Raw genomic sequence first — 72,089 nt, 5'->3', positions numbered from 1 at the left:
ATTTATGCAGAGGGGTCTGGAGTAACTGAGATGGTTTGAGGCCCAGACAAGAATTTAGGAAGTGTTGGATCCTCTTTGATGTATATTTATAAATACTAAAGATTGATGTTCTTTTCAAGATGCCATTGTTTGCTGAACTATGTGTTGGACTTCCTGCCAAGACTGAGCCTCAGGGAGCCCTGGTATTTATTGGGATTACACGGAAATTCTATTTTTCCTATCCTGGGTTCCCCCCCTGCACACTCCCCTCCAAGCCCAGAAAGTGGAGCCTGAGATATGGGATTCAACAGGTAGTTTATTTGGAAGGTGATCCCAGGGAGCAGAAGTGGGGAACTTGGAAAAGGGAGGGAAGCAAGAAAAGTCAACATAGATGTGTTATCAAGGTCCTCACTCTGCAAATGGAGCATAATCCCACCCAGGACTTTCAAGGAGTGAAGGAAAAAAAAAAAACTCTCAGGAATTTTTGTCCATCTGAGATCAGGCAGAAGAGGCATTCACCCTCAGCTCCCACCCCCCATTGTTTGAGGGTTTACCTGGAGGTATTCATTTCCTGGCATGTCAGGGTACTGCATATGTGAGTTCTGGGGGATTCCCACTAGTGTCCAGAGCATCGGAGAAATCCCAAAATAGAAGAAGCAAGAGACATGGGCCTGCTCATGAGAAAAGAAGCTATCAGGGTGGGGCCAGCACAGGCTGTGGTTATGAGACTCAGAGATGAAATCAAGGACAGGGTCAGAGAAGCCTGAGGTGTCTGACCTACCATCACAGAGAACATGGGCCTGACTTGACCCATGAAATGACTGAGGTACAAAGACAGCAAAGCTATGTGGAAGAGGGATGTGTGGCATTTGGCCACACTGTGGCAGAGGGAAGCTCAGGGCTTTCTACATCCTTTATGTGCGCTCTCCTACCTTGAGGACCCCGGACCTATAGCCATGCAGACCACCGCAGCAATCCAGGGCACTCATGCTGTGGTGCTCCCGGAACTCACTGCACCCTCTCTCCAGAGCCCCCTTCCCTACTGCCTGGGCTCTATTATCCAAAAGTGCCACCAGCTGCCATTGAACCTCCCACTCCTTGCTGAGAACATCTCTACTTACTGTTACAACATGAAAAGATGATTAGACTAGCTTGTGACTGAGTCCACAATAAATGACTCTAGTGGTAAATTGGAGGTGGGCACATCTAGGGACGAGAGATTGGTAGAAAGAGTTGTGAGGGAGGGTCAAGCAGCCAGTGAGCCTCCCTATCCTGAGGGGTGCCTTGAAGGAGCGCCAAAATGAACTCACTTTTTCCTAAACCCACCTGGGTTCATGTGATGGGATGGGAATACTTCCTTTCTTAACCAGAGTTGCCTGTTATGAGTTCCCTACAGAGTAGAGAAGGGAGCAACATGTTCTGCTTTGTTGCTTCCTGTATAGAGAGGGCAGGAATGAGGAAGTCCTGAGAACACTGTCCTGGGCAGCTGCCTGGGGATCCAGCCAAGTGTCCACCTACAAAAAGATACATGGCAAGAAATTACCATGGTGCATATACATGGGTGTGACAGACACCCTCACTCACTGACCTTAAGCTTATATGTAACTGGGTGGAAAAGGAATCCTTTTAAGTAATTTAAGTAGTTGAGCTCATCCACTTGGCCCAAGCATCTCATTGTCTCTTGCATGGCTCTGCCACTGACCTTAGGCAAGTCTGAGTCAATGCAGGATCCGTAATACAGGAAGCTGGCTCTGTTCACTTTGTTTGCTGTGCCTTTGGCGGGGGGGGAGAGGGGTTAGAATGCAATTGGTACCGAGGTGTTTTTTTTTCTTCTAGCTTTCTCTGCTGTTTTGAATTATTATTTTGAAGGTCGCCTTAACTGTCAGTTCTATCCCAATTTGTGCTTCTCTTGAAACAATTTCCAAAGAATCTTCTTCCCTTTTATGCCCCAAAGGGAGATTGGAGTAAGTTTAGAAAAACAGGTTCTGGTTTTATCAGTCAGGGTCCAGTGAGAAAGGGGGATCCCCTCAGAGGGGGATGTGTATGTATGTGACACAGATGTGACCTTATGCAATTATGGGAACCAGTTAAGGAGTTTCTTTAGAGCTGTTATTTTTGTGTCTAGCACTCTAATTTGAAGTCCCCAGGGAAGATGGTGGAAAGGAAAGGGAAAGTGGGTGTGAAGTAGAGGAGAACAAGGCCAAGCTGGAACCCATAAGCATGAAGCAGAACCCAAGAAGGACTGAAACCCACGTCAGTTCTCAGTGCATCTGACTTGGTATGCGTGACCTACAAGAGAAGATGACACCCTCAGACCCAGAACCAAACACACCTGGCCCAAGTGTCAGAGAAGCTGAGGAGGGTTCCAGAGGGGAACTGTTGTAGGCTTGACTGCTGCTCCACATCAGCGAAGTGAACCAACATGTAAGTGACAATCTGTGGCAGCTGCAAAATAGCAGTTGCTTCACTTCCTCCTTCCAAATCTCTCAAAATCTATCTTGTAGCTCAGTCTAACCAGAAACATACAGGAAAAAGAGTTCTGGGAAATGAAGTTCAGCCTAACCAAATTGACAGATTATATAGCTGCCAAGTGTCCTAACCAAAACAATAGGAAATTATCATTTGGAAAAAAATATTAGTTACCATCTTTTGAGCTATGTTATAGATGTTTTACCTAAGCTACTTCGTTTAATTTCATAATAGTCCTATGAGAAAAGCATTCTGTCCCTATTTTACAGATGAGGAAATCAAGACTGAGAAACTACAGTGAGTACATTGTTAGGGACCATACAGTACTCAAGATTCCTCTTTCCTGTGAGGAACTCCATGCAGTTTGGGTAGGGTTACCCACTCTAGCCTTAGGCAAAGGGATTAACATGTGACCCAGGCCCAGCCAGTTAGAGTGCTCCATCCTCTTGGTCATAATGACCCGTGCATAAGTGAGCATTGACCTGTACACCAAGGGGCAATGGCCCAGGCTGGACTGATCAGAAACTTTCCTTGGACTTTTCTACCAAGGAAGATACAATCTTTGTCTCTTGGGAGCTTGTCAAGTCAAGTCTGGGACTTGACTTCTGGTAGTCATCTAACTTACCATATGGAACATGCTTATGTGAGGATGGAGAGAAAGATATCACTTGGGCCTCTAGATTCAACCATGTCTAAAGTTTGCTGTACTTGAACCCAGGTTGCAGAGGCCTAAAAATTTCCTATTTACATTAGCTAGTTTGGGTTAGGGTTTTGCCAGTTGCCACCAAAACAGACTAATAAACAAAATTTGTGACTAAAGAGGAGTATTATAAGTGAGAGATCCTAAAATGTGGATTCCTTATACATGGGGAGTAGACTTTTGGATTTCCCAGGTTTAAAAATTAATAAACCTTCAATTTTTTAAAAGAAAATGTTACTTGCAACCAAGTGACTATGTCTAATACAAAGATTAAATGACGCCCAAGATTGCCCAGCCAGTAAGAGGAAGTGCTAGAACTCAAATCTGGGGCCATCTGGTTCCGAAGTCTAGGCTTTTACCCACTGGGCCGTATGATAACCACACTAATTTAGTCAGCACATCTGAGGCTATCTTGAGCTCTATAGCTTCTCAAATAAGATGGAATAGGCTGCTCAAAGAAAGCCTGAGGGGAGCTTTCTAACTCCCTTTGGAAACAAAGGGGACTATGGGTGAAGGAACAGTGACCAGACTTTGAGGTCAAATTCTAAGGCTATGATTTGGGATTAAAGCCCCCAAATGTAGGATGGACCAAAACCAAACCAAACCATGTGGGATCCATGCAGGAACCCTTTTTTGTGCCTATCATCTGAGTACTCTATGCACTGGATTTGAACTGATCAAAGCAAGGTGATGATTAAGTCAGTTCATGCTTGTCCATCCCCAACATGAATCTTGGGTGTCAAGTTGTTGCCCTATTTTTAAGTCTTTCCCAGGATACAAATTTGACAGGGCTCCTTCCTATTCTCTTCCAGTGTCCGTCACTCCAATAACTTCAAAGCTTCCTGCCTCAGCTCTTCAAACAGTGGAAAACACCTGGTCTTCACTCAACAGTTACAGTTTTAAAACCTAAAGTCAAAGCTTTTTCCTCCCAAAGCTTAAGAAATTCAAAAAATAAGACTATATGTAAGACTTTTAAATTAAGAAATTTTATCTTTATTGCCTCCTCCAAAGTTTCCACTTGTCAGTGACCATACTGGTACTCGTCCAGACTACCTCCATGGCTCCTCTGTCTCTAGAGTAGTAGCATCCAATAGAACTTCCTGCAATGATGGACATGTTCTATATCTGTGCTGTTCAATACAATAGCCACCAGCCACATGTGGCTATTGAGCATTTGAAATGTGGCTAGTGTGACTGAATTTTAAATTTTATGCTTAGTTAATTTAAATTTAAACAGTTACACATAACTAAACTCCCCCAGTTGTAAATAGCACATACATGTTCTGATCTTGTTTCTGGTCTCCCAGTTATTTGAAAACCTGCTGACTTTTGTTCAGTTTGTGTTCTCCTAGGACCCTTTATTCTGTATGACCTCTTTATATTTTCCAGCTTCTATTTGAGTGCTTTGATAATTTTTCATGTCTTCAAGTCTATATTTATCACTACTGAAATCCCATTTCAACCCCTGTTTCTCACATTGTTTGGAATAGTCTGGCTTTGAGCAAAAAGATGCAAAAGACAGCTGGTGGAGGATTACATAAGAATTCCACAGATGAGCAGAATGAGGGATAAAAGAAGAGCATTTATGACTTTCCTGATTCATAATTTCTATTACAGGGGCTGAGTATTGCTGCAAAAGTAGGGAAAAATAATATTGACTTCCATGCTTCCCTACTTTTCCCCCCTGAAAACCTGCTTGCTTGATCTTCTTTTTATTTGTATTATTTTACTCCAGTGTTTAGAAATTTTATGTCCAACTGGCCTTTCTGATTCTTGGAATGGGGAGATTACAAAACTTCAGTAAAAATGTTTATTAAATGGAAGTGGCTCGAAGGGCTAATGGTGAACATATTTGTCATTGCCACTTTTTTCTCTATATTGCCCTCTTATTTCACTGACCTGTACTTTTAACCTTGTATTATACAAGAGAAGATTGGAATAAAGCTTTTACGTAAGATATGTGTTCTAAGATCCAAGAGATTAATTAATCCAGTGTATCTTTTTAACAATTCTAAAGTTCACAGTTAGTAAAATGCTAAAACCTGCTGCAAGTTAACTTTAGGAGATGCCAACAAAAGATGATGGGCTTTGCTCTCATTCTCTGTCACTGCTAAATTATATTTGTCTCTGTGTTCAGCATCTGCCCCAATCAGATGATAATTCTCCTGAGCAACCCCAAGAATATCAGGCCATCTACTTTACAGAGCCAGTGCCTCTCTGCCACTTCAAGTGGACTTGCAGAGAATTAACTTTACACAGTTAATGTTTAATTTTAAAAATACACTTTTTTGTATTTCCATTTTGGTGGACGGACCAGATGCTTTGCCAAATTTACCCTCAGCTAATTGCGTAGTTCAATGTCCTGAAATGTGCCCTTGTTTGCTTAAGGCCTGCTGATTTGCAAACGAAATTGTTCCAGGAATGTGGGTCAGGGTGGATGCTCCTGTGCAAGCTGAATTGACCAGGAAAGAACCTCTGAGGCCTGGTGGGGGTGCTGGGTGTGTGTAAATCTGCAGGAATAGAAGACTCGCCAGAGCAGGATTTTCATTTTAATGATATGGCTCCTGGAGGTCGGGGAGAGCTGGGGCCTGGAGACACGGACAAAAATCAGTTTGGCTCTGATCCAACTTTGGAACCCCCTCAAGCTTTTCATCTTGAGCAGGCTTTGGGGCAAGACTGAAATAAAATATTAATGCACAGCTGGAGGAAAATAATTTTAAAATCTGGCATTTACTCTGCCTCTGTCCCTGGAGGCCCTCTGATGAGATATATGTGAAGCAGGCATGGCCTCCCAGCAAGAACAGAAAAAGGATGAAGTTGCTCAGTTACTCTGCACCATCCCTGAGTCTGGCACCTGTCTGTCAGAGGTTTTTCTGGGGATTCGGCCCCAGGCCAGATCACAGTGCTCCAACTCCTGCTACAAGGAATATGAGCAGGGTGGAGAACAGCCTGGAGGGGACTGAAAAGGAAAGCAGGGGACCAAAAGTGACAAAGTGGACGCAGCTTCAGTGGAGAGACAACAAGCAAGGCAAGGATGGTCTGTGCACCTTGATGGCAGCTGGGTATCTAACCTAACAGGTGGGATGGATATCAACCTTTTGTCATTTTTGGCTCATGCCCCTACTCAGGGTATCTTGCAGCTCCCTGGTTGGCTATATGCTCTTCCCAGCCCTGTTGCCTTGCTGTCTTTCTCTAATCAGATATGTTTTGGTGACCTACAAGGCAGACACTGGGGGAGCAGCTCACTGTTGCAGTCAGCTCTCATAAGCCACCTAGAACTTGGTTCAGTCTTTGGAAGTTTAGTCATTTTAATAATTGCATTATTTTCCTATGGCTACATAACAAATTACCACAAATTTAGTTGTTTGAAACAAAAATGGATCCCACTGGGCTGAAGTTGATGTGTGGGCAGGGTTGTGTTCCCTTCTAGGAGAGAATCTGTTTTCTCTTTGTATCTTCTAGAGGCACACACATTCCTTGGCTTATATCCCCTTCCATCTTCAAAGCCAGCAATGGCCGGTTGGTTGAGTCTCACACTGCATCCCTAGGACACTCTGCCTCCATCTTCCACATTTAAGGACCCTTGTGATTATATTGGACCCACCTGGATAATTCAGGATACTCTCCCTCTTTAAAAATCAGCCAACTAGGGACCTTAATTCCATCTATAAATGTAATTCCCCTTTGCAATGTAACCTAAAATATTCACAGGTTCTAAGGGATTAGGATATGGACATCTTTGGGAGACCATTTTTCTGTCCATCTTAAAAATAAACTCTTACCTTTCCCCAAGCTTTTTTACAGACCTCATTTAACCCTAAAAATGCCTGTAAGATAGGTAAATGAGTGGGATTAATGTCTTTTAATGGATAGAGAAGCTGAAATAAGAGTAAAAAACAAAGTAAACAAACAAAACTTGCAGAGATCTCACCCTGAGTTTACTTTGAAATACAGGAGGGAACCTGTTAAGATACAGATCACAGTACTCAGTTTATTTCCAGGCTGTAACTCTGGATGACAATGCATATTATATTAAAGAGGAGGAATATGGGGGAAGTGTGGCCTTGTATGACCAACTGTCAGACCTAGATTCAAGTCTTATTGTCACAGGAACTTGAACTGGCTATGTCATTTCCACTTCCCAAGTCTGTGATTCCCTGTTTTTACCTTCCCAAGTGGCTTTGAAAGTGACCAAGATGATATTTTTTAACACAGATAGCTACTGTTGAAAGGTATGAGCCAAAAACAAAGCTATTTGTATTTATTAAAATGAATGCCATAGAAAGATGCTGAATGGAGATTAAAAACCATGGCCCCAGTAGTGACCTTACTGAATTTTCCATAAAGAGGGAATAGACTATTTGTAACAGACAATCAACATATGGGCAAACTTTTTTTGTTAACTATGGAGCTTTGTGAAAAAGAAGTAGAAAACCTGTGATATTTAGAGCAATCCTAAAAGCAACTAGCAATGAGGAATGACTGCCATTCCATGTCTGCCACTGAAATATATAGGATCCACTTAATGCAATTCTAAAAGCTAAATTCCCTTTACAGTTTGACTAGGGAGCTCAGGAATAGAATCCTGAATCTAGGGAAATCAAAAGAAACAGAAAGCCCCTAACCTGTAAGAGGCTGGATTTAAAATGTTTACACTGAGCTCCTCCTTGCTGATACTCCTTCTCTGTTTTATTATGTTCTTTTTTTTTTTTGGAGTGGAATTAAAGACTTCCCTAAGCTTAGCACAATTTTTCTGCCCAGAGGCCAGAATTAAAAACAACCAAACCAAACACACACACACGCACACGTGCACACACACACACACACACCCCAAAACACCCTATTGGTGTATTTGGCTACCTTTGGGTCAATAATACAGGGGCTTATACTGGTAAAACAGGAACTAAATTTGAAAACAATGTTCCTTCCACAAAAGGACACCTTTACCAGGTAACTCCAGGTTGGCAGCATCCATCACATATACTCCACCTCCACTTCCCGCCCCGCTCCCCCTAGGCTTGGAAATGGTAAATGTATCCTGGAGTAGGCCGGCATCTCAGAAAGCAATTAGAGTAAAATACTTCTAGGGTGCGTTTCCTCCAAGGGTAAGTGGTAACTGAGTGTTCATCTAGCTCCAAAGCATGTTTGTCTCAAATAGTTAAAAAGGGAAGGAATGTTTTTGTTGGAGAGCCCCAACACAGTTTCCAGCATATTTTCCATTTGCCTGACTTTGCTCTTGGCCCTGAATGGAGTGAGTAGAAGGGTGGAGTTTTCTCTATTGCAATCATGAAAATTTCTTTACTGCCATGTGTGCATTCAGATCTGCTTTTGACACTGCTCATTATTAACTACAGCTGCATTTGCTATGGGTGAATTGTTTTTGTCTTTGGCGACGGTCACGTTGACTTGTGATTTCCAGTTCCCTACCATTGGAGTGAGCATTTTCTTGAGGAACTTGATTTTTTTGTGTTTGTGTTATCTTTTTCACTCTTCAATCCATGTGCAGATTTGAGCTTGTTTGCAAAAGGAAGAAATATTTGGCTCATTCTATTTCATGTTGTAAAGGTGACAGCTTACTGGGGTTAAAAGACTGAAGTTTTCAAAAGAAATTAAGTGTTATTAAGCCAAAGGTGTTATTAAGATTTTGTGTGATATGGAGTCATACAATAACACCCAAACTGCACGTGAACCTCAACCTTAACTCTATTTTTTAAAAGTTTAAAGAGCAAAGCAAAACAAAAACACTCCCTCCCCCCCATTAAAATATTATTAGGTAAATTTACACATTTGAGCTCTGCTGTCTTTATATCTGTGAAGTTCTGAATCAGTGAGTTACCTTTTCTTTAGGGTCAAAAATTGATTTCAGAAAATGTGATATCCAAAAAAAAATTATGATATTAAAAAAAATCTTATAAGCATTGAGGTATAAACACCGTAGAACATCTGTCAACATCTCATATTTTATAGATTAGATTTATAATATATAATAGTGTGGATAAAATTAAAGTTCCTATAGCCAGGATTCTCACCTGGCTCTGGTTGGCTAGCTCACTATACACATGTGGGCAATATGTTGCTATTGATTCTATATAAAGAGCTCCACTCTAGGTGACATGGTGGCACGGCTGCAAGGCTGCAGGAGAGCAGAGTAGAGGCTGGAGTGGTGGCAGCGCTGAGTACAGAGGCCCAGAGGACAGCTGTGTGGGCAGAGAGGCAGAGGCAGAGACTGGCTTGCTATGTGCAGATTCCCTCTGAGTGAATAAGATTTTAGTGATTGACCTGCCACCGTGGAAATAAAGTTGGGTATAACCCTTTCACCCCAAGAACGTTCTACTGTCATTTCTTTGATCACACTGAATCCATAGGAAACTTGCCAGGGGCTTAGGCCCATTGGCAAGACAAATAGGCTATAAATTACACAATCTATAAGATTATACAGACCTTCAACATATAGGCAAACTTTTTTTGTTAACTAGTTATAGAGTTATAGAGTCACAGGATTCAAGAAGTTATGAGTTTGTGGAAAGGTTTTCCCATTTAAAAATTTTGATAACTAGGCCCTTTACTAAGAGATACAGAAAAGTATGTGGGCACCTTAACCCACATAGATCCACCAATGATTCAAATTGCCTCTTAGAATCCTTTCCTGACCACCCTGTAGGACTGATCATTTTTCTCCGTTGGCTTCTGTGTGAGCTCTCAGTTTGTACTTCATTGATTTACATTTGCAGGAATTTTGCTTTGTAAAAGGTAGCTTTTGATTTTATTCTAAGGGAGGAGAAGGAAGCAAGTATTCCACGTCAAGCTCAAAAGCCCTGCTGTTTCCTACTGGCTCCAACAGTGGGTTCATGCTCTGAACCCCTTGGCTATTTGAAATGGGACAGAATCCCATCCAGTGAGCACCCAGAGTTTCCCCCACCAAGCACCCCTTTATTACTCTCTCCTACACTTCAAGTTCTAAAAGGTACTACTAGACTGTAAGACTCTTGAACAGTATCTTATCATCCTAGAATCCAGTGTTTGCCAAACAATAGGACCTCAATTAATCTGTAGAACTGAACAGTCTGGTAAAGGTTTTGAATCAGATATATTTCAGTTTAAATCCCCATTCTGCCAGTTACAGACTGTGTGATCTTGGTTAACTTATTAGACCTCTCTGATACTAGTTTTTCTCACTTGAAAAAGGAAAAATGGTATTATTATAATTATTACATTAATATAGTAATACAAATACTGTAACTCTTTGGAGGAGTAAATATGATGGCACATGAAAAACACTTAGCTTTTCACAAGGACCTATCTCAGAAAACGGCAATCCTTTCAATTAGTCTACTGAAAGTTTTTCCCATTTTAAAAATTAATCAAATATACATCTCTTTAACTTCCAGTCAAATTTGATCAATCTGAAATGACCAAGGCACTGCTCTGAGTTAGTAAAATTTCCAACCAAAAGCAAAAACACCAGTTTTAGTTTGCCTTCTTAGCCTTCCCACAGGTAAACATATTATTTGATTTTTTAAAAAACAATGACATTACCTTTTAGACTCTTTTTTATTACTTTCCTAGATCCCTAGATATCTGGGGATGGCGGTCCAAGTTTGAAAAACAGTCTCTCTGTTCCTACTTTGGCCCCTAGATTGGAGAGGTCTAAACCCAAATATATCTTTGGAGTGTGTGTTTGGGGAGAGGAAGCATTGCATAGTGAAAAAGTATGGTCTTTAGGGCGCATCAGGCTTAGGTTTAAATCCTGTTTTCTGTGTATGTTATGTGACTCTGGACAAGTTCCTTAACTTCTCCTGGGTTCCATTTCTAGCTTCTGTAAAGTGGCAATAATCTGCTTTGCAGAATTGTAATGAGAATTGAATGAGATCATGATAAAGCCCCAGCACAGCATCTGATACCAGCAGGTCTTCAATTAAATGGTGGATGTTACTCATATTAGTTTCAGGAGTCCAACCAAATTTGACAGTTTCCTGTTAGTGTTAGGGTGTTAATTCTTTTTAAAATTAGGATTATTTTTCATGCTACCAAGATTCAGATATAAATAAATGTGGCATATCTCCCTTTTAGGCAGTTTACCTATTAAAGAAATTACTGTATTAAAAACAGGGGCTCTGAGTTCTAACATGTTTTGCTTATTCATTCACCTGTGCATCCAGTCAACATTATTAAAAGCCTACAATGTGCCAAGCATGGTGTTAGGCTCTGGAGGATACAGTGAATAAGACCTGGTTCCTGCCTTCAAGATGCTCATTGACTGTACAGGAGACAGATATTCAGACTTGCCTTCTACCTCATCAAGACCTCTGCCTCACCTTTTTCTGTTGATTATCCTTCATGGTTTTACTTACCCTTCAATCTAGTAGAGATGCCATGGTTCATTCCTTATGCCTGAAAATCTCTGTACTGTTGTTTTCACTGCGTTTGTTCCATATACTTATTCCTAACTCTGGAATCAACTTAGCCATCTTCTACCTTATTTCCAAAAGCACCCAGATAGCTATAGAAAATGATCTAATTGCTTTTGGCTGGAACAGCTGCACACCTCCTGGTCTCCACCCTCAACTAAGTGATTAATATCACTGAATAAATATTTGTCTGGCCCTGATTACTCCTACCATTCTACACATCCCATAATTTGGTCTTCTTTATATCTACAGGCTCATTTGTCTGCTGTCTTTCTCTCAGGTTACTCTTGAGCATTACACACCCTGTATAGGGATTCCCTATAAACACCATGAAATTTCTGGCTTCCCTGACTTTGCTCATAGCATCCCCCAGTGCTGAGGAGAGAAAGCCCTGATCAGCATGGGTTTGGGTAGTCAGTGCCTTGGCAGACACAGTTCTAAAGTGGAGATGAGTACCTCAAGTTATCATAGCTAGATGACATGAATATCTACTTCCTTAATCTCATGATTGCCAAGCAACTTTAATTATTATAATATGGCTTTTTAAATAGATTTTCTACTAAAATAAAATACACTGGCAGTGGTATTTTCAATATAAATTAATAAACTTGCACCTGGTTTGTACATCAGTCATTTATGAGTTTAGTTACTGTGGTCACTTCTTTTGCATCTGTTCAGATATGGATATATAGTTGACCCTTGAACAACATGAGTTTGAACTGTGTAGGTCCACTTATACATGGATTTTTTTTCAATAAGTACAGTATAGTACTATAAACGGATTTTCTCCTGTGATTTTCTTTTCTCTAGCTTTATTGTAAGAATACAGTTTATAGTACATACAACATACAAAAGACATGTTAATAGACTGTTTATGTTATTGGTAAGGCTTTTGGTCAACAGATTATTAGTTAAGCTTTTGGGGAGTCAAAAGTTATGTGTAGATTTTTTCCTGCATCAGGTGTTGGCACTCCTAATCCCTACATTGTTCCAGGATCAACTGTACTAACAAAACTGAGTTTCTTAATGGAAAAACCAAGGTTCAAACTGCGAAGTCAGTCACTAGCCCCCTGAGAAAAAGTATCTTATCTCACCTCCCTATAGCAACAATGACTTCTAAAGACTTTTACTACTCCAAGATTATCTCTGCCTCAAGAGAAAGGGGTGCTGGTGGTGGGAGGGTTGGACTTGGATGTGACCTATTATAGTAAAAATGTCCCTGATGGGTATCTTTATTAGCTTGTTAAAAACATCCTTGTAACAATATCTCATTCCTTCTTTTGAAGCTTTGCTTTCCAAGCAACCTCTGTAGTTATAACTTGATTTCCTAAATGGACTTGGCCCCTCAGAAGAGCAAGCCTTAGATCTGTGCCAGTGTACAGGGTACTCAGACCAGATATAGCTCCTATTATTACTGGTAGGTCTTTTATCAGTTTGGATGGAGGTAATCAAAATCCCTGCCTAATCAAGCCTGAGGCCCATAGAGTTTCTGGGCCCATAAAACAACAAAATGAGTTTAAAGATGTAGAAGGAATTAAATTGCCCAGGAAATTTGGAATATAGAATTATAATATTTACGAGTTTTGAATGCTTATTATTCTGCTTATCTCATTTAATTATTGTAAAACCCTATGAGCACCCATTTTAAAGAAAAAAATTAAGGATTAGGTAAATTAAATAACTTGACCAAGCTAATAAATGGAGCAGGGATGGCATAGGTCTGTCTCCCAAGTCCATTCTTTTAACCATTGTAGAACACTGACTTCTCTTAATTAAGTCCATTCACTTGTTCACCAAATATTTATTGAACACTTACAATGTGGTAAACTTTGGAAATAAAAGGGTTAATAAGACACTTGCCATGAAGAGTACAATTAAGTAGTGGGAGTCTAATATATAATAATACATATAATAAATTGTTTTAAGTGCAGTTATAAACTATGAGCAGCAGAGATACAAAGAAAAGTGTATAAGCATTATCTGGAAGTAGGTAGAGGACAATGGGAAATTTCCAGAGGTTTTGACAGTTGAGCCAGGCATTAAAAAATAAATAGACTTGTACATGTGGACAGTTTACTTCAGGCAGAGTGAGCAGTGTGGGGGGAGAAGTTCCATAGACAAAATCCAGAATGGTGCACTGAAGGAGCTGCAGTTGTAGACTTAGGGGGTGAGGGTGAGGGGATGGTAGGGAGATGAGGCCTCCTGTGCCGCTCTAAGGAGTCTGGGTGTAATGCTGCAGGAAATAGAGAGTTCTGTGGAATTTTGAGGGGAGCAGTGACCTGATTAGATTTGGTTTCAGATTTCTCAGGAAGTACAATTGTAGGAAAAGAACTATAAATGTGAAGTATTTACTACTGCAACATGGAAGAGCACAGTGAATCACTACTCTCCATGATCTGGTCATTATACTTCTGTTAATATATACTTGTCTTCTCCTAAGACTACCCATATATTTTTCCTTGGAAAATAGTACACAGTGAACTCCTTAATGATGTACTATTTTTTGAAAAGTGAATGTTGGAGGATGTGTATGTGTGTATAAAATGTATTTGTGTCTGCATTTCAGCTCATTATGAAATTCTTTTGAAATGTGATATCTAACAAATTAGCTCTCCCTCAGATTTCTAACATTTTCAAATATGATAACAATGTCTTCTAACTCTGTGTCAGTGATATACCATTCATTGCCCACAGTGCAAAGTTCAAACTCTATTATATAAAGGGCTGATGACATCCTGAAGCCAGTCTTTCCAGCTCATCTTAAGCCTTTCTCTACATACTTTGCTTTAATTACATCAAATTACTTTGGTTCTGTTTAGGCCTTATATTTTCAAATGTCTGTACCTTTGCCCATGCTGTTCTATTTGTCTGAAAGACGTTCTTGTCCCCTAGACAGGATCCTCACTTAGCTTCCTATTTTACGTAGCTCTATTACAATATTATCATAAGCCATTATGATCACCTTAAATTTGCCTCTTCTGCTAGACCTTGGCTGAAAGGACAGGGACTAAATACTACTTTTCTTTTTGTTCTAAAGTATCAAAGCACAGCGGATGGCATATTGTTGAAGCTAACTAAGTTTACTTTTCAGAATAAATAGCATACTAAAAATACAAAGCATAAACAGATCTTTTGTGCTGTGCTTTGTAAATTACCCAGCAATCAACAGTTACCTGCTTCTTTGACTTCTTTACAAGGATTTATTGACTATAGGGAGCTGTAGTTTTTAGAACAGCAAAAAGTTTGATTCTTAACAGTTCTCATTCTTTTTAGGAAAGCTATTGAGGCAAGATCCAAAATTCCCACATTTTCTAGTGATCATATTAGTACTTTTAGGTACTAACGAATCAAACAATTTATAAAACCACTATTAATGTGCATATCAAACATTTTTTTGAATTTTAATTTTGAATTTGAATATTAAACATTTTCCTCTTTTAAGCTATAATATTGAGCAGTGTCTCTGATGTGTTTTCTATTACAATACAAATAACTCAAGATCAGGAACTGAAAACTATTAAAGATAAATTGATAATACCACCTACCTATCTGCCAAATAAAGTGCTATCAGAGTTTTGAAAAATTAGAAGGCCATTCTTGGTTGATTACTGTTTTTAAAAGTCTGCATTTTTAATGTAGCCAAGTGCTAAACACTTAGGTCTGTGGAATAATGAGGGACACATAGCTGTGATACATACATTGTGATTGTATATACCTCACTAGGTTAAAAAGCCCTTTCCAGACAAGAGTTTGCTGTGGTACTTGTTTAGATCGAGCATGTTGATAAGATCAATTTCCACATGTCTTTGGTTTTTTTCATAAGATGTTGCAGGTAGCCTCTGGTTTATATATTGTTTTTAAGAGTTCTATCCTTTCTTGACTTTCGCTAAAATGGTTACACAGAGATGCCTAGCCTCATTTTCAGAAAGATGTAAATCTATGTAAGCACCAGGATAAATGTAAATGTTTTGGTTAAAACGGAATTTAAACACATTTTCTAGGACCCCAATGTTTTAAAATGCTTAAACACTGGGGGGAAAATTATTTTTAGAATAGTTCTTACAATTAACAGTTTAATTTTTGGTCACTTAAAACCTCAGAATTAACAGCTTTTTAAAACTAGAATAAAGCTATATACCCCCCAAAAATTAGTGTTAATTGCACTTGTTTAATATAGCATTTACCTTTTCTGATAAACCTTTTCTAGGACCAAAATCTAGCATTTTACATTTTAACAAATTAACAGGGTAAATCATTTACTTGCCTATTGTTTCCTGCCTCCATGCCTATTTTGCTATGCAAAAGCTTTATGTAAATTTACTTTTTGAGCTGTTTAAGACCAAACCAAATTATTCCTTCAGCACATTTTAAACAATCCCTTAAAGACCTCTTTTTCTTGGCTATGTTTCCAATCTTGGCTTATCAGTATAATATTTCATGCTCCCTGCTTCTGAAAAAATTCAATATTCAAGAACAAAGTAATCCAGAGCTTTACTTCATTTCAGTCTTTTTATGTCCTAGGGCTATCCCAACTCAATGACCCAGTTTTTATTGTGTCACATCTGTCTGTTGCTGACTGCGACCAGCTTGTCTAATCCTTTTTCTGCCCCTTATCAGTTTTCCCTTAATTCAAAAATCTTTTTATTTTTATTTTTTTATTATTTGCACTTCTCCTTTCATAGCTTTTAGTTTTTTTCCGCCTTAGGAGACTCAGTGCTCCTGTGGTAGTTACTCAGAAACACAAAGATGAATGGGTAGCTAAGGTCCACAAGTCAGTCTTTGTCAAAATTTTCATTGTACTGTCTTTAGAATTGTGGCAAAAAAATGGATATTATAATTTGGCAATATGCATCAAGAATCCTTAAAATTGTTCATACTCTAATATCCAGCAATTTCACTTCTGAGAATCTAGCTTATTAGTTAAAAAGAATCTAAGATATGGAAAAACCTATGTAGATGAGAAATTCATTACAATGTTATGTATAAAAACAGAAAAAACACAAATATCCAGCACTAGTACTTAAATAAATTACTGTCTATCTACTTTATGGGATACTGTGCCATCATTTAAGATGATGTTACATGACAATGTACAAAGATGGGTAAATATTTATAATGTTTTCAGAAGAACAGGGTGTGAAATTTTAAGTGCCAATGATCACAGCTATGTTTTCCAAAAGCATTTACAAAGGGAAAACTGCAAGAAAACATGACATTTGCTAACAGTTGTCATTTTAAGTGGTGGGATTATAGATGATTTTTCTTTACTCTCAAAATCTTGGTTCAATTTATTTTAAAACTTAAGTTTTTAAATACTATAATCTTAACTGATGCAAATTAAGAATCACTTAGGTAAAATTCATAAAAGACTATCTCAGATACAGCTCCACTTAAGTCTATAATAATCTCACAAGGGGAGAGGGCAATAAGACAGTATGTCATTTTGCTTACCATTGTAAGGGTGAAGAAAGGATGAATTGGGGAAAAGACATTCAATATCTGTCTTAAATTATAAAATAATTAAAAAAACTTTAGTAGGTTCTATTCAAGTTTATTAAACTGCCACTGACTTTATCCAAGCCAGCTTGTTCTCTCCAAAGGTACTTCTACCTCTAGTCCAACCCTTTCAATCCATTTTCCACATGTCTTCAGAGGGCTCTAAAACCTAAATCTGTTAGTGATATTCCACTATTTAAATTTTTTTCAAGGATTCAGAAAATTAAAATCTTTACCTTGACTTACTAGCTCCTCCCAAACTTCTCAGCTGTATTCTGTTCCTTTCTTCTTGGGCACCCTTCCTACCAGTTCTACCAAACTACATGTTATCCTTGAAATAGCACTCAGAGTCACTATTACTTCTGTCTCTTAATACTGAAATGAACACTTACTGCCCACTCATTCTTCAAATCTCAAGTGTTACTTGGGGAAGTCTTCCCAGGTTCTTCATCTTTAAAATGTCCCTTTGTGTAATCCTACAGTGCCCCATCATGTGCTATCACTGATTTGCTTATCTGCCTTTCCCACCAGATAGGAAGCTTCTCGTTATTGTGTGCATAGATAGGTTTGCGTGTGCATGTGTTTGATTTAACTATGTCCCCTCCCTGTCCTTTGAAATGAGAGGAATAGTGAATGCTAAATGATACTGATGAATGTGTCAATCCTGGACACTAAGTGCTGGGGACAAAGAAGGGAGGTGCACTGAAGCCAAGGACTGATACCTGCCAGGCACACATCCAGTGGGAATTCACTCTATGTACCTCCCTGATGAAGTTAAACTTCTCTACTTTATCTTAAGGCTGCCTTGCAAATATTTTACCTCTTACTTGTACCCTGAGAACACATCTTATTTGTCTATGAACCTGCCACTATTCCTTGCACGTACTAGACAAACCTGTTGATTAAAATCCGTTTTTAAAAATCATTCTGATTTACAGAAATGTACATCTGCCTTGTCCAGGATGAGAAAAAGCCCTTGAAAAAGTATGTGAAAGACAAAAATATTTGTGAAGCTCAACATCCTAACTAGGAATGTTCACAACAGTGTTGTGAACCTCTGGAAAGAAAGATGTAATGGGAATTAAGGAGTGGACAAACTTATTCAAATAAACTAAAGGACTGCCTAAACTCCAAATATGCTGACATGTAAATATCTTCTTTACCTCAGTTTTGATGTGTTCACATAGGGAGCCAGATATACTTCAATAGAAAATATTGGTTTAGCCAAACACAAAACTGGCTTTATTGTTCAGATGAAAATAAAATAAGTGATCAGTCATGTCTCAATTGACTTAGTCTTTCCCCCACCCCTGTTATATCTGCATTTTTAAGCAATATAGTTATTATAGCAAATTAAAATAAATCAAATTCATTTCCCCCAAATTTTTGTAGTCTTTAAAATTTCATTGTGATTCTAACATTTCAGCTATTAGTCTCTTGATCCTAAATTAAAGTTTAAATGTATCAGAACCTCTGATATTTAAAACTCTGGAAACAATTATTAAATAGAAGAGTTTTTCTTGATTATCCCCTTACTGTACCTGCAATGTAGATTTACTGTTCTTTTTTAAATATTTTCTTATAGACACACTTATCTATTACTATCTGGAAATAAATGCAAACAAATACAAGTTTTAGAAAACTGTAGAAACAGCTATTTTTAATTTCAAATAATTGGAGTATACCTAGTGACTACTTTGGTATAGGAGTAAGGTTAATTAGCCAGTGCATGGGGGGAAAAAATCTCTGAATTTTATATATAATAAAAAGCAGGAATAATAAAATTAGTATAAATAGTTTGGTCAGGTGTAATTAAGTGTGGGAAGTGAAAACATTAAAAAAAATTAAGCAATATAGAAGGAATAAGGCAAATCATTAAAGTCCTAAGATGAGCATGAATTACGGAAATGGGAAACTGGAAAGGTTGATTTTTAATGTAGCTACAACTGTCTCTTAGTAAAATACATTACTTATAAAGGAACATTTCCTTATAGGAAAGAAGCAAATGTATCCCTTAGGACAATCTAATAATCACTTTAAAATAATGTTCAGATACATCTAAGCAACTGTATTCTTAACTGAATTCTTAAAAAGGTTTCTCCTGTTAGTAAGGGGAACATGCTCATTTAAGATCACGAGTATAGTCCTTTTGGCCATCTTAACTCCCACTATGTATGAATAGGTACCTGCTTTTCAAATCAAGCCTCATGTGAATTTATGGGTATCAAACAAGTCTTCAGTGAATAATGATTTATAGATGAGATCACAGGGGTTAATGTGACTAGTACGGTGCCCACTGGACAGAAGGCTAATACATATGTTTTTCTCCTTTCTCTTCCAATTCTGTAATAAAAGAACAAGCCCACAGCCCAAAAGAACTGGATTAGACAGGATTTGTTGCAAATACTTTAATATAAATATTTTGTAATTTTATTAAAACATGATTAAAATACACTTGACACCACCACCATAAATACTGAACATGGTTTTACAAAACTTACAATTTTATGACAAAAATATTCACTAAATACCATGATAATCCACCTGTTTTTAACCTCAGTATAACAGTTAAGACCTTATTAGAATTTAACCCTAGAAAACATGAAAATTTGAAGTGTCTTACGAATGGTTTACAAATACAGTCTATTCACCAGAATTGACAAGCTTTTCCATGTGCTTCAGATGTACTGCCAAGATATGGACAGCCAACAAGAAATATACACACTTGACAAGAAATATACACATTTCTAGTTCCAGGTGCTAACTTAAATAATACAGTGAAGCTGGTAAACTGAGACCATGCACACAGATTTCTACACACCTGAAAAATCTGACAACAAAATTACGATATTTGGCATCAGGTGGACAACATCGAGGCTTTATGGTTGTCTTACTGCTTTCATGTACTGTATAAACAGTCTTATGATTGCCTCCTCCCTTGGAATTTCAGAGCTAGAAAGTATACAGCTCAAAACACTTGCTTTGTCCCTTCTATCACGCCAGAACTCTGATGTTTTCCTTTACAGTCTTTTAGAATGATCCTTCAGATTTTCACTCAGCAGCGCTGGGTCAAATCTCTTCTACACAGGGTCTCATTCTTCTCATGCCTCCTCTATATGCAGCGAGCTGGTCAAAGTCTTGGAGATGGAAACGAGTTGCCAGCTGATTTACCATTTTCTTTAGGGTAAGAAACGCTGAAACAACTTGGAAAGTAAGGAACATAGTGAAGATGATGTGTATCGCTTTTTCCAAGGGCAGATTCGTTAGGCCTTCATTAAAGAGCAAGAAAAGAACTAAAGGCAACTGCAATAGAAGGCTCAGAAGCCAAAAGCCAGCCAACTCAGGAACCTGCAAAGACACACATCAAGATCAATCAGATCAGTACACTAACAGTTTTTTGTTTATACACATAAACAACTACTTCGCACTACTGTAAACCTACTGTAATTCAAAAGGAGCATTAACACCATCCTTATCCTCAGAGAACTTACAGTCTAGATTAGAAAACTAATTTATGGGACAATGCTAGAACACTATACCTTAGTGAATAATTAAACCACTTAGAAGTATAGACTGTTACAAGAAGTAAGACAAGGGAGTAATTACATTAGGTAAAAGAAAGAATTCAAGGATGTAGGTTTAAAAGTTGGGTAGAAGAAAGAAGAGGTAAGTAAGCAAAAATGTGGAATGAGCATGTTTGGAAAACAATATGTCAGCCTGGAATGGATGCTTGGGTTAAGGCATATTGAGAATACAGTGAGAAAGACTAAGTGGGACCTAATTATAAAGGGCCTAGAAAACCATAGAAATCTTCAGGCATTATCCCTAAGCTCTGGAAACTATAAGTGCTTAGGCAGCATGATGATTCAGAAAACATGTGCCTAGTATACTCAATGAATTTATAATTTCCCCCCATGTTCTTATTCAGGATTCAAATGAACATATTTATTGACCAAGTATTTCAAAACTGGTGAGAAGAGGAAAACTGAATTCTTAAGCACTTACTATGCAGGTACTTTATGTAAATTATTCATTAATCCCAACAAACCTGTGAAGTAAGTATTTTCCCCATTATGTATATGAAGAAATCAAAGCTCAAGAAATTAAGCAAACAGATCACAGTAAAAGAAGTGGTAAAGTTGGAGCCAGGCCTTTTCTCCTTCTATCATAACTCACTGCCTTTTCCTTGCTATGCAAACCTTATTGCATTTATGTGTAGCCCTGAGAGAAAGCAAAGAGCCTACCTTCTCCTGTAGGTTCCCCATGTAGCCCAGATACAACCTGATAGCTTCAATTAAGGTGATTAGGATGATAACAGTGATCACAATGAATTTGTAGTAATCAGGCAAGATTGAATACTAAAAAACAAAAATCAACATGTTTATAAAATTTCACATGTAGTAAAACTGACCTGGTATAGAAAAAAATGAAGAACTTTAATTTCATTGACAATGTAATAATGCCAGAAATGGGTTGAAGAGACCTCAGTAGAAGTATTAAAGAACTGACTTACCTTCATCTGAAGCATCATAACATTGCTTACCCACCAAAGTGGGAAAAAGTAAGTGTTAAAATAAAGTGACATCTGCAACTCCAAACTGGAAACCATTTCATTATCTGTAGAAGAAATAGAAAAGGAACAAACTCTTAATCCTGGTCTTTGCCCTATAAATCCTTTACTTCCTTAGAATTAGTAAGTATAGTATTGGCTCAAAACTTCAAATTTTAAGTCTGTTTATAATCATTGATAGTGAAAGGAAATATTCATAATACTATTTCATATATTGGCTACTTGGGGGTATGTTTCATATTTTTCAATTACTTTTTTTCATTTTGCCATTATGGTCTGCTGACTTTTTTGCCACTATTGGTATAGGATAAATGTGGAATGTCAGTATGAATCTCACCGAACAGGGAATAATTATTATTACCTCCTTTGTAGAAGTCTATGTAAAGAGCCTATAAAATGAACACAAAATATATTAAAACTAATCTCACATATAAATTAATATCATATAAAATCTCTGTAAATTATAATTAGACACATACCACTTCTAAGAAGATCTTAATCCCACCCTTTCATTAATACCCATTTCATGCCCCTTTTTTCATAAATCCTCTCTGATTGTATTCCCCAACCCCAGTAGAAACATCTTTACCTTTAGGTACTTACCACTCTAACTTGTGTGTAAGAAGTGTTAGCAAAGAACCACCCTCCCCTCACTTGAGGCACAGTCTGGTGCACTGAAAAGATCATGAGCTTCGCAGTTCAAGTAAACCCAGAACTCCCCAAAGTCCCCCATAACTCTGGATGCCAGACTTGGGATAAGTTATTTAAACTCTTTAGCCTCAATTTCTTCATCTGTAAGGTGGTAACATCAAAATTACCTCACAGGTTGTTTGTTGAGGATTAGAGGTAACAAATTATTTCACCCTAGCACCATGCCTGGCACTTAGTAGGCACTCAATAAATATTAGTCCCCTTTCCTTCTCTTTTACTTATACACAGCTTCATTTTAAGCACAGAACACATTTGAGAGCCTCATAGAACCTAGCATCTTTCTTTAAACATGGTAAATAACAAATATGCCTAAGCATAAAGAATGAATTAATGAAAATACACAGTCATAAAGACATTATCAGTGTAATCATTTGTGATAGATGACTTCCATTTATCTAGTATGATTACATAATACCTTTTGCTTTTATGTAAGGGAGAAAAGCCCTAACTTACTCAATTTTTAAAATTAAACCTTACAAATTCATCCTAAATTTGACTAAATTCTAACAATTTAAGAGCAGATACATGTTTTGAAATCAAATCTAAATGAGAAAATTTACAGAAGCTCTAAAATAAATTTCTTAAAAACAGATTTTCCCCCTTTTGTTCACAGAGTACTTTGTATCTGTCACTTAATAATTTTAAAATATAAGAAATAATCATGTCTCTTACATCAACAATGTTTCCTTTAGTTCCAAAAACATGTCTGATTATAATGTACTTAAAAAGAATTCTGGTATTATAATCTACGTTTGTTTGTACCTATTAAATTATCACTGATACAGGAATGAATTCTTAAAATCTGTTAAATCTGAAGGCAACTCACCAGCCTAAGATATTTTTCATAACAATAATACAACTCTTGGTCAGCTGTGCACATGGTTATGAAATAAATACACTTGTAATTACAGTGCAAATAACCAAACTTCTGATACACAAAGTAGAACATGTGGAAAAATAGTAAATTGGTTAAGCTGAAAATCTTAACACTTTTGGAGCAGAAACTGGCCAAATTTTGCAGTTTTTATGTTAGAAATTTTGTGCCTGAGCATCCTAAGAATTATGCCATGTCTGTTTCAGCAAATCAAACCTACAATCACACAATTTAAAACCATGTTAATATGTAAATGTACCTTGAAAGCACAAGACATGAATTTACTAAATTTTGCAAAAGTACAAGTGAGTTCTGTAAGCAGAATTTAAATTACAACATTATATAAATCGGGTAGGCAAACTACCAGCCAGCTGCCTGCTTTGTACAGCAAGGGAGCTAAAAGTGCCTTTCAAATTTTTAAATGGTTGGGGGGAGAAAACAACAAGTTTGTGAAACTGAAAATCATGAAATTCAAATTTTAGTGTCCATAAATAAAGCTTTATTGGAACACTGCTGTGTCTATGCAATTACCATTATCTTTGGCTGCCAGAGACCTATGGCCTGCAAAGTCTAAAATATTTTCTTTCTGCCTTTTTACATAAAATGTCTGCTCACCCCGATAACTTGCATCATCAGGTTTTAGTGCCTGCTAAGCCTCAGCTTTGGTATCAGAAATGTAAAAAACTAATTTTTCATATTATGTTTTTCTCTCTATAACCTAATCATAACAGGCCTAAATATGGGGGACAGTCAAGTAATCAGGATGGAAAAAAAAAAAACAACTGTGGGAATTTACTTTTCTCAGCTTCCTTTAAAAAAATTCCTAAAGTAAGCAAGAGGAAAAGGTGTTTGTTTTCCAACGATTCAGTGATAAAAAACAAAACATAACACAAGGGTCTGGCTGACAGTCCGTTGTCTATCATTAAGATTTAATAGGGGGAGAGACTGGTGGAGGAAACTGCGTTACCGCTTGTCAGTCATGTTGAATGTAGCATCGTGGTATTTGTTACCAGATTGAAGGAGAGGATACACAGGGGAGAGTAAGAAGGCAGGGAAAGGGGCTAGTTTTGTTGAAGGGGGTGCTAGTGTGGCAGCTGCCACTCTGGAGTGGATAGCGGTTTAAAACGGACTGAATAAAAAAAACTTCATTCCATCTCTTCTGCCAGAAAACGGACTTGAAGAGGAATGTACTTGTTTTGCTAGGAGTAGAGATTTTACCGCGGTGGGGGGATAAGTGGGGGACTGCCTGGGTTGTTTTCACTCTCTCCTAGCTAAAAAAAAGCTTGGGCCGACGTCGCAGAGTAAAAGCAACGTCAGCCTTTGCAGAGGGCGCGGGCCATAGCATGTGCTGCGAAGACGGCGTTTATGTTTTCATTTTTCTATGAAGGATGGCACGACTTCAGCTGCCCCGTTTGCACTTCGCCGGCCACGCTGCAGCACGATCAACCCAAGACCCGTCGGGTATCCAGGCCAGAGGCGCCCCAACCCTTGGCCTGGCCCTTCCTCCAAAGCTCTTCCCGCACTGCGGAGAACCCGTTGAAGGCGAAACCGCCATTTTAGGTCCGGGCAAAATGTGGCCGCGCCAGGTCCTTGATGGGCCACACCCGCTGCGCTGGGCCTAGGTCACTCACCCGGACCCTCGCTGTACTCCGGCCCGGTCCTGTTGGAATCGCTGAACACGGTCCGGCTGAAGTCTCCCAGCCGCTGGCGGACCGGATCTGGCAACTCCATGCCCGGGCCGCATTGGGGTCGCGCGGCGTAGCTGCGCGCTGCGGTTCCCACGGCAACCGGGCGCTGCGAGGCGCCGAGCACCTGGGCGCACGCGCGGCTGCATTGCTGGGCTGAGGCGCTGGTCGCGAGCCCCCGCGCCCGGAGAGGTGTGTGGAAAGCTGGTTTCTGTAGAGCGCCTGAGCGGGGTGAAAAACGGCAGGTTCCTCAGTCATGTATTAAGCCCCACCATTTTAAGTAGAAACAATATGTATATAATATTCCTAATAATATATAATATACATATTTCTAGAAGATTGTATATATATATACTTCGACACATTACATCGCAGTATCTTAAAAAACATGCTTATAATGAATATTTGATGATACGGAATAACTAAATGAAAATAAGAAACCAGAAGTAGAACTAAATCGAAATGAACCTAATTTAACAAAATGTGTTTTTGTGTGTGTGTGTAAATATGTGGGGAGCAGAGACGAGGAGGACTAACATAAGCATTGTGGCGTAAAGAAAAGACTAGAAGGAAATAATTCAAAATGTTAATAGTTATTTCTGGATAGTGGGTTGTGGGTGATTTCAATTTTTGAAACGGCTTCTGTATCCTTCAACTTTCTCTCAAGTTGTATTATTTTTAAAAAAACTAAGTATAATATACATACAGAAAAGGACACAAACTGATTATGCATTTGTAACCAGCACCTAGATCAAACAACAGAACCTTACCAGCACCCGCAGAAGGTTAACCTTCCTATTCTCTTACAGTCACTAACCCCCACTTCTAACTGCCCTTTCCTGGCTTCTCAGGGCATAGAATAGTTTTGCCTATTTTTATGCCTTATATAAAAGTAACCATACAGTAAGTGCTTTTTAAAAAAGAAATCTGGTTCTTTGTGCTCAAAATTTTTTGTATAAAATTCTATCATGTTGTTGAGTGTTGATACTTTTTCCATGCTGTGTTTGACAATACCACAAGAGTTTCCTCCATTCTACTGTTGATGAGCATCTGTATATTTTCTAGTTTGGAGTTATTGTGAATAGTGCCTCTGTTGGTTAAAATATGCTTCTTGGTGAACATACGTGTGCATTTGTGCTGAGTTTTCTCCTAGGGGTGGAGTTGCTAGCTTATGCAGTACACCCTTTGATACTGCCAATAGTTTTCTGAAAGAGGCTGTACAGATTTCTACTGCCTCCAGCAATGTATGAGCATTCCTATTGCTCCTAATCTGTCAACAGCACTTGATGTCTTCCATCCTTTCCTTTTAGCCATTCTGATGTGTTTGTGGTGAACAGTATTATTTTAACTTATTTTTTACAATCAAAAGGAAAACCACACATCTTTATAAATGTCAAGAGGAAAGTATGGGAAGAAATAGCTACATGGCTAGAATTTCAAAATGATTTGACAGATGTTTATTGCATTCTTACTACTTTTTTGTGTATTGTACTAGGCCAATTAGGAATATTGTCCCTCATCATCAAGAAGTTCAGTGCAGTGAGAAAGTGAGAGATGTGGAAACAAGTGTTTAATTTTCTGAATTCAATTGTACCTTCTAGGTAATACCTCACTATTGCTTTCCTAGTAGTGACAGTGGATGTGATTAACCATAGAACAGTTCATGCATGTTAACCAAATTTATTAAAAGCCTGAGTGAATTCTTTTAAAGATTTTTCTTAGTATGGGAAAAAAGATGTGAAACACCTTGCTCAGACTGCAGTTATTTCATCAAAATTCTGGAGGAAAAAATTGATAGAATTACGGATTTTTTCCTTTTAATTTTATTTATTATTCAAATGTCTTATATTAAGCATGGATTTCATAGTTTGAAACATCTTATTAAAAATAAATTGAGGAAGAGGCAATGATAATGCAAAAATATATTAAGAGAAAATTTGAGAGAAATAAACTGTGGTTTGAAAACATTCCTGTCATTATTGATGTCACAAATGGTAAAAAGTTTTCAAAAAGCTTTCCAAATATAATTTTGTTGGTTGCTCAAAATATTTATAGCAATCACATTAATTAAATACTGAAGAACAGAAGGGAATCTACTTCCATTGAATCAAGAAACTAGTGTAATTTGGGTTTCCATTATTCTAGGCCTATTGCTCAGAATCTGAAGAAGGAAGTATGGAGTCTCCACTTTTAAAATTATGGTAATTGTTCCCTTATTATGAGATTAACAAATAATCCTATGGAGTTAAATGTTTATTTCTGTACCAATGTTGATGGTCAAAGTAATAGCTGCTTCTCCAATAATTGTTTAATATATTTCATTGGGATTTAATTACATTTATGGTTTACTTTCCTAAATGTTTTCCCCCAAATTTTAAGCCTAGTGTATTGGTTTGTTTCTCTTTGACAAGAAGCAAAGTTGTCTGGTAATAAGATATCATCCTTTGTGACAAGAAATGGATTTGAAGAGTTATTTAAATTACTCCTTGGCTTTAATAAAGATATCAATTCTTTGTACTTGATACTAATAAAGACTTCAGAAACAATATTTTTAAGTGGACATATTACTCAATTTATTGCCTTAAAAATGAACTGTGAAACATTTCTAAGAATTTATATAAATTTAAAAGATAGGTTGTATATTTGGGTATAATATCTTCAGATATGATTCAACATCAGCATTCACAATTTAAAGACTTACTCTAAATTACCTGAAATGTAATCTTAAAATCTTCAAGTTGTTAATGGATAATCAAAGCTTTTTGAATCACAAGTACAATATATTCTATTGATAGCACTTTTCAAAGGCTTGTAAGAAAGAGGTTATGAATTACATAGAAAGTCAAATCACATGAAAGAAATTTTTCTTACTATATTAAATGATATTTCAAAGCTGACTTTAGTATTTTGCCTTCAAAGATATCCCCACTGGGCATTATTATTAGAAAATCGTTTCCTTTTAAAATGCTTTTAAAATGGTTCTATGGTGTTTCTGTTAGATTGCCACACCATTCATCTGCTAGAGCAAGCAGCTGTTCAGTGTGTCAGCTATGTGGGAGATGGAAATGACAAACTGAGGGAAGATCAGTAAAACCAAACCTGCTTAAAGAAATGTCAGGTCTGTCAAGTGAATTGTGATACTGATTAGAAGCAAGTGGCCATTTTATTAAAAATAAGTTTTATTTTTAGTAGTGATAGTATTACTGTTCTAACAATGTTTTCTATTTACTCTATGTAAAATGTACCCCTTTATAGGTACATTTAGAAACATTATGTTCCCTTTTTCAGAAGAAAATTAATCTTTATCTTTTATTGACTATAACAACGTATTACTCTCTATCCTTGCACTAAACATTGATACATTGTACCCTCTTGCTTGTTTTATGTGGTTCTGTGCTTTTAACAAATAATATACTTTGTCTTCAATAGTATACTGTACCTTGCTTAGTCATGTTCAATTTTGATCCACAATTACATCAAGGTTATAAGAGTAGAAATCTTATAAATGGACAATTCAGTATTAAAATGAAAGGTGTACTCATAGGTAAAGAGTTCAAATATATTTGATCTATTTATTATATTTATATAGATAAATAACACAACTCTCCAAATTTTCTTGAAGTTAATTTGTCTTGCAGAATAGAAAATCATTGCAATTATTCCTGTATCCTTTTCTCACTGTATCTTTAGTTAATATAGAATTGTTCTTTTTTTTTTTTTCCAATGCATGCTGTGAAGATTAACAGAAGTTCCAGGTGGTTGGAGACAAGTGTAATAGGATGTCAACAGGCATGTTCCCTGGGCCCTGGCTAAGTTCCAAAGCTGTGCACAGAAGGTGGTAAGTTCACATATTCTAAGTTCAGGGACCACCTACGGTTAGGCCAGCCTACTAAGAAATGACAATACAGGGAAACAGACCTACCACCACGCATTCCCCAAACCACCTGATCCTTACTCCCTGCAGTACGAGGAAACTGTCGGTAGAGGAGATTAACCTTTTATAGAGTAGAATATTCATAAAGATTCTCTATGAATCCCCATTTCCTCCCTTCATCCCATTTTCTCTGTAAGGGAGGAGATGGAAGTACTTCTTGCTCCCAAAGTCTAGAGAAAAGCTCTCAAGGGAATTGCTTATAAAGTTTAGAGATGCCAACTTTCCCCCTCTGCTAAGCTGGAGACTGGCGATGGTCTCACCTCTGTCCTCTCCTGGACCAGCAGTGTTCACAGTTCCAGGACAAGGAGAGGGGGCTGCAGACAGATGGCCTAGGTACGGGAAAGGGCACCACAGTAGCCCCTATTGCCCCCTCCAACATAGGCTGGTATCTGGACCCCTTGTAGAAGAGGTCCAGTGGTGCAAGATATGCCTCAGGGAACTGGGAGGTACCCAAGAACCCTTGACAGTGAGTGTGCCAGAACTTGGATTCTTTCTGGTATAGAGAGCACTGAAAATCTGACAGGGTTAACTAGAGAAGCAGCACCATCCCAAAGAGAGAACTGCAATATTCCTAAGGGAGTCCTGTAAGGTATCTACTCCCCATTCCTCCTCTTGCCCTAACATAGAAGGGAAGCACCAAAAAAAAGAGAGGGAAAGGCATAAAACTAGAGCACTCCTGTCCTGAAGCTCCCACACTCATGTATTCCAGGCTACTAGCAACAGATTTGTCTGCCTTTCTCTGGAGGGAAGAGAGGAAAAATAGTTCAAGCTTAATTGATCCTTACTTGCAAATGAACAAAACTGAACCTTACGTGCCAGAATGAGATGAAGAGGCTGATAAATGGAATCAAGCCAAGGTGTGATTAAGAGAATTGACACTCAGCAAGAAAATGGCAAGGGCACAGCGCAATTAGTGGAGGGGATTATTGGAAAAATAAAGTCATTTTATGTTATACTCCACTGAATCAAGAGTTCTCAAGGAAGTAGCTACAAAATCAAATGGTGTTGTAAATTTTATAGATGATTGATTCTCAATAACAGAGATTGATATTAATTCAAGTAAGAAAATAGAATGGTTTTATTTTTTCTCTTAATTGAAGAATGACTGCATACAACAAATGTACACAAAAGAAGTGTAGAGCTCCATGGATTTTGGCAAAGTGAGCCCACCTGTGTAACCAGCACCCAGATCAGATATAGAACACTACCAACACTCCCTCAAAATACTCCTGCAGGTCCCTTTTCAGTCATTATCTCCCTCCTCTTTCTAAAGTCACTATCATGATTTTTATATCTATAGATTCATTTTGCCTGCCTGACTTTATTTTTACATACATGAAGTCGTATGTACCTTTTGTGTTTGTTTTTTTTCACTTAACATTACATTTGTGAGTCTCATCTATGATGTCTGTAGAAGTAAATGAAAATAATTCTTTTCATTGCTGCATAATATTTTGCTGTTTGTATATACCATGAATTTTATTCATAAAAATGGTGGTGGACATTTGTTTTTTTCCAGTTTGAGGCTATTACAAAGAGTGCTGCTGGACTTGCTTGCTAATATTTTATCTAGGACTTTCATACTATGTTCTTGAGAGAGATTAACTTGTGATTTTCCTTTCTTGTGATGTTCTTGCCGGCTTTTGGTATCACAGTTGTACTGATCTCATAAAATTGTTTGAAACATTCTCTGTTTTTCTGTTCTTTGGGAGATTTTGTATAAGGTCCGTGTTTTCCCTGTTGTGTTTGGAAGAATTCATCAGAGAAAGCATCTTGTCCGGAGTTTTCCTTATAGGAAGGTCTAAAATTATGAATTTAATTTTTGTTTATAGGAATATTCAAATTTTGTATTTCCTCTTTTTCCACTCTGGTAAATTGTATATTCCTAGGAATTTGTCCATTTCATTGGCTTGGAGTTGTTTATGATTTCCTTTATTATTAATTCTTTTTTAACTGAGGTATAATGGAAATAACATTAATTTCAGGTATACAATGTAATGATTCAATATTTGTAATTTTGTAAAATGATTACCAGAATTTTAAGTCTAGTTAACATTGTCATCATACAGTTTACAAAGTTTCTTTTCCTGTGATGAGAACTTTCAAGATCCACTTCCCCAGCTACTTTCAAGTATGCAATACAGTATAGTCATGATGATGTATATTATATCCTCATAATATATCATGACTTACTCATTTTGTAACTGGAAATTTGTACTTTTTGACCTTCTTCACCTATTCACCCTTTCCCACTCCCTGCCTTAAGTAACTGCCAATCTCTATATCCATGAACTTGACTTTTTGTTTTTGTTTTTATATTCCATATATGTGAGATATGTGGTATTTGTCTTTCTCTGACTTCACTTAGCATAATGCCTTCAAGGTACATCCTTGTTGCAAATGGCACGATTCCATTCTTTTTTATGGCTGAATAATATTATATATATATAAATATATATATTTTTTAAGTGTATGTAAACATAAATAAAATATTTTATTAAAAATAAGTATTTACACATTCTTTATTGATTAATCCATTGGCAGACATTTAGATTGTTTCCATGTCTTGGCTATTGTAAATAATGTTGCTGTGAACATGGGGGGGTGTGTTTCTTTTTGTATTTAGGATTTTTTTTTTGATAAATACTTAGAAGTAGAATTGCTGGATCATATAGTATTTCTATGTTTAATTTTTTGAGGAAACTTCATACTGTTTTCCATAATGGCTGTATTCATTTTCATTCTCACCAGCAGTGCACATTGGTTCCCTTTTCTCCACATCCTTGCCAACACTTGTTAATTCTTGTGTTTTTGATAATAGCCATTCTGACACATGTAAGTTGTATATTCTTAATGCTGGTAGGATCTGTGTCAGTGTCTCTCCTATTCTCCCAGATATTGGTTATTACCTTCTTTGCTTTTTTTCTTGGTCATTGTTAAACAGGGCTTTGTAATTGTATTATTTTTTTCAAAGAACCAATATTTGGCATATTGGTTGTCTCTATCATATACTTGTTTTCTGGGTCTTAATTTATGTTCTAATCTTTATTATTTCCTTACTTCTACATTCTGTGGGTTTAATATTCTGTTTTTGCTTTGGATATGATTTTTCTAGATGGATATGTAGACTGTTTCAAATTCCTATTAATGTTGATATTTTGATCTCTTTACGTGAATCATGAATGCCCTTAATGGCATCTAGAGCGGTGAATTCTTTCCAGAAGGTTTTCAATTCACTTAGCCCATATTCACCAGAGGAATCCACCATCTATGGCAGCTATCACCTTATGAAATGTATTTTTTAAATAATAAAACTTGAAAGTTGAAATTACTCCTTGACCCATAGGCTGCAGAATGGATGTTCTGTTAGAAGGCATGAAAACAACATTCATCTCATTGTGCATCTTTTGTCAGAGCCATTGGGTGACCAGGTACATTGTCAATGAGCAGTATTATTTTGACAGGAATTTTTTTGCTGAGGAGTAGGTCTCAACAGTGGGCTTAAAATATTCAGCAAACCATGTGGTAAACAGATGTACTATCACCCAGGCTTTATTGTTATATCTGTAGAGCACAGGCAGGGTAGATTTAGGCTATTTTACTTATTATTTGTATGCTCATGGGATTAGTACTTTTAATTTCCTTCAAGAACTTTTCCTTTATATTCACAACTTGGCAAACTGTTTTGGTGCAAGAGGCCTAGCTTTGAGCCAGTCTCGACTTTTGACATGCCTTCTTCCCTAAACTTAACCATTTCTAGCTTTTGATTTAAAGTGAGAAAACATGTGGCACTTAGAGGTTGTTATATGGTTATCGATTGACCTAATTTCAGTGTTCTTGTGTCTCAGAATGGGGAAGCCCAAGGAGAGGGAGAGAGATGGAGAATAGCCAGTCAGTGGAGCAATGAAAACACACACGTTTATTGATCCAGCTTGCTGTCTTATCGTGGGCATGGTCATGGAGCCCCATGATAGGTACAGTAGTAACATCAAAGGTCACTGATCACAGATCACCATAACAAATATAATAATAATAATGAAAGAGTTTGAAATATAAGAATTACCAAAATGTGACACAGAGACACAAAGTAAGCAAATGCTGTTGGGAAAATGGCGCCAATATACTTGCTCAGTGCAGGGGTACCACAAACCTTCACTTAGTGAAAAAATGCATTATCTGTGTGGTGCAATAAAGTGACGTATATTAGAATGAGGTATGCCTGTAACGCATCAGGGAAATGTGGCTGAATGTATATCTGAGCTTCAGCAAAGTATTTCATTAAGATGTGATATTGTTGGACAAGATTGAGAAATTTTCACTAAATGTGATTGTAAAGCCGTGAATTATAAGTTTATGAAATGAGCATACACAAAGGATACTTATTAATGAATTACTTCAGAGGAAGGAAGGTTATTTTTTTCTTCTTGTTTTTGCTTTTGCTTTTAATGTAAAGTTCTCCCCTTGATGATGATCCATTCTACATTTTTATTACCATTTTATTGAAAGCATGGTTATCAAATTTACTGAAGGAAAACATTGTTTAGCAGGATCCTACTGCAACCTGGAACAATAGTGAAATCTAACAAGATAACATTAAACATTTTTTTTATTACAAAAGTAATGTTTGCTCATTGCCAAATATTGAGAAAGTTATTCTCTACTTTACAGTCTATTTTTTGTCAAAATATAATTAGGATAGTAATTTATTACTGTACCCTAAACATTTTATCAGTTAAAAATCATTAGCATTTCCAAATCATTAAATATTATCTTGTAGTATTTTTTTAATATATCATAATTTATTTAATCAATTTTCTCTCAGGATAATGTTGTACTACTGTTTCTCTAAACATATTTTTGCTTACAAATCATACACATTTTTCCAAATCATTAAATATTATTCTCTCAATTACATGGCTGTACTATTATTTATTTAACCAGTATGCTATACTTAGGCAATTAGAATGCTTGTCTCACAGCCCCACTTTTTCTTTAAGATTATCATGAATATTTTTATGACATTATTTTTGGGAAAATGTTATAATTATTTCTTTCTGATAAACTTCTGGCAGTATATGAGAATCTTGGCCCATTTCCCTACTGCTTCACCATTGGATATTATTATTTTCAAAAGTCAATTTTATAAGTACAAATTAGAGTCTTGCTTTATTTTGCTTTTCTTTTAATATTAGTGACCATTTTCATTTCTTGTTTTGGAGCATCTATGTTCATGTCTTTTAAAATATCATGTGTGTCTTAATGTTTCTTAAGGGCTTTTATAAATTAAACACATTAACCCTTTTTGAAATACATATGGCAAAATATTTCTTCCATGTTTGTCATCTGTCTTTGTGAACTTTATTTTTTTGACACAAAGATTTTCATTTTTTGTCAAAATGACAGATTGTGTTAAATCTATCAGTTACTTAATTTTTGCCTTTCATGTCCTACTCAGAAAGGTATTCTCAAATTATATAACTATTTACCTATGTATTTGATTATATAATATTTAATACAAATAGACTAAAGACCAGCTCTCAGATTCAGAATACCAAATACATAACCTCTACATGTGGGAGCTTTGAAGTTGTCAGCATCAGTGTGCTTTGGCTGCCAAAAAAAGTATTGGGATCTTGGGCTTCATTAATAAAGCTTAGGGTCTGGAACCAGGAAAGCTATAGTCCTACAACACTGTCAAAGGAATCAAGCTGCAGATTATGTTTGACTTAGATGTATTTGAGATTGTTTATTTTATTGGCTAATACTTTAACAATTGTTGGGGAATCTAAAAAGCTCACATTTCTTTAGCACTTGCTGTGTGCATGTACTGAGCCATGTGTTATCTCACTTATTCATGGCAATCCAAGGAGGGGTATTCTATTTTACTCCATTCAGCAAATGAAACAGAAGCTTAGAGGGTCTAAAAGCTTGCGTGGTATCACACAGATGCATTTCCAAATGATTAAATATTATCTTATAGTATTTTTTTGAAAGCCTGAGTTCAGGCCCAGGCAATCTATTTCCAGAACCCCAGGATATTTGATATATAATCTTACATTGGTTTCAAGTATACAACACAGTCAGAACCCCAGTTCTTAAGAGACACACTGAATTATTTGGGAAGAATAGTTGATATCAACAACCTTCAAGATTTCATCATAGTCTGAGATTGTATGGAGAGAAAAGTCATGCCTGAAGGAGTTTATATTAAAGATTAGTGTTGGCAGTGATGTGAGATGGCTCCTGTTTTAGCATGTAATCTCTAAGTTATAGATAAAATAGAAGTTACTGAAAACCCACCCATTGTTTCTAAATTAGAAAGCTGTTGTATATTGACATATCTACTAAGGTACAAATAAGTTGGTAGACAATGGCTAAGATCCCGGACAGATGCTCTTGGGGCTCTGTTTTGTTTTGTTGTTTTTCTTTTAAGCAGGTTCAGCAGTTGATTTTGGGTTACTTTTTTTAAAAATTAGTTTTATTTTGATATCATTAAACTACAATTACATGAAGGACATTATGTTTACTAGGCTCCCCCCTTCACCAAGTCCCCCCCACATACCCGTTCACAGTCACTGTCCATCAACATAGTATGATGCTGTAAAATCACTACTTGTCTTCTCTGTGTTGCACAGATGTTGGGTTACTTTTATAGCATCTCAAACGAAATTGTTTTATTTGGCATTTTTGAGTGTTACATCACTGAGTTATCGGTTATATCATCCCAGTCACAGAATGCTGTTTAGAATTTGCAGCTAGTACATTAATATATATGTATATGTATATATCTCCTTCAAATATAGAAGCTATATATATGTATATATGTATATTCATATATATATCCTTCAAATATAGAAACTTGATAAAATGTACATGGAAATAATGTGCATGCAAGAGATAAATATAGAGATTGGCCATTTGCCATTGTTATTAGGAAGAAAGACATGCACAGTGAGAGTTTAACAAATTACAAATGCCAGGAATAAAATGATATGGCTGTGTTTGAAAAGATCATGCTATTTACTTGACAGACTCTGCCAGGGCAAAGTTACAGCTGGGGCCCTGCTTTGCAGATCATTTAAACAGGCTTTTCTTTATGTCACTGACACTTTAGTGGCATCCACAGAGCTTTGCCGTCAGCAAATAATAATTACTATGTGTGAGAAGATAGCCTACAAGCAGTTCCAGTGTTAACAACACCACAAATAAACCAATGGAAACACACATTTGTTAAAATGGTTTTGTTTATTTTCTTCAATTTGTAACAACATTAGGCCTATTAGAAGAAAAATAGATTATAATTAAAAAAAATTATAAACAGTGATGTGTTTGTATAAAAATCAGGATTGTCTTTTCTCTGATCCTTTCACTTTTTTATCTTTCTATATTCTTTATAGTTGAACATTTCTTATATTGTCATCCCCTATGTCCTATTATCTTTGTATTCATCTACGTAAGAAAACATGCGTCGGTGAAGAAGTCAGATGATCTAGTTTTGAGAGACATTACTTCCTCGCTGTGTTGGTTGAATTCTTGGAGATTCAGTTTCATCATCTACAATAATACCCAACAGTTGCGCAGATGAAAGGAAATCATGAACGCAAAGGTGTTCTGTAAACTCTGAAGCATCACACCAAAGTCAGATCGATTCTTTAGTCTTTGATGAAGACTCAAAAAAACTAAAACAATCCTTTGAGTAACTAGTTAAGGAAATAAGCATGGATATGAATCATGGTAGGACTGAAGGGAAACAAATTTCATGTAACTTTTATAGTTTTCCTTATTTTGGCTCTCACAGAGAATTATGAGGACTATTAGTGATCATGTTTGTTCTAAGGAAAATTCCTGTGGTTTTTGTAGTTGCTGTTCTAGTGATGTATGAAGCACTAGGAGCAAGTCATGGGCAGCTAAAAGAAAGGGGCAACATATGTAGTTGTGGTTGGGACTCAATAAACAACATTAAATTAATACATCTGAATGTACCCGACATCCCCATGTTTTGTTAATTTTTGGAAATTTAAGGGAGAAATGCCTTGGCAATTGCTCTGAGTCTTTGTTTCTCAGAGCCGATTTGACACTTCAGCACTACAGGTGGTGACAGCAAAACCCAGATTGAATTTCTGAAGCATTCTACTGCCTGGAGCTTTCCCGAAAGTTACACAAGGCATTAATAGGGGGGTCTTGTGGAAAAATTATCTCTTAAATTTTTTCAGAATGTGGCTAGAATTTCAAATTGTTCTGTTCATAACAAGTTAGTTGGATTTTTCTTTCTTTTGTACTTAAATAAAGGGAATGCTGATCCTTTGAAAGCTTTTGGGAGGGGAAAACTTTTTTATTCAACAGTCCATCACTGAGGTGGAAAACTAGTTCAGATTTAAATGGTACAATGCTGTTTTGTGCTTTCATGGGTGTCTGTCAGAATTTCTCAAGCCTGAAAACTCCAACGTGAGAGGTATCATTCCTGAGTAGTAGACGGTGAGCCCTGCAAAAGGCCTGGGACACAGACAGTGGGTGATGTATATGGATGGAGGAGGGCATGGGAAGAAGCCAGAGGGAGAATGTCTCTTCTTCTAGGCATAACTAGGTTTGTTCATTTGGTGTTACTTTTCTGTGATGACCAAAATGCTTCTTTAACTCAGCAAGAAGAAGCCTGTGATTTTTTGGAAAATAAATGCTTCACATTCTAACTACACAGACCTGTATGAGCAATGTATTAGTGCTGTTTGGGTTTGTGTGTTTTTGTATATATTATATAGGCTTGGATTACAGTAATTCCTCCATTTGTATGAGGTTTTGCAGTTTTTAAAGCACCTTATGCTCTTAATCCTCACAATAAACACTGATAGAAGGCTACAGATGGCTCCTGACTCACAATAGCTTCACTTTAGACCCCTGCTTTTATGACCTTTATTATTGCAAATATGACTGTCCCAGTACTGCCCAAATCTCACCATACAACTGCCCATAACTCTCATCATAGGTGACAGGAAAACTGAAGCTGCTCTTACATTGACTGGTACTAGAAGTAAAGTAGAAAACCTTTTGATTTTATGGGAGAAAGGTATAGATGATGCAGATCCATATGCATCTGAATTAGATAATGCTCTTGCAAAGGCATTGTTCACTTATATTGAAAAAAAAAACTACCCTAAGACATCAAAGGAAGACATTTTCATTGTAAGCAAAAGCTGGTTGGATCCCTTGTAGAAGGCAGTTGAAAAAACAGCTGTTCAGGGAATAAGCTACAAGAAGAACCTGTAGAGTAGCACCAAATGATTTGCCCACAAAGTCTGCTAAAGATGAAGGCTACTGTGAGCTATGAATATTTACTGATATAAAATTAGGGGCAGAGATGGGAAGAGGATGAGATGCTGGAGAAGGGAAAAAGAAAGAGAACACAGCAATAAGGAAAACTTTAAGATTCAAGGAAATTTCTACCCACTGAATCTGCAATGATAGTGTATGGACAGATGGCCCTAATTTTGATCATAGTTTGAAGGTCTTTAGAGCACTGAAGCATTTACTTGTTTCAGGGACATTTATCAGAAAAATCAAATTATCTTCAGTTAGAATTTAGTTGTACTGGTATTTTAAGAAGCTGCAGCCAGCTGATAAAGAAGTATCCTCTAAGAGGATCATTTAAAACTTTGGCTTTTTTCTTTACAAGCTACTCATAAATACCTCTTATGTCAGGACCCGTTTATAAATGAGGAACAGACCACACAAAGCAGTAAATGAGTTGTTGACTTCCCCTAAAAAAGGCAGATATGAGGTTACATAGTTCCAGAGTGCTAAGAGTGAAATTTAATGGTGCTTCCCTTCTCTCTCTTACCTGAGAAACACATGTTATTCACAGACCATGAAAATCAAGCAAATACCCATGTAACATCTGAAGGACTCCAAAATTAATACCATGGCAACATCAAGTAAATTAGTTGATGAGCATATATATTTATCAAGTGGTTAAAAATCAATTAAAATTTTTCAGATAAAGGCAAATTAGTGTAAAAGAAGTATGCAGGCATGTTTTGGAATTACCTACCTCTATCATCTTTTAAATAAACAAGTAACCATGTTATTGTTTCAGTGGAAGATTGGTCCCTCCTTCAGACTGAATCTAATCCATCTCCCTGGAATTCAGTCTTTCCTCTTTTCTTCAGAAATCCCTTATCTTCATTGTTCCTCACTTTTCCCCTATTTTCAACTTGTTTCTCTTCCTACCTTCTTCATATGAACCTAAACAGTCTGGACAGGTTCAAGCCTGTCTCTTCCATCTTCATACACACACACACACACACACACACACACACACACACCTACCTCATTCAGCCTTCTAGCTCCTTATCGTTCTCTTCCTCCTTAAAACCAAACTTCTTAAAAGAGTGCCCATATTCACTCTCTTCATACTCTTGCTTCATACTCACAAACCCCCAACTCTTTGTAATCTAGCTTCAGTTTCATAGGGCTTTTAGAATTACTTTCTCACCATGTCACAAGTCATTTGTCATTTGTAACTTAGTGAGAAAGTAATTCTAAAAGCCTTATGAAACTGAAGCTAGGTTACAAAGTTGCTAAATCTGATGACTACTTCTCATAGTTTTCTTTGACTTCTTAGCATTTAACACTATTGACCACTCTCTCTTCCTTGAAACTTCCTCTTCTGCATATTTCCATGCAAACCCTCTTGGTTCTCCTCTCTCTCTGATCATCTCTTTGTCAGTATCCTTGTCTCTTCTTCTGCCCATGCCTGAAATGTTACTATTCCTCAAGTTTCTCTCATAGGCCCTATTCTCTTCTCACTGGATGATTTCATCTACTTCTATGTTTTCAGCCTCCTTTGGGAAGAAAACACAAATTTATGCTTCTACTCCAAATCTCTCCTCCTGAAGGTCTAATTTGGATTTTCACTTTGAAGTCTTACAGACATTTATCTCAGTTTGGATTCTCCCTTACTTGCCTCAAGTAGAGCCTAAGACAAAGGCTTAGATGCATGACATTTATTTGGGAACATTAATTCCAGGAAGCGGAAATGAGGTAACAGCAATAGTAAGACAGAGAAGGAAGAAAAGCCAATAATGGATACATTACTGGTAATCATTGTGGGATTAGACTGGTAATTGCTGTCTCTGTGACTGAGAATTGTCTCTCTGAAGGAAGGGAGGCTGGGGCATTATCCATCAGCTCCCAGCACCCATTGCTTGCTCCCAGGAAATGGTAACTTGAGGCACTTTGGGGGGCTGGACTTCCCAGGTTGAATGGACTTCCCCAGCACTGGAGAAAGCTGTGAGGCAGAAAAACAGAGGTGGGATACCATCAGAGTACAGGGACCTATTCCCCACAGCTGCATGGAAATCAGACATGAGCCAGTGAGGTAGAAAGCAGGGCACAAAAAGCATGGCTCTGAAACCTTCTAAAACTGAACTGATGCCCCAGTGCCTCACTCTCTTTCTGTATCTCTTTTTCAGGGACTGGCTCCATTATCCTCTCAGTAGCCCAAACTAGTCACTTGAGTAGCATCTTTGACTCTCTTTGTCATAATGTCCTACATATTTTTCAAAAATGCATCTTATTTTTGTTATCCACACTGCCACTGCCTTGGCTCAGCTTTTTGTGAACTCTCACATGGCTTTTTGCAATAACTTCCTAATTGATATGCTTGCTCCATTTACATCCATTACCCTTGCTGCAACCAGAATAATCTTTTAAAACATTTATTGGATTTTATCACTTGCATGCCTAAAACTTTTCAATGGCTCTCCTTTGCTCTTAGAATAAGGACCGGATTCTGAATATGGTCTTCAGGGCTCTGCATGGTCTGACTACTGCTCATACCCCATCCTCATCTTTCAGCAACCCCTACTCCATTGTCTATGTTCCTTGCAGATCTTTTTTCAGTTCTGTGGCTACACTATGTTTTCTTTTATATCTAGATTTTATATATGTTGTGTCTTAGTCCATCTGCTGCTGTAAAAAATCCCATAGAGTGGGTGGTTTGTAAACAACAGAAATGTATTACTCTAAATTCTGGAGGATGGAAGTCCCAGGTCAGTGTGCCAGCATGTTCAGGTGAGGGCATTCTTCAGGGTCGCAGATTTCTCCTTGTATCCTGTCATGGTGGAAAAGGCTAGGGAACTCTGTGGGATCTGTTTTATAACAGCACTAATCCCAAATTACTTCCCAAAGGCTTCACAGACTATCACAATCATTTTTGGGGGTTAGGATTTCAACATAAGAATGTGAAGGGGTGTGGTACAAACACTCAGACCACAGTGTGCTATTATGATAGAACACTTTCTCTAACTCCCTCCTTCCCCTCATCAATTCTTACTTATGGCTTGGTCTCAGATTAACTTTCATCTCCTGATGATCCTACACATCTGGACTTACTTCCCTTCCTGTCTATTCCTACATCATCCCATGCTTTTCCTATCAGACCACTTACCTGGTAGATGTATCTGCTTGTTTACTTGTCTATATCCTGCTATAGACTATGAGCCATGTGAGAGAAAGATCTATTTACATTTTGCTCACCATTTCATACCCAATGCTTTCCATTTGTGTTCATCATATTTGACTCTCAATAAATATTGTTAAATAGTTGAATCAGTACCTAAAGCATTAACAGAGCCTTAATCCTGACTGTGTGGCAAAGTCCTATAATACTTTTCAGAGAAATTACAAGGTTAACTGGTTCTTGAAGGGTTGGAAAGAATTTTCTAGGATGGTGATAAGAAAAGATTTTCCATGCTGTCAACCTAAATAAAGAGGTAAACTGAGACAAGATCAAATTACCAAAAATTCAGTTTATTCAGGAATAGCAGAAGAATTACAACTGGGATCACACAAACTGTAACAAGTTACATGACTCCGTTGCAGGTTTGGAGCAGACTGTTTATGGGCAAGAAGGGAAAATAGGCAGGAGTTTAGCTAAAGCTCAAGTAGCAAGTTCATTGGCTTGAGGATGGGGAGAGATTCTTGGAGGTTGTTCATTGGCCAAGGGATAAGTTTTGGTTTTCTGTAAATCAGACATTTGTGGGAAATCAGTCTCAGGCTTTAAGTTTCATTTTCCTGAGAACATGAATAAGATTCTCCTTTTCATGTTCTTCAGTTTTTTTTAGGTTGAAATCCATTCGTAAGGCAGAAGGAATAGAAGTGGAGTGTCATAGTTTGTTCAGGAAACAGGGTATAGTTTTGATGGCTAGAAAATAACGGTATTTGGTAAGGCATGGCAGCAATGAGGCTGGTCACATATACTGTAGCCAGAATGCAAAGGGCCTTGAATGATTTTAGATTTTAATGAGTAGACAAAGGCAGAACTATTGAGGAGATTTTAATAAGAAAGTAACATAGTCATGTGGGTTTTAGAAAGATAATTCAAAACAACAGGGTAATTTTAGGTGGGAGAAAAACAGGAGTTCAGTTAGGTCAGAATTACAGTGGGTAACAAGGTCTGAAAAGTAGTGGGTTGGGTTAAAGAAAAGAACCAGATTTGAGAGACCTTTTGGAGGTAGACTAGACAGAACTCATGAACAGTTTGATGTAAAGAGTAAAGGACTTTGAAATTGAATGCTTTGGGGGATGATTATGTCACTAACTGTGCTGGTAAATATAGTTCAGTTTTAGATAAAATGAGGTTGAAGTGCCTGGGGAACATGTAGTAGGAGATGTTGAGAAAGAAACTGGAAATTTGAGTCTGGGTATCAAGATTGAAAATGGTAGTAGGCTGAATAATGTTCCCCAGAGATATCTAGATTCTAATCGCTGGAATCTGTGAATGTTACCTTATATGGCTGAAGGGACTTTGTAGATGTGATTAAGTTAGGGATCCTTGCACTAGGGAAATTATCTTGGAGTATACAGGTAGACCTTAAATATAATCACAAGTGTCCTTATAAGAGGGGGGCAAAAGGAGATTTGACTACAAAAGATGGAATAGGAGATATAATGCTGAAAGTAAGATGTTGGCGTGTGCAAGGATGGGGTCACAATCAAGGAATGCAGGAAGCCTCCAGAAACTGGAAGAAGCAAGGAAGGGATTCTACCCTACAGCCTCCAGGAGAAATCAGCCTTGCTGACAACTTGATTCTATCCCAGTGGACTCCAGAACTGTAAGAAAATAAATGTGTGTTTTAAAACATCAAATTTGTGATAAAGTGGTTTCAGCAGCCATAGGAAATTGAGACAGAGGTGCAGTTCCTTTGGTAAGAAGCCCCAAAGTAGTGGGAATGAATAACATTGTCAGGGGAGAGAGCATGTAGAGTGAGGAAAGAGGAGGACCCAAGAAGGAATCTTTGAGATCAACTCTCACCTGTAGACAGAGGGAGAGGGACTCCCATTTCTGGCAATATGACAGACTAGATACCCTGAATAATCCTCTCACTGAAAGCAACTAAAAATAGTTGACAAAGTATTTTTTAAATATTTTGAAATACATTATGCTGACAGCAAAGTAAGGAATATTTAGAAGCCAAAAACTAAATGCAAGTGGGAACCCAGGAAATAAGCAGAACCTAGAGAAACTTTTGCCTTGAGGGCATTTGCCAAATGAATGAATGCAATGATCAAGTGTGTACAAAGTGAGAAGTTTAAGTATAGACCCCTCCATCTTTGCTTAAAGCAGGTCCCCAAAAGACAACCCTTTTTGTGTAAGGATGAACTACAAGTTAAAATCCCGACTGCCTTTCCTCTGCCCCCAGAACATTGAGGAAAATCGCCTGTCTTGAGAATTGACTCAAAATGGAGGGAGAGAAAAAAATGTATCCCCTGAGAATTAATAATACAGCTGGCATTCATTCACACAAGGCTTGCAGCCCAAATGCACACTTTACCTTAGAGACCAAAAAGTGCAAGTCAAGAATTAAGTTTAAAGTAAATCTTAATGTATGGTTCCTAGGCACCTAGCAGAAACTAACACAAATCTGTTCTGGAGGTACCCATCTTCAGCACAGGCCTCAAAGAATTCCAATCAATAAATTATAAAGAAATATGAGTTTATGGTCAAAATCACAAAATACAAAAGGAAATAGTGTACCAGGGGTAGGTCCAGCAGAAACAACAAACAATAGGATCAGACTGCAAAACATTAGCTATTGAAATTACTAGGCTCAGAATGTAAAATAACTGTTAAAATGTTAAATATATCTAAAGAAATAAGGGATTGAAAATATTTGTAGAACATGACCCAGCAGATTTGAAAAAAAAAACCTCCAAAGAACTAAGTTTAAAATGTGATATTTCAAGTTAAAAACACAGTGGGTGGATTTAATAGAATAGTCACAACTAGAGAATGGATTAGGAATGATAGATCCAAATTTTTAAATATAATATAGCCCCACGAGACGAAAAATATGAAAAAGAGGTTATAAATCATTGAGATATTATAAGAAATGTAACAATCATCTAACTAGAATTGTAGGTTGACAGAGGAAGGAAGGGGTAAAAGCAATAATTAAAAGGATAATGGTTGAGAATTTCCAAGACATAAACCACAGATTTAAAAAGCCCAACAATCCCAATAAGGGTACATAAAAGGAAATTTACACTGATAGTAGAACTGCAGAATACCATCACCATAAACAAAGAGAAAATTTAAAAACAGCCAAAGAAAGAAAAGACAGATTGTATTCAACTGGACAATGATTAGACTTCTTTACAACTATGGAAGCTAGGAAAAATTTTGAAATCTTCAGTGTGCTAAAAGAAAATCACTGTCAACCAAAATTTGTATATTATCTTTCAGAACAATGGAAAAGTCAGACAGCTTCAAATAAGCAAATAAAAACTGAGAGTTTGCCACCAAATAGATCCTCACCAAAGGAAACTCTAAGGGCTGCTTTCTAGGCAGGAAGAAAGTGAACACAGATGAAATGTTAGAGATGAATAAAGGAATGAGCAAGGAATGTGATAAATATGTGGTTGATTGTAAATGAATATTGACTAAAAAGAACAATGGTAATACTGATTATCTTTTAGGAAGTTAAAAAATACTAGCTAGAAATAAAATACACAACCATCTATAACATGTAAGTTGGGAGAGGAATGATCAGAGTTGAAGTGTTCTACTGTCCTTTTTATTATTTGGGACACTGGTAAACATATTAAGTATCCAAGTTAAAATTCCTAGCATAGTCACCAAAAGGGTGTGTAACTTCTTAACTAAAAAGGAAAAAAGTGGAAAGAGAAAAATAATCAACACAAAAGTAGATGAGAACAGAGAAAAAAAAAGAAACATTGAAGGTTCAAGACATACAAAAAACACAAAATAAGGTGGTAGAGTTAAATTCAAATATATTGTGAATTAAAATAAAAATAGACTAAATACCCACCTTAGAAGGCAATGATTTACAGATGTTGTGAGTGTATATACATATATTCTGTTTTAAAGAATTCAGCTATATTCTGTTTATTTCAGTCACATTTAAAACATAAGGATTCAGAAAAATTGAGAATAAGAGTGTGAAAAAATTGTACCATGCAGATACTAACCAAAAGAAAGTTGGTGTTACTATATTAGTTAGTATTAGTCAAAATAGTCCTTAAGACAGGAAGCTTTAAAAAGAATTATTTCATGAGGATAAAAGGTTCAGTTTTCCAGGAAGATGTGAGTTCTCTAAATTTTTAAGTACTTAGATCAAGCTGACAAAAGCAGTAAGGAGACAGAAGATTAGAATAACTCAATAAACTGGCTTTAATCGACTGAATATACAGAATACTGCACCTGACAACTACAGAACACACACCTTTCAACCAACATGGAGTATTTTTGAAAATTGACCACATGCTGAGTTAGACAGCAAATACCAACAATTTTCAAAAGGTTGAAGTCATACAGACCACAGTTCATGACCAAATACAGTTAAGTTAGAAATCAATAACAAAAGGTTAACTAGAAAAACCCATATGTGGAAATTAAGATACCCTCTTCTAAATAACTTGTGGATCAAAGAATAAATTATGGTGGAAATTAGAAAATACTTAAATGTGTGACAACAAAAATGCTATAAATCAAGATAGATTCAATACAGATAAAGTAGAGTCTAGTGAGTAATTACATCTTTAAATGCTTTTATTAGGAAATGTGAAAGTCTCACAATGAGTTAAGTTAGAAAAAAAAATTAAAAAAGAGTGGAAATGGTAAAGATAACAGAAGAAATCAATATAATAGGAAAAGATACAAAAGAGAATTAACAAGTCCAAAAATTCTTTCTTAGGAAAGCCTTTTACATATAAATATTAGAACAAAAGAGAGAATATAACAGTTGATGCATATAATTAAACGGTTAATAAGGAGGGCGAGGGTTATGAACTACTTAAAGGCTATGAATTGGAAAATTTAGAGAAATGGATAAATTCCTAGAAACAGAGAACATCAATAGTTCTTCAAGAGGAAATGGAAAATAATAGTCCAAACATTTTTTAAAGGAAATATATCAGTTGTTTAAAATTGTTCCACAAAGTAAAATATTTTTGCTGTGGTAGTTTTCCTTCCTAAAATTTTTATTGTAATAATTTTTAATCATGCAGAAAAGTAGAATCATAAAATGAACAGTGTATCCACCACTCAGCTTCAGTGATTGTCAATGTTTGCTCATCCTTTTCATTCAGCCTCTTTCTCTCCCACTTAAACATTTTTATTTTGAAATAACTTTAGACTTACTGAATAGTAAGTCTAAAATGGTACCAGGGGTTCCCATATGCCTTTCACCCAGCTTCTCCTATTGTTAAAATTTTAATGTTACTATAATACAATTAGTCAAATACAAGAAGTTAACTTTGATAAAATAGTACTAACTAATTTTGAGAATATTTGACTCTCACAAGTTTTTGCATTAATGTCTGTTTTCCTGTCCAGGATCCAACTAGGGGTCTCCTCCAATTTACAGTAGTTCCTAAAGACCAGTTCCAGTCTTTCACAAACTAATCCAAAGACAAAAAAGAGGGAATGCTCCATAGCTTGCTTTATGAAGTTAGTATAATTTTAATATTTTAAGCTAATCTCACTTATGAACATTGGTACAAAAAATACAGACAGGATATTAGCAAGTCAAATTCTGAAGTGTATGGAAAATTAATAAATTGTTACCAGGGTGGAATTACTCCAGGAATTCAAAGTCAGGTTAACATTAGATAACTAATAAATGAAATGGATTAATACATTAAAGACAAAAAATCATACCATCTCAAAAGAGGTGAAATATAAAATTTAGCATACATTCTTGATAGGGATTCTTTTTTAAAATTGAGGTATAATTAACATACAACATTAATTAGTTTTAGGTATACAGCATAATGATTCAATATTTGTATATATTGCAAAATGATCACCACAATAAATCTAGTTAGCATCATCACCATACTAGTTATAGAACATTTTTTCTTGTGATGAGAACTTTTGATTTACTCTGTCATAGCAACTTTCAAACTTTCAAAACAGTATTATTAACTATAGTCACCATGCTATACATTACATCCCCATGACTTATTTATTTTATAACTGGAAGTTTGTACATTTTGACTTCCTTCACCCATTTTGTGTACTTCCCAGCCATCAATCCGTCCTCTGTGTCTATGAGCTTACCTTTCTGTTTTTTTAGATTCCACATGTAAGTGAGATTATAAGGTATTTGTCTTTGTCTGACTTGTATCACTTAATGTTGCCACCATCTATATATTTTGTTGCAAATGACAAGATTTCATTCTTTCTTATGACTGAATAATACTCCATTTGTGTGTGTGTCTGTGTGTGTGTGTGTACACACACACATACCATATTTGTTCATTAATCTGTTGATGGACACTTAGGTTGTTTCCATATTTTGGCTATTAACAATTTTTAAATTAAGAATAGAGGGAAACTTCCTGATTTGCTAAAAATATCTACCACAGTTTATAGCAAACATATTTTATGATAAAACATTGAAAATATTCCCTATAATATAGAAAAAGATAATAGCTACTATTACTACTTTTATTTAACATTGTACTAGAGAACCTAGCTAACTCAACAAGCAAGAATAAAAGAAATAAAAGTATATGCATGGTTAGACAGGAGCAAAGATCTCATTATTCACAGACGATAGATGACCATCCACATACAAAATCTCTCAAATAGGCAAATTATCAAAATTAATGAGAAATTATAGCCAGTTGTTGATTACAAAATTAATAGACAAAAATAATTGCATTTTTATCCACCAGCAGCAACATAATTTCCAAATATACCACTTAAACAGCATCAATGATACCAAGTATCTAGGAATAAATCTAAAAATATAAGTACAAAACCTTTATAGAGAAAAGCATAAAGTTTTATTAAAGAAACATTAAAGAAGACAAATGAAGAGATAAAACACACAACTTCCTCGTAATCCCCAACTTTTACCACTCAAATTAGTTTCTCTCACTACTTCTTTCCATTCACTGTATTATTGGAATTTAGAAATTAAAGGCTGCACACTCTGAGCGGTTATATGTTAACCTGTAGATTTTTGCCTGGTAGAGATGCAAACAGTTCTGTCCCATAGAAGAGGTGATCCAAGATTTTATTGCTCTAACACTAACCACATCACTCTCTTAACTTAAAAGAATAAAAAGCTCATTCTGAGCCCTCTCCTGATAGCCTATATAAACCTCCATCCCTCAAGTCTCTTAGAACTAGCTTAATAAATTACTGGTTCCCTCATTATTTAATGAGTTAAAATCTTTGACCAGTGTCCACTCTATATGAGACTCATGATTTTAACTTTTTGAAAATTATACTTTGACACCATGCTGCTACTAATAAATTCTTTCCAAATTGTTTATCTGATTACATTATTTCTCTGCTTATTTCCCCTAATGATTCCCTGTAACTTAAGGACTGATATTCACACTCTGTAGCTTTACACTTTCCTGTCCTTCATGGCCATGGACCTACCTACTTTTCTAGCTCATCTCTTGTCTCTGCTCCCCTCCAGAAACACTTTATGCTCTAACCTATGACACAGCTGAAAACGCAGCTCCTTTCCTTGTATATGCTGCTTTCCTCATCTAGAATTCTTTCTTCCATTTCATTCCTCAACCCTTTCCCCTTTTCACTCCTTTCTATCTTATTCATCCTTTAAGACTCAGTCTAGGTATCACCTCCTCTGTCTAGAAGCTTTCCTGAGAACTCTTGCTGAGTGAGGTGTTCCTTTCCCATGCTTTCCTGTTGTTTACCACTATTGCAACACCCTGTTGCAGTTTTTCATTTACTTGCCTGTTTCTGAGACTAAAGCTAAAGGTAAATTGTAAGCTCTTGAGCTAGGAATTGAATTGAGTATCTCTTAAGTACTTCTGTGTTGACTGTACTATTAAGAAAATGGCCTGTTTACTTCACCTGCCTCAGCAAAGAATAAATTTTTATAGTACAATATGTTGACATTATGTCAATAATGTGATAAACATAAGCAAAGTTATATGTAGCCTCTTACCAATGGTCCTAGCACCCAAATATAACTATTATTGCATAGATTCTTTTTCTTGTTTCCTTCATAATGTTGTAGTCAATGAAAGAAAATAATTTATTGTTATTGTACTTTTGTCTATTAAAATTTGTTCCATATTTCTCAATCATATAATTGCTAAGATACTCAGAATTTTATTCATACTTTGCCTCCAGGCAAAACAAACAGTGTTTATAGGCATGAAAGTGTTATTACCCATTTTTCCCCAAGAAATCTAGAGAAAATCATTTCCTGATGGTTTTAAGGCAAAGGTCCACTGGTACACTAAGTGTTTATGGCTCTCTGATAGTAGTATGTGACACAACCTTACCTTGTGTGTTGTGTGGGCCCTTGACTAGACTTTGTTCTTAACCTCTTCAAATTGTAAGTCATCTGCCTAAGAGGCATTTCATTGTGTGATTTCCTATTGACAGATGTCTTTCTTATGCTTTTCTAAATGCTGTTCTATCTGGAGCAAGTTGGTTCCCTTTGGCAGAAAACAGTATTTCATGAGAAAAATTTTCTAATGGAAGGAATTCTAGACTTCAGTGCTGAGTATCAGCAACATGAAGAAAAGTGTGACTGTATGAGGATTAGAACTTTAAACATATGATTGACTTCAGGCTCCAACCAAAGCAAAGGGTGCGTCCTCTTATGTTTTAACTTGCTCTAAACCAACTCCAGATGTCAAGGTTCTTGGTAAAATGTGTTCAATCTATGCCCTGAAGTACTTGAGTCTCTAAATCTTTGAAAGAATATTTTTACTCTTTCATTCCAGATTAGAAAAGCGTCATCAGGAAAGCTGAAATGGAATTGCTTGATGGTCTCATGTTAAATTCCCTGTTTCTTTAGATAATCACCCTTCCTATTAGTAGTGGATGCTTCTTAAAAGATTTTAAAATCTCAGGTGATATGAACATTTCTATCTAGCAGCATTAGGACTGCTTTGATCAGTGGTTTTCAAACTAAGTTCTGAGTGTCCTATTAAGTTTCAAACTATGTTCTGACCTTAGGGTCTGAAGAGGTGAGTAGATGGGATTACCCACCCAAGTTTCAATATGAGCAGCTCTGTTTTTGTCTATTTTATATAAATTGGGCTCTAACACATATTTCACTTGAAAAAAGAGATCCCCTGCTGAAAGACAAGTTTAAAAAAAGAAAACAGAGCTAGAATACTTGTTTTGGATTCAGTAGTTAGCTTACAATGCATGCAAATAAAGTAGGCTTAGGATACTGGTATTACTGCTAGTGCAAAGGAGTGACACATTAATTTTTTTATTTATTATACTTCAAATAGTTTTTGAATTTCTACACCCTGGTAACTGTGTGTACTATGTGCTGGATATAACTGCAAAAATAGGCAGAGTACCTGCCCTCATTGGCTGTGTATTTTAGTGGAAAAATGGATAGTTACATAAGTAATTATGATGCATCATGAAAACTAGGTGTGTGTGTTGGGAGAAGGGAGTCAAGAAAGACTTCTGAATGTTAGCAAAGCAAAAGTCAGGAAGTAGGAAATGGGACATATGGATGTGTAAAAGCCTGTTTGTGAAAGAGACAGTGGCTCTCTTGAAGAACTGAAAAAAAAGTGTATTAACTCTGGAGTGTAGAGTGCACATTAGAGAAGCCTTGTAAATTGTCTTAAGGAGTATGGACTTTAACTTAAGAGCTTTGGGAAGCAATAGCACAAAACGATCAGATTTCTGTTTTTAAAAGCTCATTCTGGCTGAGGGGGAGAATGGAAAGAAAAGCAGAGTAGGGAAGCAAGGAGAAGGCTATTAGAGTGTTCTAGTGAGTGATGGGGTTCCCTGAGTTAAGGGAGGAGAAGTACAGGTGGAGAGATGTGGAAGATTCCTGAGTTAGATTGCATTGGGTGTGATGATTGATGGAATGGGTGCTGTGTATGGAAGAGGGAGTGTCAAGGATGTTATTCAGTTTTCTAGTTCAGGCAACTGAGTGGATAATGGAGTCATTTATAGACACCAGGAACTTGGGAGGGATTCCACATATAAGTGAGATAATACAGTATTTGTCTTCCTCTGACTTACTTCATTTAGTGTAATGGCCTCAGGGTTTATCTGTGTTGTTGAAAATGGCAAGATTTCCTTCTTTTTTATGGCTGAATAGTTTTCTATTGTGTATGTGCATCTATCTATCTCATAATTTCTCTGACTGTTCATTTGTCAATGGACACTTGGGTGTCCATGGAAATAATGCTTCAGTTAACATGGGGGTACAGATATTTCTCTCAGATACTGATAGTTTCCTTTGGATATATACCCAGAAGTAGAAATGCTAGATCATTTAAAAGTTCTGTTTTTAAGTTTTTGAGGAACCTCCATGCTGTTTTCCATTATGGCTGTACCAACTTACATTCCCACCAACAGTGCAGTTTCCCTTTTCTCCATGGTCTCACCAGCATTTGTTATTTCTTATCTTTTTTTATGATGGCCATTCTTACAGGTGTAAGGTGATACTGTAGTTTTGAGTTGCATTTCCTTAATAACTAGTGATGGTCAGCATTATTGTGACAAGGGGAAAAATTATTTGTGTTCTGAGAAAAATAACTTGCAATTTATAGTACTCAATTGACGGCAAAGGAAGTTCTTTGCTGAACAGAGTGCTGGCTGTGAGGATGCAAGGTTAAGAGTTTATTAAATTGTTCTGCATTAGAAAATTTTTATTTATTTATTTTTGCAAGAGGTAGATGAGAGCAGGGCCATGGGACAATGTAATGAGATCCAGAACCAGGGAAAACTTGGAGCCTATGTGTGGACAAAATAAAAGGGTGAAGAGGTAACCAAGGGGAACTTTGTGGGGAGAGCTGAGATCTTTAATAGTAGTTTCTATTGAAGTTTGCCATGTGGTCCTTGATACAACCCTTTCATGCTTTGGTCCATAAAATCTATAATAAAACTTACTTTTTTAAAAATGCCTTGAGGAATTGAATTTGTTCTTCTTGAGAAGTGTAGAAGTGCCGAGTCTTACTTTATGGTGCCTGTGGCCTACAACAGGGCTGCCTATCCAGGCATATCTCATTCACATTGCTTAGATGTTCAGCATCCTCTTTTCTGGGTGAAGATATGCAGTATTTTTAAAAAGCAGAATACAGAAACAAACACCTGGAAACTATCATCACTGGGCCCAGAATGACCCAGCTCAGCTCTGAAGGATGAAAGTAGAGTTTCATCTGGTTAATGTACACAAAATCCAGAAGACTTTGGCTTAACCCAGAACTTCCACAGGTACCTCACAAAATGGGTATAGAGCTTCCACTCCAGGTTTTCTTGATATGGAAAATGTCACTTGTTCAGAACATTTCCCTGATGCTGCACAATTTGTATGAAAATCAAAGAATAAAACAGTATTCAGTAAATCCTAGGGGAAAGGCTTTCAGTTGACTGAGAACTCTTTCCTTGCCCAGAAAACCAACAGCAGCAGCCTTCCGAGCCCATCTGTGATGTAATGAGGTAATGGGTTAGATTTTCAGTTTCCAGCAGAGCTTTTAGTCACATTTAGCTCCATAGCTCTACTTTCCCACAATTTCCTTTGCTTTTTCACAGTGGAATAGGGCCTGTTAGGAAACAAGAAGAAGCTTTTAAGAAAAAGGTCACAGAAAAACACATACTATGAAAAACTGATAGGAGTGGAAATGAGATACAGATAAAGATGACAGAGTCCAGGAGAGAATCCGGGAAGCTTAAAATCTGAGAGTGGTACATAGTGTACTGCTTTGAAATAATGGCTACTCAAGTGAATAAAGCTGCAGGAATTTGTTGTAGGAGATTAATTGCTTTAAGTCTTTGGTGCCACTTCCAGAACAGTGACTATTTTAATTGGAAAACTGGTTTCTATAGAATGACAGACAGGTACAAAGGAGTGGGTAGTGCTCTGCTGCATAGATAACATAAGGATAGCCCTGAATGTGCTTGTATGAGTCATCACGTAAGAAAGCTCCAAGAACTGAGCATCGTAATGTGAAGGCGGAGCATAAGATTTAGAGTCAAATGGCCTAGATGAAAACCCAAGCTCCAATTCTTGCTACCTGTCAAATAGGAGGACCCTCAGTTCTATAAAATGAGGTGTTATGTGTCACACGATTACTATGAGGCTCAATGGATATAAAATACATATGGAAACATTTTTAATATTTTTCTTAATTACAAAAGTAATATATGTTCAGTGTAAGAACTTGGAGAACATAAAAAGACAAAGGGAAACACCAAAGAAGTATCCATTCTGATTACTCAGTGCCTAATTTCATCCAGTTTTTAAATATTTTGAATATCACCCCTGAATATGAAAAGCTCCTTTGCATTTCCACTGCACAATGCATGCTGGCTCATGACAGAGGCTAATTCATTAACCCTGATTATCCCAAATTTAGAGATATCCCATTAGCCCAAAATTGGAGACTTATTTTTGAAATTGGCTGTTTTTACATGTATTGGATGAGAATAAAGTGAAAACCTTAACTGACCTTTGTGAATTTTATTGACTTAAGCATAATTTAAGGTAAAGTTGATACTTTTGTTTCTAAGTATCCAATTGTTTTTACTGTTTTAAAAAGTAAAGTGAATTTTTTTCAAAGTTTAGTTCCAGACATCAAAATAGCAGGACATAGGAATGTATTCTTTTCTTAATAGAAACATCTTTATGGAGGTATAAGTCCATACCATAAAATTCACCCATTTAACGTGTATAATTCAATGGTTTTTAGTATTTTTGCAGAGTTGTATGATCATTATTAGAATCTAATTTTATCACCTTAGAATGTCCATACCCATTAGTTGTCACTCCCCACACTGTTGTCAAGGATATGACTGTATTCGTGGTGTTAGAACCAAACTGAAGCCAGAAACAATCCTGGGCAATGAAGACAGTAACATTTGCTTTTGGTGTCCTCAGACTTCACCTTTTAGATCCAGCACTCCGCCATCGCCAGACCTCACTTTCCCAAGCAGATTCCCAATTCCGATCTTTTCTCCACCTCCGCACACAAACCTCTTGTCAAATACTTCAGTCTGTGGAGATCTGTTTTATCTCAGATCTCACAAGCTCAGGGAAAGTTTAGCATCATAAGCAGTGCGGACTTAATATGCTACTCTCCCCAGTTGTAATTACTTGGGTTGCTAATTTCTTAAAACCAGTAATAGTTTTCAGTTTGGAGCCCCAAGGGCTGGGCTCTGCACTCAGCACTTTTTATACCTTATTTTGGGTAATTCTTGCTAACCAGGGAATTAAATTAATATTTTAATTCAACAGAGGAGAGGGTAGAGGCTCAAGAAGTCAGGTAACTTCCCCATGGCAATCCATGTATCAAATGGCAGAATCAGCATGTCCATCCAGATGTGTTTGATATCAAGATCCATGCTCTTATCTTACTACACTGATGGACAGTGACTGCATTGGGGTATGGGTGGGGACTTGATAATATGGGTAAATGCAGTAACTACATTGTTTTTTCATGTGAAACCTTCATAAGAGTGTACATCAATAATACCTTAATAAAATTAAAAAAAAAATCCATGCTCTTAAGTTTAGGACAGACTTTTTAAATATTTTAATGTTTCTGAAATTAGGATGCCTTTTACAACTGATGGTGTCTACAATTGGCATTGTATTTTCTTTCTTAGTGGCACCTAAGATAGCAGTGCATCTTACAGTCGATACCTCTTTGTTTTGATAAAAGCTGGTACTACACAATTTTGCCTCCCTAAAGGAATTAACCTTTAATAATGAAATATAAGGTATTAATGATAGAGTTAGGAGGAGAGGTGGAGATGGATTTTGAGAAGAAATTCCCCCTCAACAGAGCAGTGTATCCCATAATACAGATGCCTACCTGCTTCTTCTGTGGATAAAAGTGACCTGATAAATGTTATTCTCATAATGCCTTACTCACAAACAATTAAAACATTTCTTTAATTTTTGTGATTAAATCTTTTAAAAACAACTTAGGTTTTTTACTTCAGTATAGAGCAGAGATGGTCTTGCAGTATCAGTTAAAGAGGTGTCAGAGTTATTCAAATTGATTTTAGTTGAATTTAATTTTTAAAAAATCATGAAACTCTTAAAGGATAATACTCCAACTCAGAGAAAGTTGAGGAATCATTGACTTACAGCAAATTGATGTTAGGGTATTTGATCCATATTTGCAATGCCTTGTGTATTTCTATATATTTTCTCATACTTTCTGCCCACAACAATTTTTGAGAAGGAAAGGAATAAAAATATTTTTGCCTAAATAATTCCCAATATTTTGCTTTCCCTTTCAAAGCATAATGAGAGTTAAGTAGAAGTAAGGAAACAGGAGAAAGCTCTTAAACATTCACTTGTGGTTTAGTTAGGTCACTGTTCACCTGTTCTTTCCTTCTTTCTGGTGTTTCTCTGGACTGAGGTTGCAGAACTGTAGGCTTTCACACAGTTGAGCAAGTCAGGGCTTTCCTCTTCTGGATCAATCCCAAACTAGAAATTTAAGAGGAGAAGGAGAAGGTGGGTTTGGGGAAGAGGACAAGAAGGCAGGCAAGATGATCAGGTGGTGCTTTTAAGATCTGCCTCTGGTTACTGTGTGAGAACAAATTGGAGGGTTGTCCTTGAAGGTAAGGATAAGATGAAGATTCTGGTCCTGACTTTACCAGACTTGGGTGAATGAGGCAACACATTGATCGTGGTTTCCGAATGGCGTTATGTCTTTTATATTTAGCATAGAAGTTATGAGATTCAAATGAAATGATGCATATAAAAGTGTTTTGAAGAAGCTCAAGGGGAGACATAAATACAAAAATTAATTTAAGATGGCAAAGAACTACATAGCAAAGTTTCTCTGTTAACAGTTACAACAAAACAGCTACCTTTTATTAAGCATATATTCTGCACTTTGTCCTCACAGTAGCAACATGAGAAAGGTATTACTAGCCCCAGCTTAGAGCTGAGCAAACAGATTTAAGGAAGTTAAACAATTTTCTTTTGCCAGGGTGACAGTTGCTCAGTGGAAGAACAAGGATTCAGTCCCAGGTGTGTCCAACTTCTCAACCACATCTTAAATCACTCTGCCTACATCATCCATCTTTTTCGCTTTATCATGTTTATTGTGAGAACCACCGAAAATGTAAGTGCTTAAAGTGAAATAACTCATTTTGCCAAAACATCTTGTTTATGATCATGCCTTATTTTTCTTTTTGTGTTGTTTTTGGTTTATAAAACTTTTTTCTACTTTAACTGACTTACCTGGACAACTGAAATGATAGCAGATAAAAACTGAATGCAACAAGTAAGGAGGTCAACCTTTTCCACTAGTTTTAGGAGTGACTGTATAATATTTTATTTGTGAAACATCTGGTTATGATCAGTCTCTGTGTTATTTATGTCATACCAAATAAGTTTGCTGAATTATAAAAAATTTTTCCTTTTTTAAATTGAGATAAAATTGAAATATAATATTGTTAAGTTTAAGGTGTGTAACATGTTGATTTGGTACACTTGTATATTGCAATATGATTACTACTGTAGCATTTAGCTAATCTCCCTATCATATCACATAATTATCATATTTTTCTGTGTGAGAACAATTAAGATCTATTCTCTTAGCAACTTTGCAGTTCATAATACAGTACTGTTGGCTATAATCACTATGCTGTGCATTAGATCTCCAGAACTTTTTAATCTATTAGTTAAGTAAACAACATCTGCCCAATTCTCCCACCCATTAGCCCCTAATAACCACCATTCTACTACATGTTCTTTATGAATCTGGTTTTTTTAGATTCCACATATAAACGATATAGTACAGTATTTGTCTTGTCTTTATTTCACTTAGCGTGATTCTGTCAAGGTCATATATGCTGTTACAAATGGCAGGATTTCCTTCTTTCTCATAGCTGAATAATATTCCATATATATATATATATATATATATATATATATATATGTCACATCTCCTTTATCCATTATCTGTTGAGGGACACTCAGGTTGTTTCCATATCTTGACTATTGTGAATAATGCTGCAGTAAATAAGGGAGTGCAGATACCTTTTCAATATCCTGTTTTTATTTCCTTTGGATAAATACTCAAAAGTGGGATTGCTGATCATATGGTAGTTCTATTTTTAATTTTTTGTGGAACCTCCGTATTTTTTTCCATAGTGGTTGAACCACTTTGCATTTCCACCAAGAGTGCACATGGTTCCCTCTTGTAGGGGAATGTAGACTGTTATTAGTCTACATCCTAATATTAACACTTACCTCTTATCTTCTGGGTGATAGCCATCTCAACCAGGTAGAGGTGACATCTCATTGTGGTTTTAATTTGCATTTTCCTGATGATTAGTGGCATTGAGCATCCTTTCATCTACCTGCTGGCCATTTGCATGTCTTTTTTGGAAAAAATGTCTATTTAGTTCCTCTAACTAGTTTTTAATCAGATTGTTTTTGTTACTGAGTTGTATGAATTCTTCATATATTTTGGATATTAACCCCTTATCCATATGTGCTTTGCAGAAATTTTCTTCTAGTCAGTAAGTTGCCTTTGTTTTTTGTTGCTTGTTTTCTCTTGCTGTGCAGAGGCTTTTTAGTTTGATATAGTCCCACTTGTTGCTTTTTGCTTTTATTGCTTCATCTTTTTGTGTCCTATCCAAAAAAAAAAAAAAATCATTGCCAAGACCAATGTCAAGGAATGTCTTCCCTATGTTTTCTTCTAGGAGTTTTATGGTGTCAGGTCTTATGGTTAGGTTTTGCTTCATTTCAAGTTAATTTTTGTGAGTGGTATAAAATAGAGGACAAATTCCATTTTTTTGCATGTAGTTATCCAGTTTTGGTAGCACCACTTGTTGAAGAAACTATTCTTTCCCCATAAAGTGTTCTTGGTTCCCTCATTAAATATTAGTTGGTCATATGTGTGTGGGATTATTCTGGGCTCTCTATTCTGTTCCATTGACCTAAGTGTCTATTTTTATGCCAATACCATATTTTAATTACTGTAGCTTTGCATTATAGTCTGAAATTAGAATGTGTGATACTTACAGCTTTGTTCTTAGGATTGCTTTGGCTATTTGGGGGTCTTGTGTGATTCCATAGAAATTTTAGGATTGTTTTTCAATTTCTGTGAAAATGCCACTGGAATTTTGATAAAGACTGAATTGAGTCTATAAATGGCTTTGGGTAGTATGGACACTTTAACAAATACAAATTTTTTGGTCAGTGAACAAGGGGTATCTTTCCATTTGTTTGTATTTTCTTCAGTTTCTTCCATCAAAATCTTGTAGGTGTTATTGTATAGATCTTTCACTTCCTTAGTTAAATTTATTCATAAATATTTTATTGTTTTTGATGCTAATGTGAATGGGATAGCTTATTTAATTAAAGTATTGTTGATATACAATCTTATGAAAGTTTCACATGAACAACATTATGGTTTCAACATGCACCCATATTATCAAGTCCTTACCCCCCTCATTGCAGTCACTGTCTATCAGCATAGTAAGATGCTATAGAGTCTCCTTTGCTGTACTGCCTTCCCCATGACCTACCTACTGTGATTGCTAATTATAGCGCTCCTTAATCTCCTTCTCCCTCCCTTGCCACCCACTCTCCCCAGTTCCTTCCCTTTGGTAACCGCTAGTCCCTACTTGGAGTCTGTGAGTCTGCTGCTGTTTTGTTCCTTCAGTTTTGCTTTGTTGGTATACTCCACAAATGAGTGGAATCATTTGGTACTTGTCTTTCTCCACCAGGGCTATTTCACTGAGCATAATACCCTCTAGCTCCGTCCATGTTGCTGCAAATGGTAGGATTTGTTTTCTTTTTATGGCTGAATAATATTCCATTGTGTATATGTACCACATCTTCTTTATCCATTCATCTACTGATGGACACTTAACTTACTTCCATATCTTGGCTATTTTAAGTAGTGCTGTGATAAACATAGGGGTGCATTTATCTTTTTGGATCAGGGATCTTGTTTTCTTTGGGTAAATTCCTAGGAGTGGAATTACTGGATAAAATTGTATTTCTATTTTAAGTTTTTTGAGGAACCTCCATATTGCTTTCCACATGGTTGAACTAATTTACATTCCCACCAACAGTGTAGAAGGGTTCCCCCTTTTCTTCATCCTCACCAGCATTCATTGTTTCTTGTCTTTTGGATAATGGCCATCCTAACTGTTGTGAGGTGATATCTCACTGTGGTTTAGATTCGCATTTCCCTGATGATTAGCGATGTGGAGCAGCTTTTCATTGCCTGTTGGCCATTTGAAGAAGTGTCTGTTCAGATCCTCTGCCAATTTTTAATGAGGTTATTTGTTTTTTGGGTGTTGAGGCATGTGAGTTCTTTATATATTTTTGGATAAATCAGATAAGTTGTTTACACATATATTCTCCCATACTGTAGGATGCCTTTTTGTTCAGCTGATGGTGTCCTTTGCTGTACAGAGCTTTTTATTTTGATGTAGCCCTATTTGTTCATTTTTGAGGGATAGTTTATTTCTTTTTCAGGTATTTTTTTGTTAGTATATTGAAATGTAACTGATTTCTGTAAGCTGATTTTATACCTGCAACTTTACTGGATTCATTGATTAGTTCCAACTGTTTTTGGTTGGTCTTTAGTATTTTCTATACATAAGATCATATCATCTGCAAATAATTGCAGTTTCACCTCTTCCTTTCTGATTTGGATGCCTTTTATTTCTTTGTCTTGCCTAATTGTTCCTTCTAGGACTTGTAGGATTATGTTGAATAAGAGAGGTGAGAATGGACACCCTTGTCTTATTCCTGATCTTAGAGGAAAAACTTTCAGTCTTTCACCATTGAGTATGATGTTAGCTATGGATTTGTCATATATAGCTTTTGTTATGATGAGGTATGTACTTTTTATGCCCAATTTGTTGAGGGATTTTATCATTAAAGGATGTTGTATTTTTTCAAATGCTTTTTCTCTGTCTATTGAAATGATCATATGATTTTTATATGTTATTCTTTTAATAGGGTGTATCACATTTATTGATTTGACTATCAAATCATTCTTGCATCCCAGGAATAAATCCCACTTGGTCATGGTGCATGGTTCTTTTAATGTGTTGTTAAATTCAGTTTGCTAATATTTTTTGAGAATTTTTGCATCTATATTCATCAGATATTTTGGTCTATATTTTTCTTTGCTTATAGTGTCCTTATTTGGCTCTGGTATCATGGTAATGCTGACCTCATAAAGTGATTTGGAAGTATTCCCATCTCTTCAATTTTTTGGAAAAATTTGAGAAGGATTGGTGTTTACTCTTGTTTGAATGTTTGGTAGAATTCACCAGTGAAGCCATCTGGCTCTGGGTCTTTCTGTGTTGGGAAGTTTTTTAAAATTATATATTCAATCTCCTAACTCATTATTAGTCTGTTCAGATATTCTGTTTCTTCCTGATTCAGTCTCAGTAGGTTGTGTGTTTCTAGAAATTCATCCATTTTTTTTCCTAGGTTACCAGTTCATTGGCATATAATTGTTCAAAGTAGTCTCTTATGATCCTTTTGTATCTCCGTGGTATCAGTTGTAATTAAATGTCTTTTTTATTTCTGGTTGTATTTATTTGAGTCCTCTCTTTTTCTCAGACTAGTTAAGGCTTGTCAATTTTGTTCACCTTTTCAAAAACACAGCTCTTCATTTCATTGAGCTTTTCTATTGATTTTTCTGGTTTCTATTTCATTTATTTCTGCTCTGATCTGTCATTTCCTTTCTTCTGCTAACTTTGATTTGTTCTCCTTTTTCTAGTTTCTTAAGGTGTAAAGGTTGTTTATTTGAGACCTTTCTATTTTCTTAATCTATGCATTTATCACTATAAACTTCCCTTTCAGAACTGCTTTTACAGCATCTATAGTTTTGGATTTGTTGTATTTCCATTTTCATTTGTTTGAGAATTTTCTCATTGCTCTCTTGATTTCTTCTTTGACCCATTGGTTGTTCAGGAATGTGTTGTGTAGTTTCCACATGCTTGTATATTTCCATCTTTCCTTTTGCTGTTGATTTCTAGTTTCATACCATTGTGGTCAGAAAAGATTCTTGGTATGATTTCAGTCTTCTTAAATTCACTAGGATTTGTTTTGTGGCCTATCCTATAATCTGTCCTGGAGTATGTTCCCTGTGCACGTAAGAAGGATGTGTATTCTGCCACTGTTGGAAGGAATGTTCTATAAATATCTCTTGGGTCCATTTGGTCTAATATATGGTTTGAGTTCAGTGTTGCCTTGTTGCATTTGTCTGGATGATCTATCCATTACTGAAAGTGGGGTATTGAATTCTCCTATTATTATTGTATTGTTATCAATATCTCCCTTCAGATCTGTTATTATTTGCTTAATATATTTGCATGCTTCAATGCTGGGTGCACATATGATTGTTGAATTGACCTCTTTATCTTATATGATGACTTTGTTCTCTCATTACCATTTTTGACTTACAGTCTGTTTTTGTCTGATATAAGTACAGTTCCCCTTATTTTTTTTTTTGGTTTCCACTTACAGGGAATATTTTTTCCCATTTCTTCACTCTGAGATTATGTGTGTCCTTAAATATTAAATGAGTCTCTTCTAGGCAGAAGATAGTTGGGAGAAACTTTTTTCACTTGAATGTTTTGGCAAACATTCTGTCATGCAGAGAAACAGAATAGGACAGAGTCTATGTTTCTGTGGAAAATAAAAGAAAATATGTATTTTTTTGACCTGGTTTCTGAGCTTTGAGCTATTCATGAGCTTAAATTTATAACAAAAGGTAAAATATCAGAAATTCTAACTTGTTATATGTTCCTGTTTCCTCACTCCAAACTAAGCCAGTTTTGATGAAAAAAAATTTTATAATGTGAGTGTTGATAAAAGAGCAAACAGACTTCATTTAATAACATGAGATTTAGGAATTAAACATAGCAGGCAGAAAATCCTGTAGGAATTTCAAGTGATATTTTACAATGGTTAGCTAAGGATGTTTTAAGCCTTGGTTTACATAGCATTGTACTTTATATAGTTTTCTTTATTCTTGGGATCCCAGAAAGAGGAGATATTGTATTGATACAGATAATCATCTCTGCTTCCTTCCTATCTGGCCAGGCAGGAAGGGAATAAACAAAAATAATATTTAGCTCATAGGAGAACTAGGAAATAAATTTTAGAAGAGTAAAGGCCAATAAAAAAGAAATGTGAAGTAGTGAATGTTTTGAGTAGAATAATCTTATATTATGGATCTCCTAAAGGAAAAATACAAGTTGAAAATATGTCTGAATGTTTTAACTGAATTTTGTAAGAATTACTAATTTTATGGCCTTTGCAAGGAGATATTAATCACATCTCACAAGATATCCAAGGGTCTAATATTCATTTATCATTTACTCTTCTTTTAACCTTATGATTAGTGCTTGTTTTATTCATTATGCATTTGTGAGGCATATGCCAGAAACTGGGCATTTAAAAGCTACAAAAAGGTAGATTCCTTTTCCTTGGACTGCTTATCATTTGGTTAGAGGGTCCAGATACATAAAATGATAAGAGAACAAAAGCAATACAATGGTAGTGTTTCAATAAGGAAGAAATAGCAAGGGTATAGAGGAAAACACCAGCAATATTTCTATTGCTATTTTTGAAGAAAATTGAATTCTAGAGAAGATTGATTCTACTAAATGGAGAATCCATTTAGTAAGATGAGCACTATGAAGAGATTGGCCATGTGAGTTGGAAGGTAAGAGCTGGAAAGAGCTGAATGCCATGCCATTGCTGGTATAGAGGAAAGAATTTTAATGTTCTTGGTTCAATCCAGAGGGGTGAATGTGGAGGGAGAGAATAAAGAACCCAGTGAGATAAAGAAGGACTGATATTAGGCCATAAAAGGCTGTAAAATGCTCACTATGCCATTTAAAATTGTTTGCATCCTTATGACTCAAACTCCTCTTTCTCTGACTTTCTTAGCATGCCTACCTATAGTTAAATTCCACTTGTCTGAGGAATGCTTTGTACAGTAGAGTAGTTAGTTGTTATCTGTATGTTGTATAGACCTGGGAAGTGGGAGGCAGAGGCATGAGGCACCTGGGAGGTAGGAAGCATGAGAAGCTAAGGCTTAGAGAAGCTCGCAAAAGTCTTAGAGGATTGCGGGCTGTGGAATTTTGCCCAGTTCTCAGGGGAAAGGAAGCCTCAACTGACATCCAGTTTCCACAAATAAAATATAATATTATCTACACACATGCGCGCGTGTGTGTGTGTGTGTGTGTGTGTGTGTGTGTGTGTGTTTTGGGAGTGGGGTGGATAGTTAATCCAAATCTTGAAGGAAATGGCATATAAAGATTGGTTATAAGATAGCAATTGGGCAATACAGGGCAAGGCCGAGCATGCATAATGCCATTAGCAGACACAAACACATACGTAAAGATAAATAAAAAGTTTTTGGCTACAGTGAGAAATTTACTCTTTTAAAATCCTCTCTTTTTTGCCTTTAAGGGATACATTTTCAATTCCTCTTCAAGTTATCAATAGATCAGTTAGAAACAAGATGCAGACCTGTGGTTTACAAACTTGTTTTTGACAATACAATTTTATCTTCAAACAAAATATTATCTTGAAATGTAAAATGTAAAACATAAAAACTCACTTGCCCTGCTTAAGAGGGTAGAAATCTTGTTCTTTTGCCTTCCCCCTTGCCCATCCCTTAGAATTCCTGAGGCTCCACAGAGCAGAGCCTGAAAACCACCACCCTAGAACGAGAGAAATGAAACTGTCTCATTGGTCTCCTTTCTTGATTAAAATATGCTGGTCTTGCCAGGAGAAATTCCATTAGAAGTGTATGCCAGAAAATGCAAAAGGTCGATAATATTTTGTGTTGACAAGGGAATGGGGATATGGGCACTCTCAAACACTATTGGTGAAATTATAAATTGGCATAGTCTTTTTGAAGATAATTCATCAAAATTTTGAATGTATGAGCTGTGTGATTATTTGCACTTCTAGGAATCTTTCTTATAGAAATACTCACATATCTGCACAAAAGTGTATCTACAAGGATGCTCATTATTTATAAGACCGTAAAATTAGAAACAAATAGGGGAAATGGTTAAATTATGCTACTGCCATTTAATACTTTATTATAGTCCATAAAATAAAAGAGGTAGATCTATTTATGTTGATATAGAGGGATGGCTCTGATACACTGTAAAGTGAAAATGCAAGTTACAAAAGAATATAGTTAATTTGATATCTATATGTATCTATTTATTTTAAGCAAGTAAGCAAACAAAACCCACATTCTATAAAATCTATGAAAGAATAATTGCAAGTAAAAAAACAAAGAACCTGTAGAAATAAATGGTTAGTCAGTCTCAGGGGTTAGGGTTTACCTCTGGAGAAGAGCAATGGAAATATAGGTGAGGATTATATACTTTTGAATGTATAGAACATTTATGTTATTTGAATTTTTGCAAAACACGTGCATTAGTTTTATAATTTAAAAAGTGATGAAGAGAAAGATAAAAACAGCAACATAGAATATTTCGGTTGTTTCAAGAACTGGTACTTTTTCCTCTTTTCTGTCAAAATTCATATAATACATCTTGCTTCCCTTTTTACCCTAGCTGCCAGGAAATCCAGTCAACTTTGAGGCACAAAGACCTAAAGACCTGGAATATTTACATTTCCCTTTTCTTTTGGTCCTGATTTTCTATTTCCAGTCAATTTTTTCTCAAAGCTTCCTGAGCTCATTTTCAAAAGAGATAGGAATAGGTTATAAAGAGAGAAACAAACTCTGAACCCCTCACTCTGAGTAGCACACATTTTTTTCTCTGTGAGTACCAAACTCTCTACGGTCAAGGGTGGGCTGAGGAGTGAAGGATTTGATTTACTACTTATATTTTATACTGTGTTTATTCTCACACAGGATCTTAAGATAAGAATTGGTGTTCTTGCAGTTATATAAAACACTTGGCTCTACTTTGGGGTTTCACTCTGTCTCTGCTCCAAATTTAAAAGCTGCAAGGGCAGCTAGGAACCTCTCCTGACAAATCTTGGTTTCATCCTGTGGGTGGTGGAAACCACTGAAGTTTTTAAAGCAAAGGGGTAACTGTAGCTTAACCATGTTTGAAAAAGTAACTGGCAGAGGAGAAAGTAGATTGGCATGGGGAAGGGCAGCAACACTCATTAAATACTTGTGGAATGAATGGTTAGATAATTGGTTGGTTAAATGACTGAAGTAGCTTAAAATTCTGCATTTATTGGAAGAGACCAGGCACCATTTGTAAGTCATGCCTGGTTGGATCTGAACACGGACTAGTTAGGCTCATATCATAGGTCCAGTTAGGTTCAAGAAAGAAAAGAAAAAGGAGCTTCATAGGCTGCAATCTTCATTCCAGCAAGCCATTTCATAAAGAGGAATGGGTAAACAGCTCAGAGAAAAGAGATCCTTGTGGTCAGAAAAGAAGGGAAGGTGACAGTTTTCCCAGCTACTTGGGCAGCAGCATCTTTACTTATTTAGAGAGGGGCTTGTTCTTTTTGCTAAGGATAATGAAGATATGTCTGGCCCACCTGAGAGGAGGGAATGCAGCACTGACTAAGGACACCCGTTTGGGGTCAGATCTAGTCCAGACATTGATTCTGACACTTACTGTGACCTTGAGCGATCCCCCAGAGCCAATTCCTTCATTTGTAAAAGGGGAGGTAAAAACACCCACTTCTATGACTGGGAAGGTAAAATGAGGGAAGGCAAGTTAATCCTAAGGACCAAGTGTGACTTATTTATCTTGTTTTAAAATATTCCACTTTGTACCCCCCAAAAGGATTTAAGGATATACTTTTTATTTATTAGTTCAAATAGCTTGAGGTGTCTGTTTTAGGCCTTGGTTCATTGAACAGCTTGCAGAATTAATACCTAGTCTATGTTCTTCTACCTTTAGATCTGGGATTGGAAGTCATAAGGAAGTATAATCCCCTGTCCCTTGATCTCCACCTCTTGTGCAGGGAATGGGGCAGGTCCCTCCCCTTATCCATCCCATCTTCTGTAGCCCAGCCCAGCCCCTGACTCCAGCAGGATTCTGGACCCTGAACCTAACCCCACAGACTGCAGTTTCTGGCCTGGCCCCAAGTCCGCTTGAGCCACCCCACGCATGTGCGGTTAGTGGCTCCTGAGCAGTCTTTGGGGTAGTTCTAGCATGCTGGGCGAGGCTGGTCCTAGCCACTGCTGAGGGTCCACTGGCTCTGCAGGTCCTGCCCACCATGGCGCATGTGTCAAAAAAACCAATGACTCAAAATACGTTACTAAATTAATATTGGTATTATGTGTGGTTTATGTATCACTGGGATCAGGGAGAAATAAAGTCCTTGGCAGAGAGGGAGGTGGGAACTGCAGTGCTCCTGGGCACCAAGCATACCATGTGAGGCTGTCCCCAAGCACTTGCTTGTCCTTATGGTGCTATCTACTCTCCTGGCACATGGTAATAGTTGGAGGACATGCTGCCCTGATGCCTCCCTACTTTCAACTCCTTTCCTACTGCTAATCCATCCCCAGGTGTCCTGCAAAAATCCAGCCTTTCTGGAACCCTGTGGCATTTGCCAGGCTCTGCTTGGTGGCAGGTGGTGTGGGGGTGCAGAGGAGGGGAAGGACTGAAGTAAAATCAAAGTACTTTTGTAGGTCAGAGTTTATAAGCAGTGATGTCCTCGGCAATAGGGGATGAACAAACTCCTGCAAAGTGTAGTTGTATGAGTATAAATGCACATGTGTTTTTCAGGGAAAAGTGTCCAAGAGATCAGTGGCTCAAAAAAAATTTCCAAATTATTATTGGTATTATGTGTGTGTTATATGTCAAATGCATTGGGATCAGGGGCTTCATGGTTAAAATAAGCAGAAAAATTAAGTCCAGGTTAAAACTCCCCATATCATGCCTGACAAATATGGGGATTCTCAGTTACTTTTCCTTTTCTAATATAAATCTTTAAGGAGTACCATTCTCAAAGAGCCCCCAGGCTTCTGGTAGATCATTTTTGCTTTTGCTGATGTGTCCTCCTCTAACACTCTTGGGAATATTTGCTTTACAGAATGAGCTCTATTAGTGCTCTTGCTAGCAGATGGAGAAAATGGGGATGAATGCACATTTAGCACCTTTTAAATTGTGTCTTTTTTAAAATTAAGGTATTATTGATAAACACTCTTACAAAGGTTTCACGTGATAAACAATGTGGTTACTACACTCACCTGTATTATTGAGTCCCCCCATACCCCATTGCAGTCACTGTCCATCAGTGTAGTAAGATGCCACAGAGTCACTACTTGTCTTCTCTGTGCTACACTGTCTTCACCATGATCCCCCAACACCATGTATACTAATCATAATGCCCCTCAATCCCCTTCACCCTCCCTCCCCACCTGCCCTTCCCCTCCCCTCCCCTCCCCTTTGGTAACCCCTAGTCCCTTCTTGGAGTCTGTGAGCCTGCTGCTGTTTAGTTCCTTCAGTTTTGCTTTGTCGTTATACTCCGCGAATGAGGGAAATCATTTGGTATTTGTCTTTCTCTGCCTGACTTATTTCACTGAGCATAATACCCTCTAGCTCCATCCATGTTGTTGCAAATGGTAGAATTTGTTTCTTTCTTTTGGTTGAATAGTATTCCATTGTGTATATGTACCACATCTTCTTTATCCATTCATCTACTGATGGTCACTTAGGTGGCTTCCATATCTTGGCTATTGTAAATAGTGCTGCAATAAACACAGGGGTGCATATGTCTTTTTGAATCTGAGAACTTGTTTTCTTTGGGTAAATTCCTAGGAGTGGACTACCCAGGTAAAATGGTATTTATATTTTTAGTTTTTTGAGGAACCTCCGTATTGCTTTCCGCAATGGTTGAACTAGTTTACATTCCCACCAGCAGTGTAGGAGGATTCCCCTTTCTCTGCATCCTCACCAGCATTTGTTGTTGTTTGTCTTTTGGATGTTGGCCATCCTAACTGGTGTGAGGTGATATCTCATTGTGGTTTTAATTTGCATTTCCCTGATAATTAACAATGTGGAGCATCCTTTCATGTGCCTGTTGGCTATCTGAATTTCTTCTTTAGAGAAATGGTTGTTCAGATCTTCCACCCATTTATTAATCAAGTTATTTGCTTTTTGGTTGTTGAGGTGTATGACCTCTTTGTATATTTTGGATGTTAACCCTTTGTCGATTATGTCATTTATAAATATATTCTCCCAAATAGAAAAGAACCTCTAGATTGTGTTTGTAACAGCATACTAAGTGAGTTAAGTTAGACTCTTATATAGTAAGGAAAGTAACCTGGAACCTTTGGTAACCACGAATCTAAAGCCTGAAATGGCAATAAGTACATAACTATCGATAATCACCCTAAATGTAAATGGACTGAATGCACCAATCAAAAGACATAGAGTCACTGAATGGATAAAAAAGCAAGACCTGTCTATATGCTGCTTACAAGAGACTCACCTCAAACCCAAAGACATGCACAGACTAAAAGTCAAGGGATGGAAAAAGATATTTCATGCAAACAATAGGGAGAAAAAAGCAGGTGTTGCAGTACTAGTATCAGACAAAATAGACTTCAAAATAAAGAAAGTAACAAGAGATAAAGAAGGACATTACATAATGATAAAGGGCTCAGTCCAACAAGAGGATATAACCATTATAAATATATATGCACCCAACACAGGAGCACCAACATATGTGAAACAAATACTAACAGAACTAAAGGAGGAAATAGACTGCAATGCATTCATTTCAGGAGACTTCAACACACCATTTACTCCAAAGTACAGATCTACCAGACAGAAAATAAGTAAGGACACAGAGGCACTGAACAACACACTAGAACAGATGGACCTAATAGACATCTATAGAACTCTACACCCAAAAGCAACAGGATACACATTCTTCTCAAGTGCACATGGAACATTCTCCAGAATAGACCACATACCAGGCCACAAAAAGAGCCTCAGTAAATTCACAAAGATTGAAATCCTACCAACCAACTTTTCAGACCACAAAGGTATAAAACTAGAAATAAATTGTACCAAGAAAGCAAAAAGGCTCACAAACACGTGGAGGCTTAACAACACGCTTCTAAATAGTCAATGGATCAATGACCAAATTAAAATGGAGATCCAGCAATACATGAAAATAAATGACAACAACAACACAAAGTGCCAACTTCTGTGGGATGCAGCGAAAGCAGTCTTAAGAGGAAAATATATAACAATCCAGGCATATTTAAAGAAGGAAGAACAAACCCAAATGAATAGTCTAATGTCACAATGATCAAAATTGGAAAAAGAAGAACAAATGAGGCCTAAAGTCAGCAGAAGGAGGGACATAATAAAGATCAGAGAAGAAATAAACAAAATTGAGAAGAATAAAACAATAGAAAAAAATCAATGAAACTAAGAGCTGGTTCTTTGAGAAAATAAACAAAATAGATAAGCCTGTAGCCAGACTTATTAAGAGAAAAAGAGAATCAACACACATCAACAAAATCAGAAATGAGAAACGAAACATCATGATGGACCCAACAAAAATACAAAGAATTATTAGAGACTACTATGAAAACCTATATGCTAAGAAGCTGGAAAACCTAGAAGAAATGAACAACTTCCTTGAAAAATACAACCTTCCAAAACTGACCAAGGCAGAAACACAAATCTAAACAAACCAATTACCAGCAAAGAAATTGAAGTGGTAATCAAAAAACTACCCAAGAAAAAAACACCCGGGCCAGATGGATTTACCTCAGAATTTTATCAGACATACAGAGAAGATATAATACCCATTCTCCTTAAAGTTTTCCAAAAAATAGAAGAGGAGGGAATACTCCCAAACTCATTCTATGAAGCCAACATCACCCTAATACCAAAACCAGGCAAAGACCCCACCAAAAAAGAAAATTACAGACCAATATCCCTGATGAACATAGATGCAAAAACACTCAATAAAATATTAGCAAACCGAATTCAAAAATATATCAAGAGGATCATACACCATGACCAAGTGGGATTCATCCCAGGGATGCAAGGATGGTACAACATTAGAAAATCCATCAACATCATCCACCACATAAACAAAAAGAAAGACAAAAACCACATGATCATCTCCATAGATGCTGAAAAAGCATTCGACAAAATTTAACATCCATTCATGGTAAAAACTCTCAGCAAGATGGGTATAGAGGGCAAGTACCTCAACATAATAAAGGCCATATACGATAAACCCACAGCCAACATCATACTGAACAGCGAGAAGCTGAAAGCTTTTCCTCTGAGATCAGGAACAAGACAGGGATGCCCACTCTCCCCACTGTTACTTAACATAGTACTGGAGGTCCTAGCCATGGCAATTAGACATAACAAAGAAATACAAGGAATCCAGATTGGTAAAGAAGAAGTTAAACTGTCACTATTTGCAGATGACATGATATTGTACATAAAAAACCCTAAAGACTCCACTCCAAAACTACTAGAACTGATATCAGAATATAGTAAAGTTGCAGGATACAAAATTAACACACAGAAATCTGTGGCTTTCCTATACACTAACAATGAGCCAATAGAAAGAGAAATCAGGAAAACAATTCCATTCAGAATTGCATCAAAAAGAATAAAATACCTAGGAATAAACCTAACCAAAGAAGTGAAAGACCTATACCCTGAAAACTATAAGACACTCTTAAGAGAAATCAAAGAGGACAATAACAAATGGAGACTCATCCCATGCTCTTGGTTAGGAAAAATTAATATTGTCAAAATGGCCATCCTGCCCAAAGCAATATACAGATTTGATGCAATCCCTATCAAATTACCAACAACATTCTTCAACGAACTGGAACAAATAGTTCAAAAATTCAGATGGAAACACCAAAGACCCCAAATAGCCAAAGCAATCCTGAGAAAGAAGAATAAAGTGGCGGGGATCTCACTCTCCAACTTCAAGCTCTACTACAAAGCCATAGTAATCAAGACAATTTGGTACTTGCACAAGAACAGAGCCACAGACCAGTGGAACAGATTAGAGACTCCAGACATTAACCCAAACATATACAGTCAATTAATATTCGATAAAGGGGCCATGGACATACAATGGGGAAATGACAGTCTCTTCAACAGATGGTGCTGGCAAAACTGGACAGCTACATGTAAGAGAATGAAACTCACTGTCTAACCCCATACACAAAAGTAAATTCAAAATGGATCAAAGACCTGAATGTAAGTCATGAAACCATAAAACTCTTAGGAAAAAACATAGACAAAAATCTCTTGGACATAAACATGAGTGACTTCTTCATGAATATATCTCCCTGGGCAAGGAAAACAAAAGCAAAAATGAACAAGTGAGACTATCAAGCTGAGAAGCTTCTGTACAGCAAAGGACACTATCAATAGAACAAAAAGGCATCCTACAGTATGGGAGAATATATTCATAAATGACAGATCCGATAAAGGCTTGACATCCAAAATATATAAAGAGCTCATGCACCTCAACAAACAAAAAGCAAATAATCCAATTAAAAAATGGGCAGGGGAGCTGAACAGACAGTTCTCCAAAGAAGAAATTCAGATGGCCGACAGGGCACATGAAAAGATGCTCCACATCGCTAGTCATCAGAGAAAAGCAAATTAAAACCACAATGAGATATCACCTCACACCAGTAAGGATGACCACCCTCCAAAAGACAAACAACAACAAATGTTGGCAAGGTTGTGGAGAAAGGGGAACCTTCCTACACTGCTTGTGGGAATGTAAATTAGTTCAACCATTGTGGAAAGCAATATGGAGGTTCCTCAAAATGCTCAAAATAGACTTACTA

General features: G+C 36.6%; 1 protein-coding gene and 1 long non-coding RNA gene across 2 annotated transcripts; one reads left to right on the top strand and one right to left on the bottom strand.

The window, feature by feature from the left end:
• Positions 1 to 19,445: 19,445 nt before the first annotated feature.
• TMEM17 (transmembrane protein 17) lies at positions 19,446 to 25,072 on the bottom strand. The gene is made up of 4 exons (XM_036890441.2): positions 24,839 to 25,072; positions 21,566 to 21,669; positions 21,297 to 21,410; positions 19,446 to 20,400 (listed from the first exon to the last, which is right to left on the bottom strand). Exons 1-4 carry the CDS (start codon positions 24,936 to 24,938, stop codon positions 20,122 to 20,124), a joined length of 597 nt encoding a protein of 198 aa, XP_036746336.2. The 5' UTR covers positions 24,939 to 25,072; the 3' UTR covers positions 19,446 to 20,121.
• On the top strand, positions 24,951 to 56,394 carry LOC130682585 (uncharacterized). The gene is made up of 3 exons (XR_008995833.1): positions 24,951 to 25,084; positions 28,631 to 28,730; positions 56,265 to 56,394. It is a non-coding gene; the product is annotated as an uncharacterized LOC130682585 (long non-coding RNA).
• The last annotated feature ends 15,695 nt before the right edge of the window (positions 56,395 to 72,089 follow it).

This window comes from Manis pentadactyla, chromosome 2 (genome assembly GCF_030020395.1).
Source record: "Manis pentadactyla isolate mManPen7 chromosome 2, mManPen7.hap1, whole genome shotgun sequence".
Taxonomy (NCBI): Eukaryota; Metazoa; Chordata; class Mammalia; order Pholidota; family Manidae; genus Manis; species Manis pentadactyla.
The sequence above is the reverse complement of the archived record's forward strand: the minus strand, read 5'-3'. Positions and strand labels throughout refer to the sequence as shown.

Coding starts and splice junctions, on each gene's coding strand:
- TMEM17 (XM_036890441.2), bottom strand. CDS start 24,938: ATGGAGTTGCCAGATCCGGTCCGCCAGCGGCTGGGAGACTTCAGCCGG. Junction 21,670..24,838: donor GGAGTACAGCGAGGGTCCGG/GTGAGTGACCTA, acceptor TTTCTTCTACAG/ATAATGAAATGGTTTCCAGT. Junction 20,401..21,296: donor TGGGGAACCTACAGGAGAAG/GTAGGCTCTTTG, acceptor GTGTCTTTGCAG/GTTCCTGAGTTGGCTGGCTT.